The sequence below is a fragment of the Plecotus auritus genome (assembly GCF_963455305.1).
Source record: "Plecotus auritus genome assembly, chromosome: 2".
NCBI classification, from domain to species: domain Eukaryota; kingdom Metazoa; phylum Chordata; class Mammalia; order Chiroptera; family Vespertilionidae; genus Plecotus; species Plecotus auritus.
Window position 1 is genome coordinate 103314172 of NC_137771.1, and position 71941 is coordinate 103386112.

At 45.8% G+C, this 71941-nt stretch overlaps 1 protein-coding gene across 1 annotated transcript; it reads right to left on the reverse strand.

Moving 5' to 3' along the window:
• Nucleotides 1–27710: 27710 nt before the first annotated feature.
• Nucleotides 27711–44804, reverse strand: THNSL2 (threonine synthase like 2). Its single transcript, XM_080654084.1, has 9 exons — nt 44731–44804; nt 41448–41682; nt 40129–40323; nt 39576–39728; nt 36577–36807; nt 32503–32651; nt 32276–32401; nt 29539–29690; nt 27711–29122 (listed from the first exon to the last, which is right to left on the reverse strand). The coding sequence occupies exons 2-9, from the start codon at nt 41668–41670 to the stop codon at nt 28912–28914; spliced, it is 1440 nt and encodes a 479-aa protein (XP_080510210.1). The 5' UTR covers nt 41671–41682; nt 44731–44804; the 3' UTR covers nt 27711–28911.
• Nucleotides 44805–71941: the final 27137 nt, after the last annotated feature.

Below are 71941 nucleotides of genomic sequence, written 5' to 3' on the forward strand. Positions count from 1 at the left end.
TTATTGGGACAATGCTCTGACCAACTGAGCTACTGGGCCAGAGCTGGAGATCTTAGTTTTAACTAAATGTGATGTCATTTTCCATTGACTGTGCCTTACAATGACCTTAGACTTGATAAATGTGTGTTGATTCAATAAATGAAAAGAACTGGGAAATTTCATAACTATGAAGGCATGGACACTTTTCAGTGCATTGCATTTAATCTCTCATTCTAGTTGGATGAACTCCTCACCTCTTTGTGAGAAAAGTCCACACCACCCTAAGAAAGCAGCAACTCATAATTGCATCACCCTCCCCACCCCCCCCACCCCCGCCTTCCTTACAGTCAGAACACTGATGTGGCACCAAAGCTAGCCAACCAGAAGCCCCTACCTCCTTTGGCTTTAATGAGGTGCCAATGAGGTGACACCATCCCATACCTCAGTCATGAAATTCCTATCAGGCAAATCTCACCCAGGTAGATGGCAGATAAGAGCAGATACCGGTGATGACACCCAGGCATTTGGCAGACCCAAGGACTCTGCTCTGCCACCCAAGGCCATAGCAAGCTGCTCTGGTGCCCTGCCCCTGCACCTCAGAGATGCCTCTTTAAAGGAGAATACATCCAACTCAGGGGCAGGGCCTTTGACTGGCAAGTGAAGACTCCTCGACTGAATACTTCAAATTCCAGATGATACTTCATTGTCAAAATCTGAGGGGTACTTAAATTTTTTCCCCATACTAGTTGTTCCTGAACATTCTGAAGAGACAACACTTTGAGGTTGTTTCATACCAGGTGGGAGGGTAAAATCATAAAGTAGAAGCTAAATACCTAGACCCCAGAATCAGACAAATCAGCATTTGGCTCTAAAGTTCTCCAGCTGTGTGACTGTGGCATCTGGCATGTGGTGAGTTCCTTGACTTGTGGCAGTGATTATTGTTACTATTGGGGAGCTTATTTGAGGAGTCAGGATTAGAGAGAAGGAGGGGACTGGTTGACCCGGTGAATTCTGCCCAAGGCCCCAGGCAGACAGTGGGAGGGGATTAAATGTGTTCAGTGTAGCACTGAGGACAGTGAAAGAACCAGGTGGAGGTTAGAAGGTGATATGGTTGACCTCCATGTAAGATTTTCTAATACTAATCTGAAGATGTGCCAGGGCCACTCAGCAGGTGGTGAATCTCTGGAATGGGAGGTGTTTAAACCAAAGTTGGAGAAATGCTTGGTGAGCTAATGGAGAGAGGATTTAAGAGACATTAGATTTGCTCAAAAGTTAAACAATGACACTTCCTTTTCAAATGAAATGTTCTGTGAACCCCAGTCAATGCTGTGATTACCCAAAAAGCATATAAGCACATGCTCTGAACACCAGTAAAGTACGAAAAGGGAGAGAGAAAAGTTCCACTTAAATGAACACAGCTACTATTTTTCTATTAGTAATGCTAAAAAATGAGCTACTTAAATGTCAGTAATTACAAACAAGGCGAATGTAAGGATGGAGGCATTATAATCTCCTCAATATTCAGGCCTTTAAAGCCTTCATCCGGTCCTGAGCACATTGAAACAAAGAGATCAAAGCAGAGTTGCTTTAGAGACAGCAGGAGCAAGAGCCGGGAGCCTCCTCACCACAGGACCCCCCTCCTCCCAGGCCTCTGCAGGACTGGGACCCCTGGAGAGTCCAGGAGCCAGCCTGGAAACCCAGAGTCCTTCTGGGTTTTGGGATTAGGGGAAATTCTTCCTGCCTTTACCACTGGCTCAAGTCAAGCCCTCTTTAGAGTTTTATCTATGATATTATTTAATTTTAAATTCTTAGTAATTTTAACTTTTCAATGCTCTTTCCATACCGGTTATTTTAGTTTACTCTCTCAACATTCCCTGAGGTAAGTTGCAGGAGGTGTCTTTTATCCTATTTTATAAGTAAGGAAACAGGTCTAGATCAGACAACCTTTTTTTTTTTTTTTTTTTTTTTTTTTTTTTTTTTTTTTAAAGTGGAGAATTTCTAGTATATAAAAGTAGACAGGAGACAATAAACCCTCAAGTATCCATTATCCATCCCCAATAACCATCAGCCTACAGCCAGTCAACCTTATCTATAATTCATTCAGACCTCTTCTGGTTTTATTTGAAACAAATACCATCATATCATTTCATCCATAAATATTTAGGTATATATGTATTTTAAAGGTTAGGATTCTTTCCCCCCCCTCCCCTTTAAAAACATAACCACAATACCATCATCATATAAAAAAAATGAATATATTTAATATCATGACATATCTATTTGGCATTCACATTTCCAATTGTTTGATGAATGTCAGGGTGCTTTTTTTTTCCCCCATTAAAAATATTATAATCCAAGTAAAGACCACAATGCAATTTGTTAAGTTTTAGAATACTCTCAATCTATATTCTCATCTTGCAGCTTACTTATTTATTGAGGACATTCAGGCATGTAGTAGAGTTCCTCACAGTTGGGGTTTTGCTGATTGCATCACTCTGGTGTGATGACATTTTCTTCTCTCCTATCTCTTCTGTGTGTCGTGTAAATTAGTATTTGGATCTAAAGGCTTGATCAGATTTAGGTCATGTAGCTATTTATGGAAAGCGAAAAATAGCCCTGGTGTGATTGAGTCCATGCCTGACCTCAAGCTCTGCCACCCAGGGTTACTCTGTTCAGGAGCTATCAGCAAACATCAGGGTGCTGAGTACAGAGGTGGGCTGAGCCGATTGGCTGAGTCATCCTAAACCCTCAGGTGTTTGTTCCCTCTTCTGCAATAGATGTTCTCTGATGGAATTAATACGTCAATATGAAGAGTCTCACACTTGGCGCTCATTCTCAGAGGTCTAGCCACAGGCCTCTTTTCCACCTTTGTTGTCTTTGATCTTTTTTTTTAAATTAATTAATTTGGATTTTTTTTATTGTTTAAAGTATTACATATAGTAGTACATATATCTCCTTTTTTTCCCCATTGACCTTCTCCCAGCCTCCCCTACCCCCTGTCGCATGTCCTCATCCCACCCCTGCCCCAGTGTCTTGTGTCCATTGGTTGTGCTTATATGCATGCATACAAGTCCTTTGGTTGATCTCTTTCCCACCCTCCCCAACACTCCCTAGCCTTCCCTCTGTAATTTGACAGTCTGTTCGATGCTTCACTGCCTCTGTATCTATCTTTTTGTTCATCAGGTTATAATGTTCTTTATTTTCCACAAATGAGTGAGAGCATGTGGTATTTTTCTTTCATTGCCTGGCTTATTTTACTTAACATAATGCCCTCTAGATCCATCCATGCTGCTGCAAATGGTAAGAATTCCTTCTTTTTTTATAGCAGCATAGTATTCCATTGTGTAGATGTACCACAGTTTTCTAATCCACTCATCTGCTGATGGGCATTTAGGCTGTTTCCAAATCTTAGCTATGGTGAATTGTGCTGCTATGAACATAGGGGTGCATATATCCTTTCTGATTGGTGTTTCTAGTTTCTTAGGATATATTCCTAGAAGTGGGATTACTGGGTCAAATGGGAATTCCATTTTTAGTTTTTTGAGGGAACGCCATACTGTTCTCCACGGTGGCTGCACCAGTCTGCATTCCCACCAGCAGTGAAGGAGGGTTCCTTTTTCTCCGCATCCTCATCAGCACTTGTCGTTTCTTGATTTGTTGATGATAGCCATTCTGACAGGTGTGAGATGGTACCACATTGTCATTTTGATTTGCATCTATCGGATAATTAGTGACTTTGAGCATGTTTTCATATGTATATGTCTCTTGGCCTTCCTTCTGTCTTCTTTCAAAAAATTTCTATTTAGGTCCTTTGCCCATTTTTTAATTGGATCATTTATCTTCCTTTTATTAAGTTGTATGAGTTCCCTGTACATGTTGGAAGATTAAACCTTTATCAGTGATAACATTTGCAAATATGTTCACCCATACAGTGAGCTTTCTTCTTGTTTGTTGATGGTTTCTTTTGCTATGCAAAAGCTTTTTATTTTGATGTAGTATCATTTGTTTATTTTCTCCCTAGTTTCCATTGCCCTAGGAGCGGTATCAGTGAAGAAATTGCTTCAGCATATGTCTGAGATTTCTCTGCCTGTGAATTCCTCTAGTATTTTTATGGTTTCCCAAATTATGTTTAAGTCCTTTATCCCTTTTGAGTTTATTTTTGTGTATGGTGTCAGTTGGTGGTCTAGTTTCATTTTTTTGCATGTATCTGTTCAATTTTCCCAACACCATTTATTGAAGAGACTGTCTTGACTCCATTGTATGTTCATGCCTCCTTTGTCAAATATTAATTGAGCATAGTGGTTTGGGTGGATATCTGGGTTCTCTATTCTATTCCATTGGTCTATATGTCTGTTCTTGTGCCAGTACCAGGCAGTTTTGAGAACAGTGGCTTTGTAATACAGCTTGAAATCTGGTATTGCTATCCCACCTACTTTGTTCTTCTTTCTCAGGATTGCTGTGGCTATTCGGGGTCTTTTTTTATTCCAGATGAATTTTTGGAGAGTTCTTTCTAGGTCTGTGAAATATGCCATTGGTATTTTAATGGGGAGTGCATTGAATCTATAGATTGCTTTGGGTAGTATGGCCATTTTAATGATGTTGATTCTACCAATCCATGAACACGGTATGTTCTTCCATCTGTTTATGTCTTCCTCTATCTCTTTTTTCAGTGTCCTGTAGTGTTCTGCATATAGGTCTTTTACCTCCTTAGTTAAGTTTATTCCTAGGTATCTTAATTTTTTTGGTGTGATGGTAAATGGGATTGCTTTTTTAGTCTCTCTTTCTGTAAGTTCACTATTAGTGTATAGAAATGCCATAGATTTCTTGGCATTAATATTATATCCTGCTACATTGCCGAATTCATTTATTAAGTCTAATAGTTTTTTGATGGAGTCTTTAGGGTTTTTTATGTACAGTATCATGTCATCTGCAAATAAAGACAGTTTTACTTCTTCTTTTCCAATCTGGATGTCTTTTATTTCTTCTTCTTGTCTAATCTCAATGGCTAATATTTCCAGTCCTATGTTGAACAGGAGTGGTGAGAGTGGGCATCCCTGTCTTGTTCCTGTTCTCAGGGGAAATGGTTTTAGTTTTTGCCCATTGAGTATGATGTTGGCTGTGGGTTTATCATATATGGCTTTTGTTATGTTGAGGTATGATCCTTCTATTCCCACCTTGCTGAGAGTTTTTAATCAAGAAAGGGTGTTGGATTTTGTCGAATGCTTTTTCTGCATCAATTGATATGACTATGTGATTTTTATCTCTCAATTTGTTTATGTGATGTATGGATGTAAATTTATTGATTTGAAGATATTGTACCATCCTTACATCCCTGGGATAAATCCTACTTGGTAATGGTGTATGATCTTTCTGATGTACTGCTGGATCCAATTTGCTGGAATTTTGTTGAGGATTTTGGCATCTATGTTCATGAGGGATATTGGCCTGTAATTCTCTTTCATTGTGTTGGCTTTATCTGATTTTGGTATTAGGGTGATGCTGGCTTCATAGAATGAGCTTGGAAGTGTCCCTTCCTCTAGAATTTTTTGGAATAGTCTGAGGAGGATAGGTTTTAGTTCTTCCTTGAATGTTTGGTAAAAATCCCCTGTGAAGCCTTCTGGCCCTGGGCTTTTGTTTGATGGAAGCTTTTTGATGACTGCTTCAATTTCTTCCATAGTTATTGGCCTATTGAGATGTTTAGATTCTTCCTGATTGAGTTTTGGAAGGTTGTATTTTTCTAGGAATTTGTCCATTTCCTCCAGGTTGTCCTGCTTGTTAGAATAGAGTTGTTCATAGTATTTTTTAACAATCCTTTGTATTTTGGTGGAGTCTGTTGTTATTTCTCCTCTTTCATTTCTGATTTTGTTTATTTGGGTCCTCTCTCTTTGCTTCTTGGTGAGCCTGGCTAGAGGTTCATCAATCTTGTTTATCCTTTCAAAGAACCAGCTCTTGGTTTTGTTGATCTTTTGGGTTGGTTTTTTTTTTTTTTTTTGTGGGTTTTTTTTTTTTTTTTGTCTCTATGTTGTTTATCTCCACTCTAATCTTTATTATGTCCTTCCTTCTGCTTACATTGGGCTTTTCTTGTTGCTCTCTTTCTAACTTTTTGAGTTGTAGGGTTAGGTAATTTATTACCATTGTTTCTTGTTTTTTTGCAGTAGGCTTGTATAGCTATGAACTTCCCTCTCAAGACTGCTTTCACTGTGTCCCATAGATTTTGGATTGTTGTGTTTTCATTGTCATTTGTTGCCATGATGTTTTTTATTTCTTCTTTGATCTCTCTGGTAACGCAGTCATTGTTTAATAGCATGCTATTTAGTCTCCATGTGTTTGATTTTTTTGGATTGTTTTTATTGTAGTTGATTTCCAGTTTTATGCCACTGTGATCGGAGAAGTTGCTTGGTATGATTTCTATCTTTTTGAATTTGAAGAGACTTTGCCTGTGACGCAATAAATGCTCTATCTTTGAAAATGACCCATGTGCACTTGAGAAGAATGTATATTCTGTGGCTTTGGGGTGAAATGTTCTGAAGATGTCACTTCCATCTGGTCTAGTGAGTTATTTAGGATTGATGTTTCTTTGCTGATTTTTTGTTTAGAGGATTTGTCCAATGGTGATAGTGGGGTATTCAAGTCTCCTACTATGATTGTATTGCTGTCAATCTCCCCTTTGATATCCTCCAGGAGTTTTTTGTGTATTTGGGTACTCTTATATTGAGTGCGTATATGTTTACCAGAGTTATTTCTTCCTGTTGGATTGCTCCCTTTAGTATTATGAAGTGGCCTGTCTTATCTCTTTTTATGTCCTTCACTTTGATATCTAATTTGTCAGATATAAGTATTGCTACCCCAGCTTTTTTTCATTTCCATTCGCCTGAAACACCTTTTTCCATCCCTTTACCCTCAGTCTGTGTGTGTCTTTTTTTCTGAGGTGGGTTTCCTGTGGACAGCAGATATATGGGTCATGTTTTCTTATCCAATTAGTTACCCTATGTCTTTTGATTGAGGCATTTAATCCATTTACATTTAAAGTTATTATTGATAGATACTTGTTTGTTGCCATTTTTATTCTTTACCCCTGTGTTCCTTCTTCACTTCCTATTTCTTCTTTTTACAGCAGACCCTTTAGCATTTCTTGCATTTCTGGTTTGGTGGTGATAAACTCCCTTAGTCCTTTTTTGTCTGTGAAGCTCCTGATTTCACCCTCAATTTTGATTGATAGCCTTGCTGGGTATAGTATTCTTGGATTCAGACCTTTCCTTTGCATGACTTTGTATATTCCATTCCATTCCCTTCTGGCCTGATGTGTTTCTTTTGAGAAATCAGTCACTAGTCTGATGGGGGATACTTTGTAGGTAACTTTCTGTCTCTCTCTAGCTGCTTTTAAGATTCTTACTTTGTTGTTGGTGTTTGCCAGTTTAATTATAATGTGCCTTGGCATCGATCTTTTGGGGTTCATTTTGTTTGGGACTCTGTGAGCTTCTTGGATTTGTGTTGGTTTTTTCTTCCCTATATCAGGGGAGTTTTCTGTCATTATTTCTTCAAACAGGTTTTCTATTACTTGCTCAGTTTCCTCTCCTTCTGGCACCCCTATTATGCGGATGTTGTTTCGTTTCCTGTTGTTCCAAAGTTCCCTTAGGCTCTCCTCTTGCTTTTTAATTTCTTTTTTCTAGAAGCTGCTCTACTTTGGTGTTTTTTTTCCTACCTTGTCTTCTAGCTCACTGATGCAGTCCTCTGCTTATTCTAGTCTACTGTTGATGCTTTCTATTGAGTTCTTTATAGCAGCAATGTCACTTTTCATTTCTTCTTGGTTCTTCTTCATTTCCTCTTGGTTCTTACACATATTGTTGAATTTGTCTTCCATTCTTTTCATCCACCTTATGATAATTTCTCTGAATTCTTTATCTGACAGGTTGCTTGCCTCCATTTCATTTACTTCCTTTTCTGGTGATGCCTGCTTTTCTTTCATATGTGGGCTGTTTCTTTGTCTCCCCATGATCTCTCTTCTCTGGGTGTCTGGTTATGTAGTTCTCTCTCTCCTGCGTTGATTTAGAGGCAAAAAATACAACACAACAAGGCACAATGCACAAGGCACTGAACACAAATGTATGCACAATATGAATAACCCCAAATAAAGGTGACCACCAGAGAAAGGCAAATTAGAGGATAAGAAAGAAAGAAAAATGGAAAAATAAGAGTGCAAAAGTGAAATTGGGAAAAGGAAAAAAAAAATGTAAGAGAGAAAAGAAAGAGAATAAGAAAGAAGAGGGGGAAAAACTATTTATATGGGGAGAAAACTCCAATAGAACAGCCACTGATCCCAAAAAATGCCAGCAACAAATACCTAGAGATGAATACAAACTACAAAGAACAACTAATAACAAGTGAGGTAAGAAAAAACAGAAGCAAAAAAAACAAACAAGGACAAAACAAAAAAAGAACAAGCAAAACAATCTCACAAACAGGCAAAAAAAAAAAAAAACGATATAATTAACAATCAAGCAAACAACAACAAAAGGACAGAAAGAAAAAAATTTTGGATAGTGAAGAAAGAAGAGAGAGGTGTGTATGGACTTAGAGCAGTGGACTGGAAATTAAATATATAAGTAGGGTGAAATTTTAACAGGGGGTAAAAAGAAGGAACAGAGAAAATCTAAAGCAGGAATAGGGTAAGAGAAACAGGACAACAAAAGGAGAAAAGTGAGGAAGAGAGTGTTGGCATAAAGGTAAAGTTGAGAGAGAGTAAAAAGATGTTGAAGGAAAGATGAAAATAGAATGTAGAACAATAATCCCAAAGTAAAATAAAGAGAAAATAAAATGACACTTTAAAAAAAGGTAAAATAGTAGTAGTAATAATACTGATTGAAAATAAAAATGTAATAATTAAAAAGTTAAAATGAAGTGAGGAAAAAAGAAAAAAAATTAGTTTCTTAAGTAAAAGATGAAAAAAAATAAAAATAAAAATGTGCAGTAGTGAAGGTCATTCACTTCCTCTACTGTTCTGTTTGGCATGCCTGTTTCCTAGTCAGGACAGTATTGAAGTTCCCTGCGTTCCACTGCTCCTCAGTGTTGTAGGCCACAGTCCTGATTTTCAAGCAGGCAGTACGTTTTTATTTCTTATACTCCTTTATTTGTGTTTACACAAGAGTCAATTTGTGATTCAACCCCTGGGTGGCAGTGTTTCTGGATTGACCTCAGGGTCTATAGGTTCTCTCTAGCTAGTGTTTAGATTTTGTTTTCCCCATGGCACTTTATATCGGTTTGGGGGAAAAGGCTGCCCCAGAGCTGGTTCTCTGATCACCACTCCCCACTCTTATCCCCAGGTTCCACAAAAGCAACTTTCCCCTGCAGTCTCCTAGAGTGTCCCCAGTTGGGTGATCCTATGCACTGGGCTCAGCAATCAGAAGCAAGGATCCAAACAGGAAAAACTGAGAGAGAGAGAGAGAGAGAGAGAGAGAGAGAGAGAGAGAGAGAGAGAGAGAAGAGCCAGAGCAAGTGCGCGAACCCTGGCACTGCGTGCAAATCTGTGCAGTCTCCTTTCCCCTTGGGTCCAAGCAGCCGGCACAACCCCAAAATCTCTAGGCTGTCCTTCTGCACCCAGTTCAGCTATGGGTTGCTCTTTAGAGTTCCCTTCTGTTAGCAGCTCTGCGGAACCCCTTCCACATTCGCGGATCACACCAGCCCCAACGGCCGTGGATTTTTCTGGTCACAGACTTCCCAGGATCCTCCAGCTCCCGCCATGTGCATTTCTCTCTCCTGCCCAGACCACAGACCTCACCTTATCCCAGGTGAAATCTGACCTTTCGTGAGGGGGTGCAGAGCTCCTCTGAATCCGCATGCTCATGCACTTGGGAACCTGTGTTCTCGTGTTTGCAGCTGTTCATTTGGTGCCGTAGTTATAGATTTTCAGGCTTCTGATAACAGCCGCTTTCCCCTTCAAGATGGCGCGGTCTCCATGTCAGAGCTGGTCACTCTGGGAGGGAACCCAGCAGTAGTGGAGGCTGCCTGGTCAGAGGAACCCCATGATCTCCGTGTCAGAGCTGGTCACTCCGGGAAGAAACCCAGCAGCAGTGGGGGCTGCCTGGTCATGGGAACCCCATCCGGCTGTCCCCCACAGTCTCCTGGAGTATAGCTGTCCCTCAACTCACTAACAAATTCTCCCGTGTGACCACACACTCTCCCTTTGTTCTCTCACTCACACAGTATCTTGCAGTCTGCCTTCCCGTCAGCAGCCATCTTCCCTTCTCCTGTCTTTGATCTTTTAATTTTGCTCCTTTCAGGCCCCTGACACATCAGCCTTTCAGGCCCCTGACAAATCAGCTAAGCCATTCATCACTGCTCACCATTCTATGTTGTCTCTTTCCTCACACAACCTCTGTGTCTACACAAAGAGGATGTTTCCTTCCTGCTGCCTTTTAGAGCCACCCCTGGGTGAGGCTGTGCCATAGCAGCAGTCCACTTTGAGCTGCACTTGCCACTTAGCTGGCCCATCTATGAACCATACTCTTTTCCTGCTATGCTAGTGGGTCATAGGGAGCACCCCTCCCCTGCATAAGCAGGAGCTGAGGGAGCTGTGTTAGAACAATAGTGGTAAGTGCTATGGATGTCTGGACCACCCATCTGTGCAGCTCACATGTTCCCCCGGACCTGTCTAAGCCAAGTTCCCAATATATCACTTCCATTTTATTATACACTAGAGGCCCAGTGCGTGAAATTTGTGCACGGGGGGAGGGGTCCCTCAGCCAGGCCTGCACCCTCTCGCAGGACCCCTCAGGGGATGTCTGATGGCTGGTTTAGGCTTGACCCTGCAAGATTAGGCCCAATCCTGCAGGAATCCCTGCGGGATTGGGCCTAAACTGGCTGTTGGACATCCCTCTCTCAATCCAGGACTGCTGGCTCCTAACCGCTCATCTGCCTGACTGCCTTATCACCCCTAACCACTTGCCTGCCTGCCTTATCACCCCAAACCACTCGCCTGCCTGCCTGGTTGCCCCTAACCACTTGCCTACCTGCCTGATCACCCATAACCCCTCTGCCTGCTTGCCTGATCAGCCCTAACCACTCGCCTGCCTGCCTGATCACCCTAATTGCCTCTGCCTGGCCCCCGCTGCCACGGCTTCATCCAGAAGGTCATCCAGAAGGATGTCTGGAATGATGTCTGGAAAGTCATTTGGCTGTCTGGTCTAATTAGCATATTAAGCTTTTATTTATTATGGATTCTGTAGCTCCCTCCCCAGTCTATGACTGGTGACTCTAACAGTATCCTGCTCATGGCCTTATGGCCACCTGACTTTTCACTGTCAGAGGATAAGTTTCTATAAGGGCCCAGTAACATATTAGGAGCTGTTTTTGCAATAACAGTATAGAGTTCTCTGCTGATGATGCCTTTATCTTATTCTAGAGCACTAAGGACTGGTTCTTTCTTCATCATTGTGATGTGTAAGAGATTTACCTGCCTTCTTTCTCTACCACAGACAAGTCCAATGCCATGCGAGTTCCCAGGTTGTATGAGCCAAGAAGCAGGGCTGCTTGTATTATAGTCTAAGCCTGCTGTAGTACCTGCTTTTGGTCTGGGCCCCACTCAAAGCTAGCAGCTTTCTGCATCACCAATGAATGGATCACAGTGGGATTGCTAAGTGTAGGCTATGTAGCCTCCAAAACTCAACAAAGCCAAGTGCTGTTTGTTTCTTAGTAGTAGGTGTTTTAAGGAGCAATAAACTATTTTTTAATTTGGAGGAGGGATCTGGGCCATGCTTCAGATCACTGGACCCTTCAAAACTTTATCAAGATTACAAATCCCTGAATATGGTGTTTCTCTAGAATGCACGTCCAGAACATGTCTTTTATCAAGTCATCCAGAATATTTGCTACTTTGTTGAGCATTGGGTCAAATTAGCACGATTTCACCAACTTATCATGGAGACAAAGGTGCAGCCTATGAACCATGAGATATAAGAAATGTTTCACAAAAAAGCTCACAGTACTATTAGCCATATTTTTGCTCTAAAATATTTAAAGTATGAACTTAAGTTGCCATTTATAATATGTGATAATTTGCCTTTTAAAAATTGAAGAACAGGGGGAGTTCCCTAATCACACACACCTGACAGCTAAAATAGCCTCCTTCAATGTGTTTAACAACTGACCTTTATGTTGTGTGATTTCTTTAATGACCATTATCAGCCTATGTTATATGTTCAGAGTTATAAGGTCCAAATATATTCGTGATGTGATTCAATATTTTTTGTATCCTGAACATACCTACTACCCCTAGTCAATCTAAATGGATTCAGGAGAAGGAAGTTTCCAGTTAAAAGCAGAATCCTGTGCTTCCAGCAGGGTTTGAATCATACAACCACAAATCAGGCAGCTCCTAAACAGAGAGAGGCCCTTTTGCTTCTAAGAAGTTGGGGGAAGAGCTGTTCAAATGAAATATTAATAATAATTATTGCCAATATAATAATAGCTCCAATAAAACACTCCACAAATACTACAAACCGTGTATCATCTCTTCTTTGCGACATTGGACTGGTGACAGAAATAAAGATATGGAATAGACTTGATGTTGAACCTTGATAACAAAGATCCAACCAAGCACCATTTTTAAGTAATGCAAAGATAATTACTTCAATTGAAAAAATTTTAGTCACATTTTATAATCTATACTAATAATAGCCTAGGGCCATCACAACCTAAACGACCAGACAGACGACCGGTAGGTCAACAGGAAGTGCATGGAGCAACTCTCGGTCCCTCCCCTGCAGCCTGCAGGCTCCTATCACAGCAAGGCTGGAGGCGGGCGGGTGGGCAAGGTGGCAGGGGGGGCGGGGTGAGGTGGGTGGGGCAAGGTCATTATCCCAGAGAGAGGCCTGGAAAGAGAGGCAGGGCCTGATCCGCAGCCACCCCAGCTGCTGGCGAGGCTCAGAGAGAGAGAGACAGTTAGGGCCTGATCCACAGCAGGGCCATTCTAGATTTCCTAGAAGACCCAATGGCTGCCTAGGAGGCGGAGCTTTTGACGCTGACTGGCATATAAACTGACCAATCAGAACCAAATCTGGGTGAACTGCGAAGGCAGAACCTAAGGTGGGGGCTGAGGAAGGGTATTAAGGGCAACAGCTGTTTGGTGTAAGGTGTAAGAAAGCAGTTCAATTTTTTAATGACCAGTTTGGCAGTATAGTGCATATGGCTGGCTATCAGTCCAGATACAGGGATTATGTATTTTTGTCTGCAAAGAGCATCTCCTCCTGCTGAAAATGGCTTTCCCTCCCCCCCCCCCCCCCACCCATTTAGGCAATCCTATCCTATATAATCTATCTATAGTACTAAAAGGGTAATATGCTAATTAGACCGGGTTGACTGGCCATCTTCCGGACATCTGACTTCCTTCTGGACAAAGCTATGGTGGTGGGGGCTGAGGCAGAGGCAGTTGGGGGTGATCAGGCCAGCAGGGGAAGGCAGGTGGGGGTGACCAGACTGGCAGGGAAGGGCAGTTGGGGGCAATCAGTCTGGCAGGGGAGGGCAGTTGGGGGAGACCAGGCTGGTAGGGGATCAGTTAGGGGTGATCAGGCAGACAGGTAGAGAGGTTAGGGGCGATAAGGCAGGCAGGCAGAGGGATTAGGGGCAATCAGGCAGGCAGAGTGGCTAGGGATGAGCAGGCAGGCAGGCAGGTGAGCGGTTAGGAGCCAGTGGTCCCAGATTGCGAGAGGGATGTCCAACTGCCAGTTTAGGCCCGATCCCTAAACCGGCAGTTGGACATCTCTCAAGGGGTCCCCGATTGGAAAGAGTGCAGTTTGGCTGTGTATGAATTTCATGCACCAGGCCTCTATTAAAAATATAAAATAGTCCTAACTGGTTTGGCTCAGTGGATAGAGCATCTGCCTGCGGACTAAAGGGTCCCGGGTTGACTCCAGTCAAGGGCATATACCTTGGTTGCAGGCTTGATTCCCCAGTAGGGGGCATGCAGGAGGCAGCTGATAGATGTTTCTCTCTAAATGAATGTTTCTAACTCTCTATTCCTGTTCCTTCCTCTCTGTAAAATCAATAAAAATATATTTTAAAAAATATATATTTAAAATCTTGATCTATTTAATTATTAACAAAATAAAGATGGCTTAAGTTCTAGAATTTGCCATTTCTATTTTAAATTAAAAACATAAATCTCCTTTTGGTACTTTCTTGCTACAGTTATGTTCTGCTGTCTGTTGTGACCCAAGCACCTTAATGCCTTTTCATTACCCTGGTGTCTACTCGATCATTATTCTTCAAAAAGCCTTTTGTGATGATGGGAGTGGAGAAGCAGGGTCTTAGGAGCTGGTGGGTGTGTGTAGGACACCTCGGTTGGAACCTCCTTTTTATCATTTTCTCCCAGTGAGTCTGGGCAAGTTCTTCAACCTCCCTGTCCACTTTCTAGGTTTAGTACAGGGGCAGAGCCCCAGTTTCTTGGGGAATAAGGCAGCCATGCTAAATTAATGGGAGCCATTCATGTTTGCTAGGTATCTGCCAAGTTGTGAGAGGAAAGACCCTGTCTGCGAGTGACCCATGTTGGGCTGCCAGTTACAAGTGCCCCCCCGCCTGCCTCCACGTCCCGCGTGGTTCAGGGTTCAGGGTCAGGGTTCGGGCTCTGGAGGAGGCCGCACACAAATGAAAGAGACTAGAAAATATTAATTTGGAAATATTGGGGGCCAGGTGGGAGCCCAACTCAAGGGGAAGGACTCCACCCCGCTCTGGCCTTGCTATCCCTTTTATTAAGACTATGGGATACACCCATAGCCTTTAGGCAGGCAATTCCAATAATAGCCAAACAGCAAGAATTTACATAAAACTAAAAGGTGGAAGTTGCTTTAGCTACCATTGTCTCAACTGAACCGTGGGTGGTTGGCTCTGACCTTTCAGAGCTCCAAGGTTGACCACCCTTCCAGGTTCTTTGTCCACACATCTCTGCTGGTGAAGGCAATGGGTGGCTTCCAACACCTGTCTAGGAGTAGAGCGGCGGGGTGTGGAGCCCCGGCCTCAGCTCCCCCGGAACATCTTGCTCTGGACTCCATCCTCACTCTGCCTGAGAGTGCTTCATTTCTCCTGTCCCCACGCTGCTCGATTGTGCCATGGCTGTGGTGCTGTTTCCATGAGCGTCAGGACAGCCAGCTATTGTCTCTTATGAAGTGCGTTTGTCTTCATAGCTGCACCTTCAAACTGCCTGGCAGGCAGTCAATTGTCTCCAGAGCAGCTGCCTTTACTGGTTTTAGATTTTTGCCTCAGTGATTGCCAGCAAACACCTCTCTCTCTCTCTCTGTCTCTCTCTCTCTTTTTCTCTCTCCCCTCCTGTAGCTCCTCCCCCCACCCCTCCCGCCCCAGGACTGAAGGGCATCTACACACACACACACACACACACACACACACACACACACACACACTGCTGCAGGCAGCCCTGAGCCCTAGCCCTATGTAGACATTTTCTCAGCTGAGGAGTCACCTCATGCAAGGCCCGGTGGTCCTGGGTTAGACTGCATCCAGTGACTGGTTGATGTGCGGGGAAGGCCATGCTAGAATTACTCTTCTCTGTTACCCTTCTCGCCCCACTCCCTCCCCAACCAGGATTTCCCTACTCTGAGCCCTTTTATGAAGCTGCCCTGCCAGCATCATTTTTGGAAAAGTTCTTGGGCCAAAATCTCTGTTCCTGATCTTCAGATGTCAAAGCTCCGTCTTGCCTGTTTTGTTTTCTGTGGGGGAGGAAAGAGCGAGAGCGAGAGACTCCCAAAGAGAAGAGGGAAAGGGAAGGGTAGGGAGCAGGAGAAGAATCAACCTCTGGCTTGCAAAGCCCATCCTTGCCTCAGAGAGGGAATGCGCTCCCACCTTCAGGCAGGGGATCCAGGTCAGCTTTGTCTGCTTGTTTGCTTTCCTCTATTTTTAGAATTTTTTTTCTGCAACAGAGCTACTGAAGCAGAGGAGGAAGACCCAGGGCTGGCAGGCTGCTCTCCTCTCCCTCCTTCCTTCCTCGAGTGTGGCACAGTCCGGGGTGGCTGTGGGTAGAGGAAGTGAGACCAAACCTTGCAGAGGAGCTCAAAGCCAGGATTTCTGGCAGAGCAGATTCCCCTATTCTTTGCTTCCAGCCCCAAATCCCACGCTTACTCACTTCACAGCACCTACTTTTAACCTGCCAAATGCCACTAAACCTGCAAATTAAACCTCTGATTACAGATTTCCTTTTGATGTAAAAAAATGTGGGGATTTTTAAAATGTAATTATTCATACACTAAGATTTTAATTGTACTGCTTTTCTCCCCCTCACCGTTGTTTTTTTGTTGATTTTTTTCTCCCCAGGGCAGGGTGATTCCCCCATGCGGGCCTGCCCAGGCAGTGCCGGGCAGCCTGGCGGGCGGGCGCAGAGAAGACCCAGCAAGAGCTGTCTGCAAATCGGGGTGCTGAGAGAGGCTGCTAGGGTCTGGGCAGCAGCTGTCCCTGGGCCTCCACCTGCAGCCTCCCCACCTCAGCAACAAAATGACAACCAAATGCCAGGCCACAGCGTGATTTCCCAAGTCATGGCCTCTGCGCGCTGGATACCCATGGCGCTGGGACTCGTAAAGTTCTCTGGGTGGAAGGTCCGAAACCGCCTTGAAAGGGTGCAAGGGACCCCGCCTGGGCTGCCCACTGTCTTCTAGCCTGCTCCGGCCTTCCCTCCTGAGCTACAATGAGACTGACCTTTTTTTTTTGAAATTTACCATTTTGAACATCTTTAAAGCCATAATTCAGTGGCCTTAAGTACATTCACAATGTTGTGCAACCTCATCACTATCCATTTTCAGAATTTTCCATAATCTCAAACTAAAATCCTGGACCCATTAAACACTAACTCCCCATTCTCTCCTCCCTTGAACCCCCGCAAATCCTCCCCAGAGGCAACCACTACTGTCTTTTTGTCTCTCTGATCTATCATATGTAACTCATGAAAGTAGAATCATATGACATTTGTCCTTTGGTGTCTGCCTCTGTCACTGAGCACAATGTTGTCAAGGCTTGTCCAATGTTCTGATGTCTATCAAGATTTCCTTCCTTTTTAGGCTGGTTTATATTCCATTGTATGGATATACCACATCTTGTTTATCTATTCATCTGTCCACAGACACTGGGTAACCTCCTCTTTTTGGCTACTATGAATAATGCTGCTATGAACATGGGTGTGCAAATAGCTGTTCAAGTTTCTGCTTTTAATTGTTTGGGGTATGTACTTAGAAGTGAAATTGCTGGATCACATAGTACAGACTAATCTTTTAAACATGCAAACTAAACCATTTTGTTCCAAGCTTTTCTTGGGGCCCGAAGGGTCTGCATGATGGGGTTCCTGCCACACTCAGGTTGTTCATCTCACCACACTGTCCCCTTGCACACCCTACCACAACCACATTTACCTCCTCGGGGTTCTCAAACATCCAAGCACATCCCACCCCTTAGCTTCTGCTCTGGCTTGTGACTTCCCCCTGGAATGCTCTTGAGCTTTGCTATTCTTGGGGTGGCAGCTCCTCAGAGAGCCTTCCCTGACCACCCCACCTGTGGCTGGTCCTGCCCCTCCCGTCTCCACCACATCTTTACCCTTTGCTTATTTTCCTCCACAGCCTATCACAGTCTGGAATTACCTTGCTTATTTATTTCTCTACTAGGAGCCCAGAGCGCGAATTCGTGGGGTGCCGCCTACCCACCTGCAGCCCTGCCTTGACACCCGAACCTTTCCACGCAGAGCTCCATCCCGCTTGGCCTAGCCCCCAAACCCTCTGGCCTTCTCTGGCCGCTTCAAGCCCCGCCCTCAGTCCCTCGAGTCTTCTTGGGCTGGTCCCGCCTTCTCCGGGCGCCTCCCCACTTGCTTCCACCCAGTCTCAGGGAGAGCGTGGAAGCCTCCCGCCTGCTGCGCTGTGCTCCTTCCCCTGGCAGGTGGGCTGCAGGGCACTCAGAGTGCGAGCGGTGGGTGGCGAAAGACTGATGCGGGGAGGCGGGGGGCGGGGGGCGCTATGGGCTCTCACCCCTGCCCTTCCCTGCATGGGATGGTCCCACCTCCTCCAGGCACTCCCCCGCTTCCGCCCTGTCTCTGGAGCAATGCTCCGCTAATATGCTAATGACCTGGTCGTTACCCATTACAGCCTATAGACCATTAGCATATTAGCTCTTCATTAGTATAGATTGCCTGTCCCTGCCTTTCCCGAAATGAAAGCTCCAGAGACATAGGTACTTTATCTGTTATCTCTCTGAGCCTAAAACCAAACCTGACTTGTAGCCTGTGATCCTTAAAAAAGTGTTGAATGAGTAGAATCAAGTCCATGCCTTTCCATGTCTGTAGAGTGGGCTGCACATGGACTTTGGGCCTTAGACTAAGCATTCGTATTTTCCAGGAACATAACATTATTTGAAGACTTGAGGGGAAAATGTTATATTTATATTTACTAAGACAAAAAAGGTAGTTTAAGGAATATATTAATTTCCTGGGGCTGCCGTAACTATCACTAACTGTGTGGCCCAAACAACAGAAATTTATTGTCTTCCAGTTCTGGAGGCTGGAAGTCTGAGATCACAGTGGGCGGGGCTGGTTTCCTCTGAGGCCACTCTCCTTCACTTGCAGACGCAGTTTCCTCCCTGTGTCCTCACATGGCCTCCCACTGTACATTGGCTGTGTCCTAATCTCTTCTCATAACCACACCCATCATATTGGATTAGGGTCCACCCTAATTACCCATTTTTATTTTAATTGCCTTTTAAAAGACCTTATCTCTAAATACAGTTACATTCTCAGGTATTGGGGTTTTGAACTTTAACATAGATATAGTTGGAAGGAAAGCAACCTATTTGGTCCATAACAGCTGAGAAGTATTCTCTTAGCCAACTACCCTTTGGCAATGTACTTGAGTCACTGCCTCTAGGAAGCCTTTATTAACTGCCCCATACTGCACGAGTGACTTCCCTTCCCAACCACCAAGAAAATTACGTGGTGTTCCCACCAATTCATGTGTGCATGTGTGCATGTGTGCATTGTGTGTACACAGGTCTTCTGGCAACTACTGGGGAGCAGGGCTACCTTCTTCAGCAGGACACCTTCTCATGCCTGGCATAGTACCTAGCACATGGTAGGGGCTTTGTAAATACTAAATGTTCAGCTGGCCACTGACACCAAAACTGAGACTGAGAACAAAATGCTTTGCTCTGAGGAAGCCACCCCTGCGCTGAAGGACCAGTGCCTGTGCAGGATGCAGCCCAACATGCCCTCCCCTGACAGAGTTGTCAGAGCCCCGGGCGTGAGGACCGGGAAGATCACAGAGAACGTGGGCCAACCCTACTAGGCACAGATCAGGGCCCTGCAGGGAGGGGACAAGAGATGTCTGAGGGTGCCAGTGAGAGAGCAGCAGGAGCAGGAATGGGCCCTTCTGACATGCAGGCCATGCCTCTGCCCCAAGCACTGGCCTCAAGGCCCAGAGCCATCTGCTCCAGCCCTGGAGCTGATTGCAACCCAGACCCACACGTCAGCTTGCTTAGGGGCATGCTGGCTCGCTGAGAGAATCCCCTACATCATAGAAAGGTGATCAATTCTCAAAGAATTTGTAGTAGAAGGGAAGATTCCTGGTCCTAACTGGCCAGAGGCAGGCCCATCCTTTCCTGGGTGGAGCTGCCGGGCAGCTGGTGCTGGCGGGGCTCGTGGTCGCCATGGTGAGCATCGTCCCCGCAGCCTGTCCTCGGGGAAGCCCAGGAGGTTGGATGCACTCAGATGTTTCCCCTGAAAGTGGAGCCGTACAATAAACGTTGAACTTCAATACGCTTGCACGTTCCATTTCTCTTTTCATCAAGCTGAGACTAGATTCAGGCTCTATCCAATTTGCTTATTTACAATACTGGAGGCCCAGTGCATGAAATTCGTGCATAGGGGTGTGTGTCCCTCAGCCCAGCCTGTGCCCTCTCACAATCTGGGACCCCTCGGGTAGGGTCCCTAGGCCTGGCTGATGATCAGGGCCTATCGGGGCTTTCCTTCCCCCAGCTGCCGGCAGCTGGCCCCACCCTTGCTGCTGCCACTGCTTGCCATCTGTGTGGCACTGCCTCCCACTTCCCCCACCACCAGTCACCTCCCTCTGCGAGCTACAGGCATGGGGTGCGATCGCTGGCTGGCCCCGCACACTGCCACAGCATCTCTGGCCCGTGGCCTGGGCCTCCCTTTGTGAGGCGATCAACTGCAGGGCCCCCCAGATTGATCGCCGCCTAGAGGGAGGCCCCACCCACCCACCGTAGCGCTGCTGGCACGATAGCCTGGGCCTCCCTCTTTGGGGCGATCGCAAAGGCCCCCCCATCAATTGCCTCACTGGCCAGTGGCATGGGCCTCCCTCTTTGGGGCAATCGATTATGGAGCCCCCCATTGATTGCCCTGCAGAGGGTGGCCTGGGCCAATTGTATCGCACCCACCTTGGCTGGCCTGGCACCAGTGTGTGTCATAGCGTGGTCGTCCAGAAGGTCATCTGGATGGTCCTGCTGTTTGGTCATTTGGTCGATTTGCATATTATGCTTTTATTATTATAGATTTGCATTGCCTTACCATTTTATTTATTAACCACTTGCACTGTCCTATCCTCTACACTGCCACCAAAGTATTCTAGAACATTAATCTGTCACTTCAGTCCCTTTCCCCATCATTCAACCTCCCACCCCGCCAACCATTCCACCACCTCTAGGGATAAACCACAGACTCCCTAGAACAGTGGTCGGCAAACTCATTAGTCAACAGAGCCAAATATCAACAGTACAACAATTGAAATTTCTTCTGAGAGCCAAATTTTTTAAACTTAAACTTCTTCTAACGCCACTTCTTCAAAATAGACTCCCCGAGGCCGTGGTATTTTGTGGAAGAGCCACACTCATGGGGCCAAAGAGCCGCATGTGGCTCGCAAGCCACAGTTTGCCTACCATGGCCCTAGAAGAACAGCGAGGAAGTCCTTCCTGACATGGCCTGCTTTCCTCCTCACACACACTCTCTCATGAGGACACCTCTACCTGCAGGTACAGAAAATTCAACTAACAGGTATTTAGATAAAACTCTCCCCTTGTCCCGGAGGGAGCTCAGTGCTGCTCAGGTCGGAGGGTGACAGCATCGCTGAGTCGCAGGGCCTTGCTCACGCTCTACTCTGCCATCCTCCTGGGAACAAGATGGTTGCAGTGGCTCCAGGTGGTTCTGCTTCCCACGCCAATGTCAAGAGGCAAAACCAGTCCTGAGTAAGCTTTCCCTTGAGCTTCATGGACCAGGAGCAGGTAACAGCCCCTTTCGGAGACTGGCATGAGGAATGGAGAACCAGGATTGGTCTATACCAGCCTGCACTTCCCTGCAGCCCAGGGCTCATCCCAACCCTCATGTTTCCTTGGAAACATTCCCCACCCCTAACAGGGCTTCATGATTGCTCCTCATCTAGTCATCAGCATCATTCATTGAGCATTTGGAGGTGCTGGGCATAGGAGACATGGCAGTAAACAAACGGACACTGTGCTGCCTTCCTTCTGTTCCATTTCTATGATAGTACTGCACATACTTAGTATATTTTGTGGAGTATATGACACTAGGTGCCTCTCTGAGCCTCAGTTTCTTCATGTATAAAAGGGGGTAATAATGTCCACTTTATTGTTGCAAAACTTAAAGATAGTGAGCATACAGCACCCAGGATGTGCCCAGTTGATGCCCAAGAAATGGTAGCTCTTAAAATATTTGTTTTCCCCATTTGAGGGATGACTTTCTTGTGCTGTGAACTACTTTGACAGTCTGGAGTGTTTTCAAATGCATTAAATAAAGTACATGGGATAAGAAAGGAAACCAATTATATCAAAAGACTATTATCAAAATAGTTAAAATATTTATAATATAGAAGTATGTTCCTTATTGATAAATAACATAGTGTCAGATCTAATATTATTTCAAAGGCGTGATGGTGGAGACCTGCAGCTGCTACAGCCCCAGGGGCAGCTTCTGCCTCCGCACTGCTGACCACGTCCCAGGCTGCTGGGGGCAAGTTGTTTGTCACCAACATTCATATTTTATGCAAGTGCTTACTTTCAGATACAGGCTAGGAAAGTAATGATGCAGTTCTTCCTAGTAAGATCTCAGCCCCACCCCCACTCCCTTTCTTTCTGTGGACCCTTTGGGAGCTAAGGGACCTCAAATTAAAAACCTGCAGAGATGGCCTATTTTCCCCAGGCCCTAAAAAGAGCATCCAATAAGATCTCCATACCCAAAAGACCTAAGGAGTGAGTGTGTGTTCTCATTTCCGGATACATATTGGAAACTGTGTACACACACAGGGAGGTGCAGGCTGGGCCTTCTTTTCAGACCGCAGAGTCTGGCAGGGCTTTAGACAAGTTCTTCCCGTCAGTGGCAGTGGCTGTGTATATCCAGTCTCTCTCCTGTTCCAAGCTGAGAGGCTACTTGGAATCTGCAGGAAGCTCTACTCAGATGGCAGTGGCTGATCCCTAAGAGAATCCAGGATGCCTTTCCTTGGGCCAGGCCTAAGGGCTGCCTGAGGCTGTTGACAGGAGGCAGTGCCTAGCGAAGTGAGAGTCCAGAGTTCTCAAACTGCACCACCAGATTAGCTGTGTGACCTTGGCTAGGCGGACCTTCCTCTCTGAGTTTGTTTGCACATCTATAAAAAGCAAGGGTTGGGGAGATATTTGTCAGATTGGGCTCCAGACATGCATTCTTGATGTTTAAGAATTTTCGACTAATGGCGTGCTTCTCTTTCTGTGTGTGATTTCATCTGGAAAATTTTTAAAAGACATTTTCTGGACACCTTACAACTAAGTCTTATATATCTCAGCATCTGAATTTGCATTGATATTTATGATTGTAGGCAACAATACTATCTCAATTGTCACAAGCCAGTAAGGAGAGGAGGGCAGGCAGGTATGGTGAGCTGGTGCCAAATAAAGGCCACATGACATCACAGTATGCTGTGCTTGTGATGTTTCCCTGTGGTTAGAATACAAAAAGTGATGGGAGAGCAGTTATTCCACAGGTGGAAAACAAATACACTCAATGAGCAATGCCTTGGGGTGAAGTGCCTCAGTTCTATGCGCAGATTTGTGTGGGCACACGATGTATCACATATATTAACAAGATCACTTTGAATTGTATTGATTTTGTTTGTTGACTCGTTCTCACTTAATTTGAATTTTTATTTCTGTTTATTCTTGTATGGCAGTTTTCAGTATAAGGAGCTTATAGGTAGTTTTATGTTTGCATGTTTAAGTAGCATTACCACAAAACAGAAAAGCTACTTAAAATAACATTGGATATATTCCTAGAAGTAGGATCACTAGGTCAAATGGCAGTTCGATTTTTAATTTTTTGAGACAACTCCATACTGTCTTCCACAGTGGCTGCACCAGTCTGCATTCCCACCACCAGTGCACAAGGGTTCCCTTTTCTCCACATTCTTGCCAGCACTTATTTGTTGATGGTAGACAATCTGGCAGAGAGTTTTTCAAACGCTCTTTTTAAAAAGAGAGTTCCCAATATTACATTCAAGAAGCAATGAACTAATAAACATATTTGGAGCTTGTCCCCGCCTCTGACCTTCATGGACTCAAATTCCCGGAAAACAAAGTCAGCCCCTAGTGCTTTCAAGGTAAGGGAGGGGGAAGAACTTTGGGTGTGCTCTGCTGCCCTCTGCTGGCCATGTGGATCATTGGCTGGGCTCTGAGAGTTTGGAGGGATGCATTTATTTTCCCACAGGTGGTGGGGACAGAAGGAAGGTGGGGTGATTACAGCTCCAAATAACCTTTATTTAGCTGGGCCCGACTCTTCTCAACCCTTAAGATCTAAATTGAATAAATTTCACAAGCAAGTATTTTTCCTGCTTGTGGCTGAGGCCTGGGTAAGGCATGGTGGAAGAAGGAAGTGATGAAAGGGAGGCCCCAGAGGGGACAGTCCTGTGTCCCCCTAGCGGCCAATTGTGGGGAGGCTCCAGGGGTTTGAGACTCAGAGCACTGCCTCAGGCCTGGGTTCTGTACCTGTTACAGGGCCTTGTCCTGAGCTTCCACTCAGAGCTGAGGAACTTGGCCCTACGTGCATGCTGTTCTGTTCCAGGAGGTCCTGCCTCCTCCAGGGCACTGGTTTACGAGAGACCTCTGTGATGACCAGACCATGGGGAAACAGTGTTGAACCTGGGACCCAGGCACCCAGTGGACTCTTGGAGACCCAGTCCAGCCTTCTTCCCCCACCACTTCCCTCTCGCCCAGTTAGCTTTCCTCCTGGCAGCTCCTCCGCCAGCTCCGTCCCAGTCAACCATTCTCAGGGGCCACACTCACCAAAGGCTGGGTTTCCTGGCTAGATGCTGGGATGGGGGTATTCAACAGCAGACTTTAAGGAATATGTAAAGGATGGGAAAGCAGACCCCTAAACCAAACACTAGGACTCTGTGGGTCAATGATGAAGTGGAGCGGGGACGAGGGGCCAAAGGAGGGCTTACTGAGCTCTTGCATCCAAAAACCAGTTGCTTAGAGTCCTGGAGCAGCGCCAGGGTGTTGTCCCAGACATTCACCCTTCTCATCAACTCCAGTCACATCTTCCCCTACTTTTTTTTATCTTTCCCTTGGTGCCCAGCACTTGGTAGGAAGTCACCACACTGCTCCTCGGCATTTGCCCAGGCCCTGGCACCCGGGAGGCACCCAGGTTGTGGAATTGATGGCCTAAAAGGGAAGATCTGGGAAGATGCTCTTTTGGGCAAAGGCAGCAGGAAGGACAGCAAAAGGTCCTCTTCTCTTTCCAGGAGGCTAATGGCCCAGCCTTGTCTGTGTTGCTCGCCCTTTGTTTATTCGGGGACACAGAAGACACAGTCAAGTCTTCCTGGCTCATCCAGCTGCTTTCTGAGTCTTCCCAGTGGGGCGGACCGGGCTCAGCCTCCTTGTCAGCAGCTGGACTCCCACAGAACAGCTATAACTCCACTCTGTACTCTAACACCCACTCCGTGCAGCAGACACCTGTGCCCAGCCAGCCCCAGTGAGGAACCCAGCTCCAAGGCAGAGCCCCCGCCAGAGAAAAGCTCCCTGCAAAGGTACCAGCTCTGTGCCCCTACACAGAGCAGTGGCTCCACATCCTAATGTTGGGCCCTCTTCTCCCCACCTCTACCTCAGACATGGCCAGCTCCCTGCCTCACCTGCAGACTCTGATTGGAAGATTTGGAGGCCATCTGAACCAAAGCACCTCTCCTAGTCTAGTACATGATTAAGCTCAGAGACCCTACATCCAGCCTCATATATCTCCTCCATCACTTACTGGCTGGGTGGCCTTGGGCACATTGCTTAACATCTCTGACTTCCTTTCCTCATCTCTAAAATGGGGATTCTAGTCATATTTATCATACAGTCCTCATGGGGGTTGAAAGAGTCTATATCTGGAGAGTGCTTTAAAGGGCTCAGCACATTAGTGCTCAAGAAAGGGAACCATTCCACCATCATCGTTGCAATTAACAAGGCCTGTTACCTCTGGCAGAGCCACCACTGACTAACCCATGACCCCCACCCCAGCAGCCCTCGCAGAGCCTGTTGCCAGGCATGAGGGCTCCGTGATGGCCACTCCAGCCCTGCACCAGGCTGTGCTGTCACTCTAAGGCCACACACAACTCTGTCTTCTAGGAAGTGACAATCTCACTGGCAAGATAAGACTAATTCTTGAAGCAATTAGCAAAATATACAAGATAGCTTAAAAGTACTAAACTGATTGGTGCAGACTATAATTGTGCTAATAATCAGAACCATTCGTATGGCATTTTAGCATTTACCCAGCCCTTGGAAATGCATTACCTTATGTAATTCTCAGAACAAACCAGCAAGGTTACATATTGTACTGTAATTAGTAGGCGGGGAAACTGAGGCTCATGGAGGTGAAATGCTGGTAATAGCACCAGCAGTGAGTGAATGAGAGGACAACTTCAACCTGGTTCTGACTTCAGTTGTATGAGGCTTCTGCCTTCTTCTATTGAGTGGGACGTGTGTGCCTGGGGGTATGTTTGCATGGATGGGTACTTCTTCAGACTTCATCTCACTCCCGTCCTTCTTCCACACTTGGCCCCAAGTCCGCTGTGGCCAGAATATCCTATAGTTCACGTTTCATGTTTATTTGTGCTGTGTCCAATGGCTCTGTTCTGGTCCCCTTTCACAGGTGTGTTGGCCTCTCAGAGCTACTAGGTCTCTGAACTACAAAGAGGACAGGGGATTTGGTAACCCCTGTGGCCCTCACACTGACCTGAGGGCCTCAGAAAATGGAGCAAAGGAGCAGGTGGCTTGGGTGCAGGTCACAGAGCCCTGGAAGGCAGGGCTGCAGCAGCCCCCTGGTGGGGCTCCTGCAGAAGCACCTCCATGCTCCCAGGTCCACCCACAGAAAGGGCCATGGCCTGGGGAAGGATGCAGAGGGCAGACCGCAGCAGAAGGTGGCCAGCTCCCTATGACATGGTGTGATGAAAACTACACATTGGGTTTGAAGTCACATGCCTGGCTCAAGTCCAACCTCTGCTCCCTGGTGGTGCCACCCTGGCCAGGCCCCTTACCTCAGCTCCTCAGTCTCCTTTCTAAAATGCAGATGATAGTAATGCCTACTCCACAGGTTGCTGTCAGGATTAAAGTAAATTTTGTCAAGTATTGCTTGGCACATAGTAGTAGGTGCTCTCAGTGCCACATCATTACATCCGTGGGCCCTAGGTATGTCTGCTTTCCTTTGAAAGAAATGAAAGCACCTTTATGCCCTCTAAATGCATCATGACACAAAGCTCCAGGCCTCTTGTGCTGATGGGTTTATCATGCATGCTGTTGTGGATGTTCAAGTATCTTGGGGACCAACAGTGCTGTGCTATAGGGTCACAGTCATTCCTTCAGGGATGCTTCCCATCCTCCCGTGTATCCAGCATCGTTGTATTGAATGCCATGCTGCGACGCCAAATTTCCCAGCACAAGGGTAGCCTCTGGCCTCTCCCTTCCATCCCTGGGCACCATGGGGATGCAGGGTGGCATGTTCGATGTGGGGATGGCATGCAGAGATTAGCCTGGGTGACCGACTCATTTAGACCCAGTGGAGGCCAGATACCCACTGGGTCCTTTCACAGCTACCCTCAGAGTGGTAGCAACAGCAGCCTCTAATGGCCCCTCCACGCGGTGCCTGCCTCACCTGCCTCTTAGGGGGCCTCCACAGTCCAGGGCATGACTGAGGCTTGGGCTGACATTCATGTATTTGTGTTTGCATAAACCCCCCTCAATCAACATAGGATTTGAATCCAGTAATAGAACTAAACTCACAACTATGTGTGGTGTGTTCATGTGTGCACAAAGCCAAGGCTGAGCTCTAGATCACTGCTGGCCATAAGTACAGGGTGAGTCACAAGGTGAGCCACATGTATAACTTCAAATGACCTTGTAAGTGAAACCCAATGAAATTGATTTAATGTCTTATTTAATCCATCAAAATATTATCAACATGTAATCAATATAAAATTATTAATGAAAAATTTTTGATATTTTTCATTCGAAGTCTTTGAAGTTCCATATGTATTAGACAATGTGGCATATCTCAGTTCTAATGTAGTGTTCCAATTAATTTCATTGGAAATACCATCTGTACTTTATGGACTTCATAAAATTTACAGCTGAAAAGCAGATTCACATACCAGCATTTCCCAACCACACTGCAGTTTTCCAATAACAGATACAAATAATCGTTTTTAAATGCAAATTAATTAAACATTAAATAAAATTTAAAATTTAATTCCTTAGTTATACTTATTCCCATTTTAAGTACTCAACAGCCACATGTGGCTAGTGGTTACCGAACTGGACAATGCAGGCTAGATGGTAAAACAGCAGAGGAATCAAGCACGCCTTTGTAAGAGGGAGCACTCTGCAAGTGGAAGAACACCATTTGTAAGCAAAGTTCTTGCTGTCAGGTACAGAAGTCATCATTTCCAGCTGGGCTGACGATGGACAGGACACAGGACCGAACCTCCAGCAGCCTGCGGAGGGTCTGTGGCCTCATCCGAGGACGGGCTCCCAGAGGCCAGTGCAGTGTGAGAGGCATGGGGAGGGGAGAGCAAAGTCATGTGCTCAGAGGAGGATCTGACTTCTCTGGGGCGCTGTGACCATGGCCCCATGGAAATGCAGGCATCTGGACTTTACTTAGTGCTCAGTGAGGGATCCCTGCTTCTTGCTGCTCTGACACCTGCCCTGGGTTAATAAAGTAGGTGAACTGGTACTTGTACCGGTTCTCAGTCTGCACCTTGAGGAGCACTTTCCCACATGGCTTCCACCCACATCTCAACCTTCCCTGCCACCTGTGCCACCTGCCCAATGACTGCTCTGCTGCCCCTCAACACTGGGCCAATGAAAAGCAGATGAAGGCTGTAGCATATACCACGCACCACTACCACCCCTGGCAGCCACTGTACTCGGCCACAGGCCAGCACAGTGACCATCACACTGGACATGCACTTGTATTCTCAGGATTCCGACACTTCAGCAGGGTGGGAAGGCCAGCCGATATCTCTAGATAAACAGGTGCAGACAGCAGAACCCCAGGCTTGTGCTAATGGAGTATGCAGCCCTGCCTGCACAGGCTTAGAGTCTGGGGTCCCAGACCCTGGAGCCAAGGTCAACTCTGTGCCCAGGATCTTCATTTGCAGGCCCTGAACTGTCCAGCAGTGGGGGTGCACCTCCAGCAACCATGCACAGCTCTATGCAGCCCCGCTGACTAGGCACCACCCCACCATGGCGAGAGCACACAGCAGCTGTGGGAATGAGCGAAGCCAGCTGGCTCCAGACCCCACTGAGCAGCCTCCTGAGAACCTCCCACATCAACTCTTAACAGAGAGAAGGTAGCTCCGAGGGCAACCCCGCCCCCACCCTGGGGTCTGAAGCCTAAAGGAAACCAGCTGCAGCCGGGCTATTTGGGAGCACTCAGGACGTGGCCCTCCACCGCCGGCCTATGTCCTCAATTGTGTCCCGGAGCATCACCGTCCAGTCGTCACTCTTCCGCATTGGGGTGCAGCGCGTCTCTTTTCCCTCCAGGGCTAGGATCTCCGCGGGAGTTTCTGGGCTCAGTCCAGCAGCCACGACAGCTTCTGGAAACTTGGCTGCAGAGGCAGGGGCCAGACAACACCGGGGAGGGCTATGGGGGTGGGGCAGGTGGAAACAAGTATGTGGGAGACAACAGATGGAGGGACAGGTACAGAAAGGGGAGGGGAAGGAGAAGGAACAGAGATGGTTAGGAGTAGTAGTGTGGGACACAGAGGAAAAAGAGAGAGACAGACCTTAAACTTGTCTCTACAATGACTGCTGAGCAAATTGCTTCTTCCTGTTGAAGGCCCAGCTCACCCACCACCTCCCATGTGGGCTGTCCTGGGACACCTATCATGTTCCCTCTTCTGAGACCATGGTTCTTGAGACACAGTTCCACAGAGCACCCATTATGCTCATTCAAGCCATTTGTTCACATTCCTGTGTTCCCTGCTTGGGGAAGAAGAGGGTCCCTGAAAGCCAAACCTTCCCCCGCTTGCCCAGTGACCCAGGTGCCCACGGCCGTACCTGGGGGTCTGCCTGAGCATCTGCTGGTAATGGTAGCTCACGGCCACGGCCGTGTGAGGGCACAGCAAGGACTGGTTCTCTTCCCAGCAGCGGGCCATGGTCTGCATGATGGTCTCGTCTGACACTGACTCAGATGTCACTGCCGCTGAAAGCTGATGGTCCCAGGGCCAGGGGGGTGGTAATCAGGGTTAGGGGAAGCAGGAAGAAAGGTGACAAAAAACACACACTAAATAACAAGAGTCTCAGTTCAGATGGAATGGCTTAGATTCAGCTCAGAGGAAAATCCTTTTTCCCACATTTCCTAGTTGTAAGCTGACTCACTCAACTTGAGGAAAGGATGCATTTGACTTCCAGGCCAATAAACTTGGGATTTGGCTCATGAACCAGCAAATATAGAATCTGGTTCAACAACCTCAAGAACACAGAAGGTTAAGGGCATTCAAACACTCCCAGTGTTGTGTGGTTGGTGCACCCTGGTCCTGTGGGCACAAGACCCTTCCTGTATGTTTCCACCTGGCTCAGCAGCAGCTCCTCTGGGAAACCTCCCCACTGCCCCAGGCAGAGAACACCCCCCTTCTTGGTATCCCCTGGTGGATGGCTTATTTGATCATTCTCTGAAAAGTTATTGCAGGCCTACGATGTGCCAAACACCCTGCATACACTCGATGGCAACAGAAACCAGAGGGTGTTATAACCTTCTCCCATTAGGGCTCATGGAAGATAATGAGTGCATTTTATTTGTATTGTTATCTCCAGCACCACGCACAGTCTCTGGCTCATAATATATATGGAATGAATGAATGAATGCTATTCTAGCGATGAAGTGTCTTCTGCATGCATAGACAGGGAGAGAACAAAGAACTGGTGGTTACTGTGTCTATGTTCCTGCAGCACCTCATTCACACGAGGAGAAGTGGAGGTCAAAACAAACCATTAACCTAACAAGCTGATCTGTGCTTGTGTTATGGTCTGAATGTGTGCCACCCCAATTTCATATGCTAAAAATGTGATGGCATTAGGGGGTGGGCTTTTGGGAGGTATTTAGGGCATGAGGGTAAAGTCCCCATGAATGGAATTAGTGCCTTGATAAAAAGAGGGCAGAGATCTGGCTAAGTCACTTTTCTCCTGGGTGAGGGTACAAGGCACCACGTGCAACCTGGCAGAAGGCTCAGCAGAACCCATCTACGCTGACCTCAGACTTTCAGCCTCTCCCCATAACTGTGAGAAATGAATTCGCTTTGTTTATAAGCCACACGGTCCATGGCACTTTGATATAGCAGCCCAGACTGATTAAGACAGGTTACATGGAAAGCAGCACAGATTCTGAAGACAGAAATTCCACTCTGCTCTACATGGGTGGCTAAGCCCAGAGAGCTGTGTCTAGTTCTGGGACCAACCCTTTAAGATGGACAGTGACCACTCAAAACTATGTCACATAAGACACAGTGGGGCCCTGACTGGTTTAGCTCAGTGGCTAGTGCGTCGGCCTGCGGACTCAAGGGTCCCAGGTTCGATTCCAGTCAAGGGCATGTACCTTGGTTGCAGGCACATACCCAGTAGGGAGTGTGCAGAAGGCAGCTGATCGATGTTTCTCTCTCATTGATGTTTATAACTCTCTATCCCTCTCCCTTCCTCTCTGTAAAAAAATCAATAAAATGTATTTTTTTAAAAAAAAGACACAGTCAAAGGAACCAGGAAGGCTTAATGGGTGAATAAAGATCTTCCTCAAATATGGGAATCGGATTGCCCACTGGTGTGCAAGCTGGGAGCAGCTTCCACTCAACACGAAGAACTGTGCAATGCTTGAACTGTTGTGAGGTGGCGAGGCCCTGGTCCCTGGGGACAGAATCCAGATGACCACTTGGTGGGAATGTGGTAGAGAAAAATAAACACAGCTTCAACATACAAAATCCTATTTTTTTATATTAAATAAGTGAACGCCACCAAGGTGGCATTAAAATGAAAGCAATCGTTCCCAACTAGGTTCCTATCACTCTGAGGAGATAAAATTGCACCTCCTTTTAAAATAAAGCTAACATGCCCTAACCGGTTTGACCCAGTGGATAGAAGCATCGGCCTGTGGACTGAAGGGTCCCAGGTTCGATTCTGGTCAAGGGCATGTACCTTGGTTGTGGGCACATCCCCAGTGGGAGGTGTGCAGGAGGCAGCTGATTGATGTTTCTCTCTCATCGATGTTTCTAATTCTCTATCCCTCTCCCTCTCCCTTCCTCTCTGTAAAAAATCAATAAAATATATTTTAAAAATAAGTAAAATAAAATAAAGCTAACAGGACAGTGGTCTCTGCTCATACTGGATAGACAAAGTGACTTCCAGTTGAGACTACTGGAAATTAACAACAATAAAAATTAAAATAATAACAGTTAATATATCAAGCCCTATATTTCCTAGCAGTATTCAAAATACTTCATAAGTATTATTTGTCTTAAATCTTCAAGGCTGTAGCATAGACATTCTTATTATCCCCAATATACAGGTAAGAAAATTGAGGCACTGAGTTTGAGAAACTGGGCCCTGTCTGACTCTAAGCCAGCACTCTCTACTGCCTCTCCACATTCAATAAACGCATCCATATAAAGTGACTGCAAAGTGCCAGGCTCAGAGCAGGTGCTCAAGAAACAGGTCTCCATCCCTTGAACAGATTTTCAAACCCCAAGTTTTAGTTTTGTCTTGGGGCTGCACCCTTTCCTTTCTCTGTGGCGTGTGGGTAGTGACTGACCTTGCTTTGTAGTTCCTCAGGCAGCCTCACATTTTGGGTCCTTTCAAACTGCTCCATGAGGCCTCTTGTCATCTGGCTGTCAGAGCCAGATAGCAGCCAGAAAATCCTCTCCATGTTATAGGGCACCTGCACAGAAAGCAGGAGCCGGGAGCAGGGGGTTACTCTGATCTCAGCCCTGTCCATCCCACCCACCCAACACCTGACTGCATGCTTCCCACAGGTCCCACCTGGATGTCCATAGCTGATGCTAAGGTTGTCTTGACAGTCTCAGACAGAGAGAAGTCTCCTCGCTGGACAGTCCTATGAATGATATCATTGCAGTTCACCGCTGCGACCAGGTGGACGGGCAGGCCCATCTTCTGAGCAATGCACCCAGCTTAAGACAAGAGAGGAGAACAACCATGGCTTCTCAGACACGACTTCAAGAGCACACACAAAACAAAAAAATTACAAATTGTACTTTATCAAAATTATAAACTTCTGGGTTTTTTTGAAGCTTTTATGCTTCAAGGATACTCTTAAGAAAATGAAAAGACAACCCTGAATGGGAAAGCTATTTGCAAATCATACATCTGATAAGAGACTTATGTCCAGAACATATAAACACTTACAACCCAAAAATAAAAATAGAAATAACCCAATTTAAGAATGGGAAAAGGACTTGAATAGACATTCCTCCAAAGATATACAAATGGCAAATGAATACATGCAAAGTCACTCAATATCATGTCAACAGAAAAAGTGCAAAACAACACTACAATGACATACCACTTCATACCCACTAGGATGGCTAGAATAGAACAAAACAGATAATTCTATGTCTTACTCAGGATGTGAATTAACTGGAACCCTCATATACAGCTAGTGAGAATGTAAAATGGTGCAGCCACTCTGGAAAACAGTCTCAAAAAATTAAGCGTAGAGTTACCATATGACCCAGAAATTCACTCCTAGGTATAACACTCAAGATAAATAAACAAGTTTATACAAAAACTTTTACATAAATGTTCATAGCAGCATTATTCATAATAGCTAAAAAAATAAAACAATCCAAAAGTCTATTAATTGATAAATGGATAAACAAAATTGTGATCTATCCATACAATGGGGTATTATCCTATATAATAAAAGCCTAATATGCAAATTGTCCCCTTGACTGGGAGTTTGATCAGGAGTTTGAACACTCGCTATGACATGCACTGACCACCAGGGGGTGGCGTGGAACATGGTGGGCATTGGCGACGCGGCATTGGCAGCCGGTGGCAGTGGAGGCGCTGCTGGCCCTGATGGACCCTGACAAGAGCCGGACCACAGTGAGATGGTGGAGCAGGTGAGTGGGCAGCTCCAGGCCAAGGCGGATGTAAGCGAGGGCCCGATCACCCCACTGATTGCTCCACAGATTGCAACCAGAAGCCAGCAGGCCCTGATCACCCAATCAGGGCCGGGCCCCGGACTGGGACAGGGAACTGGGGGTGGGTGGCGGTGACCAACCTCCCATGATGCCTGGGTGGGGGGTGGGGGCTGTGACCTCTCACCAGCTACCTGGGGGTGGGGTGATGGGCACAGAGGTGCAGTGAGAATGTGGTGTGTCTGCCAAGCTCGCTCTCCCCCAGGACGCTAGGGCTTGCGCGCTGGGGAAGCCCCCATGCTCAGGTGCTGGGCACCTGCGAGGAGCCCACCCCGCACCCGCGCAGCCTCTTCCGGGTAAGCTGGGCTGCGCTCACATCTCTGCGTGGGAACTCAGGCGCCGTGACTCGGGCTGAGGGGTGTGTGTGGGGGGGCCTGGGGGCCCAGGTGCTGCCCAGGGCCCAGAGGTCAGCTTGGACCTGCCCTTCCCCACCAGATGCTCACATTTCGATCGCCGACCAGGTCTAGGTACCGCACTGTGCACGAATTTCGTGCACCAGGCCTCTAGTTTAGACATAAAAAGAAATGAAGTGTTGATCGATGTATCAACACAGAGGAACCTTGGAAACATTATACTAAGTGAAAGAAGACAGACACAAAAGGCCACATATTGTATGATTCCATTTATATAAAATTTGCAGAATAGGCCAATAGAGACGAAATAGACCAATGGTTGCTAGAGCTGGGGGAACAAGGGGCTAGGGAGTGACTATTAATAGGACAGGGTTTCCTTTTAGGGTGATGAAATGTTCTAAAATTGATAGTGGTAATGGTTGTATAAATCTTTAAATATACTAAAAACTATTGAATCATATACTTTAAATCAGTGAGTTGTATGGTACCAGTATGTGACTCACACAGCAATAAGCTGTTACCAAAAAAAAAAGAGAAGGAAGGAGAAAGAGGAGAATGCCCTCCCCCCTCCACACACACACACCCCAGGCACTGACACACTCACTACCATTTGCAGAAAAGAAAATGGAGGTTCTGGGAGCCTCTTAAACCCGCTGAGTGGCAGAGTGAAGATTCAAACTAGGTCTAAGCTAGACACATATGCTTGTGCTCAGACATCCTCCGAGAGCAGCGCCTTCAGGTGCAGGGACGGCAGAGCCCTGGCCCATCCTCACAGCAGTCCTGTCTGCATGGGACAGACAGGGAATTCCTCACCCTGAGAGATGGTGAGCCCCAAAGCAGTGTAGTTTAGGAAGGTTCTATTCAGGAAGGGCAAAAGTAGGTTTACAGTTGTGAATATGCGAAACAGTTTACTCTTGTATTATCTATTACTTATTGTATTATTTATTTATTTTTTTAATATATTTTATTGATATTTTACAGAGAGGAAGGGAGAGGGATAGAGAGCTAGAAACATCGATGAGAGAAACATCGATCAGCTGCCTCCTGCACACCCCCCACTGGGGATGTGCCCGCAACCAAGGTACATGACCTTGACCGGAATCGAACCTGGGACCCTTCAGTCCGCAGGCCGACGCTCTATTCACTGAGCCAAACCAGTTTCGGCTATTGTATTATTTATTTGTATTAAAGCTGTTCACCTACTTTTGCCCACCCCTGTATATTTCTGCGAATGGTTTATCTCTGGTGAATAGTTAAGATGTTAGGATAGCCACCCACCTCAACATCATTCTTAATTTTGCGAAGTGTTTTCACATTCTTATTTCATTTGCTACTCATGAAAATGTCATGATATACTTCTGTGAAAGAGGGGAAACGGAAGGTCAGGAGGGCCGAGCAGCCTAAGGTAAAGCTGGTTCCTAATGGATAAGGGGGAGATAGAAGCACCCTCTGCTGATGTTTATTTTGTGCCAGGCACTGTGGTAGGCGCTGGGCACTGGCAGGCTGTGTGATTGCAGGTGGCTTCATTCGCGGGGTGAGCAGAGGGGAAGGAGCATGCTGGGCTACGCCCCATGGGTGGTGAAGAAGGCTGAGGCATCCTTGTCTAACCACTAAGATGCCTGCAGGGTCTCACCTAAGCCACCTATTGGCACCCGCGGACAGAACCACCAGAGACAGTGATGCCCACAAGAAGCAGCCCAGCAAGCAGGCGAGGACACGAACACTGGAGCAGCCTGGCCCCAGCACTGGCTCTGCCACAGACCCATGTGGAAGCAGGGGTGAGTCAACTAACCTCTGTATCTGGTGTCAACACAAAACAGAAGTAACAGTATCATCCTTCTCATGGGCACACGTGAATATCAAATGAGTTAATACGCGAAAGGCACTTACAGCAATGCCTGCTATACAGCTGATGCCTGATGTTAATTATTATCAAAAATGATTTTAATATCATGCAGCTGTACAAAGGTCATGTGCACACAAACCAATCTCACCGTCCTCACAGCTGTCCTGAGACATAAGTGACCCGTTGTCCCTTTCCCATCTGAGAAGCCAGGTCTGAGGGGCCACCCATGGCTGTTCAACTAGCAAAGGACTGATCGGCCAGAACCCAAGTCTGGAACTCCCCCCCACCCCCGCCCTCCCAGCAGTGTTTCAGAGGGGCAGCCCAGTGCCAGTGGAGCTGCTTGCCCTCCAGCAGGCAACACCGAGGCAGGAGGAAAGCCCGTATTTCTGGAAGAGGGCACCACGAGCCAGTATGGTGGCTGAACCTTGACTTCATCTCCCCACACTCTGCCAAGTTTGGGCATCAGATCAGGTGGCCAGAGGATGTCAGGGTCAACCTATCACTCTTCCTCTGCAGCAAGTGCCAATATCCCCCAGGGCGTTGGGGGAAGTGTTTTGGAAGCTCCTTCTGCAGTTTCCCATCCCCTTCAGAGCCAGGACTCAATCTTTCTCAGGGCTGCAGGCAAAGGGCATTTGAAAGGGGTGGGGCCACAGATGATTTCTGCAAAGCCCATTTGTGCCCAGGGTCTCCTTACCTGCAAGGTTACCAGCAGCCCCTGTTGGCACAACCACCTCCACAGGGGGGAGCGGGTGCAAATCTAAGGATGGCACACACTGGAAGTAAGCAAAGAAGTGGTGAGCCATTTGCACGAGGACCCGGGACCAGTTGATTGAATTCAGACTCATCAGATTGTGCTTCTCGACAAAAGCCACATCGGCAAACACGGCCTTGATGGGTTCATCAAGCTCATCGCTGTTTCCCTCCACTGTTGGGAGAGAGGAGAGTAGCTGTCAGGAGCACAGAGCACCCCAGGTAGTCAGCACTGCCCACAGGCCGTCCCAGGCTGAGCCTGCCAGCTGGGACTTTGGCTCGGCCTTGGTTTCTCTATTCTAATGTGCCTTGGCCTGGCTTTCTACACTCAAAATTAAGCTCCTCGAGGCTAGAAATCATGTCTCGTGTTCATGTGGTCATATTTCTGATGTTTCTACCATTATATAAACTGAGATATAAAATACCAACCTCTGGGATATTGGAAAAAGAATTCCCATTGGTATTCATGCCCACCTCCCCTAGGGAAAGAAGGAATGGCTTATCAGGTAGTGAGATAGTGACAGGCTGATCCTCTATCAGCAGTTCAAAGGGGAAGAGTCACTGGCCCATATGCCCACCCTTCCTCCCTCAGCTAGATCACAGGTGGGTGGTCTGCTCTCTGCTCCTACTGGGTAGGTTAGCCGGCATGGGCAGGACTCCTCCCTGAGATGGGTATGTAGAGAGGTTAATTTATGGATGAATTATTGGGTGAATATATGAATGAATTGGCTACTAGTCCAACTTGCTTTCTCCAACCCAATCAGGCCAATATTGATCTCATACCTGAAACCTGGGTCTATTTCTCCGTTGGATCCTAACTTGAAGGACATTGGGAAAAGTATCATGGCTTGCACTGAGGTTATTATCCGTCCTACCTTCATCATTGCACCACAGCAGTGAGGTCTGGGGATGACTTAACCAGGTGCAAGGGGAATCTTGCTGCGATTTCAGAAAAAGATCCACTGCTTTTAAGAGCAAGTCACGGGAAGAGAGAGACTTGCTTACCTCAAGTAGTCATCAAAGGACACAAGAATGGGCCTTAAGATTGGGGAAAGCAGAACAGAGAATGCAAAGAACCTGGGTCCCTGAAGGTACTGCTGAGTCATTGAATCAACCAATCAGGAGACTACCCCACCTCTGGACTTCCAGTTACATAAGCTGGAAAACCTTGCTCAAGCTGGTCTGAGTTAGATTTCCTGTTGCTTCCCACCAAAACCATACCAAGTAATATATAACTAGCTCATGCTGATTACTCTGTGCTTAAGAAGAACCACATACATAATGTACATGGAAATTAATTACTTACAAAAGTGTCCAACACATAACAATCTAGGTGACCCACCCCTACTGCCTGAGCTCACCCGTCTAAGAGAAAATAAATATTTACTGCTCCCGAACTACACACATTCTCCTGGAAACCAAATCAGCAGATTCTAGAAAGGAAAGGAAGAACTTGAACAGTGGTGTCTAGAAACAAAAACTAATTTAAAGTCTGCTGCCTTATATTATTAAAGCTCAGAACATGTACACAACAGAAATGCCCCTTTGGCTCCAGCAGTAACACTTTCTGCCTCTCTTCTGCAATGGGCACCTTCTCCAACTCACACCAGGAATGAAGCTTCCATGCACATCCTCAGGGAAAAGCCTTCCAGCATCTGTACAAAGTGAGGGGGAGCAGATGGCAGGACAGAGGTACAAAAAGCTCTTCTCCTCTTTGCTTTGATTCTAGGAAAAGATGGTCCTAGTTCTACAACTAGCAATTTTGGTACTTGGGGTACAACAGGGACCCTCGAGAACCTGAATCTTGTGCACTAAAATCTTGCAATGACTGCAGGAAAATGCAGCTAAATATGGGCAATCACCAAACCTAATGTGTAAGATCTTGCCAATATCAGCATTAGCTAAACCATGAACTTCTCACTTGGCTGTGGATGCACTTGTTAAAGAGAGCGCACAGGGGTTTTTCCTGGGTCTTGAACAAATAGACAAAGGATAGTCATGCTACTCCCATGGGTAAGGTCTGTTTTCATTGTGCTTTTGTTTTTAAAAACTTGGTGTTATATAAAAACATCCTTTATGGGATTATGCCAGGAGACCAGGCCAGCTGGAAAAGGAATGTCTTCTTCCACATTTGCTGCTCTGCCAGATAAGTGACCAAACCAAGCCAGGATGCCTAGACAGCTGGCCCAAGGCCACAACACACAAAACCTAATCAAGACCCCCACCATGGGGCTACCTGGAATCTTGTGGGGTATGAGATGAACATAAAAGCTCACCCCTTTTACTCCACAAAGATGAAACCTATTGGGACTACAAGGCCTGACATTAGAGGAGATGGATTTGTGCCTTTTTCAAAATGCTACAGTTCGTGATGTGGCTTCAGGACGTCACCAGTGATGCATGCAGCTGAGTGGCTGCCTACTTTAAATCTCAGGCCTGCTAACCAAGTGCATGGCTTACTAGTAGTTATTTCCATACTATAAGGAGGGCATAAGTAATCCACCAGTAATGACACTTTCTTTTAAAATAATTATTTAACACAGTTTTGTCCTCTAAACTTCAGTGTCCTGGGGAGAAGAAAACCCCCGGCCTCCAGCTCAGGGTATGGCTCTGGGTTGCTGTACATACACATGGCCACATGGCACTGGCAGGCTGAACTGCATGGAGGTGGTGCTCTTGGGGGTATGATTTTAAACCTGCACTTCCTAGCCTGACTGTGAATGTTGCCTTATGCATCTGTCACCTCCAACAGTTTATGAGACTGTAGCCAAGAACCTGCCCAGAGCTAAGCCAAATCATATTACTAACCTCAAAAGATAACTGATCAAGGAAGGAAGGAAGGGAGGGAGGAAGAGGAAGGATGGTCTGCTAGTCAACAACCAGCTTTGGTCCAGCCCATCTTCCCAAACAGGCCACTGCCCTGGAGCCCGTCCCAGCACTCCCCTCCAAACACACGGACGTTCTCCTCCAGCACGGTGGTCATCTGCCGCTCCTGGATCTTCGTGCAGTGACCCTGGGGCAGGAGAACAATAATGCCCACGTTCTTTGCTCCTCGAACACTCTCAATGGCAGCACTCCCTGTGTCTCCAGAAGTTCCTGAATGGGAAGGGAAAGAACCTCCCTTTAGAATAAGGGAGATAAAAGAGGGGGAAATGCCCCTAAAGCACTGTTGCCAAATGAGACAACATCTACCATCAATACTTGAAGGGTAGCAAACCATGAACCACCAAGAGACCCATGGAGAGAATTCAAAGCATCTGTGGACTTAAACCACATAATCTTATGTAGTCTATATCTTTAAAAATATCCTTCTGAGAAGGTTCCATAGCCTCCACCAGACCGTGAAAGGGGACTGTGGCACGAGGGAAGGTTGAGAACCCTGCTCTAGAAGACCCGGGACACACGCCCTGAGAGACAGAGCAGCAGAGGACACATGGTGGGTAGATACCGGCAAGCCGGGGCACTCAGGGGCTGCAGGGATCACGCGGACGCGCACCTACAACCACAGTGACGTGCTTCCCCCTCTTCTGCAGGAAGTACTGCAGGAACTGTGCCGTGCAGCTCAGGGACAGGTCCTTAAACGCGTATGTGGCTCCATGCCACAGCTCCAGCACATTCAGCCCATCCCGCAGCCTGGAAAGATGGACCACTTCTCTGTGGCGGAACCTGCGGAAGGCCCGCTGGATCAGATCTGCAGGTACAGCAGGCAGAGAGCATTGTTATGCCTTCCCTCCAGTCTCTCTCAGTCTCTTCACACTTTTGAATTTGAAGTTTTTATCTCCGCTACAAGATAAAAAGAGCAGAAATTTTTATCCTAATGATACCACACATGAATATAATTGTGTAATTCTAGAGAAAGTCTGGAAAGACAGGCACCACACTGCTGACATAGCCCCTGTAGGATCCCCCAGAGAGCAGAGATGGTAGTGCAAGACTTTCATTTTCTATTTTATGAACATCTTCATCATATGGATTTCTTGTGAATGTATTCCGATAGAACATCCAATTAAAGTTATGTGACAAACAAATCAATGTCTCATCTCTTCCCATTTTTCTTCCTAAAGACAGCATACTGTTTGCTGCATATTAAATCACACTGGGAAGCCAGAATTTTGGGAGGCTGTTCATACAAGCCCATCTGAGGCAAGGCAGTCTGAACACATCTGAGTTTCATGGGCAAACCGATCACCTGGGATCTTAAAATGCAGACTCTGGTTCGGCAGGTCTGAGAGAATCTGAGAATTCTAATAAGCGCTCAGGCAATCTTATCGGTGCTGGTTGTCGAACCACCTTCTGAGTGGCCCTCTTCTCCTGAACTCTCAACATGAGGTATGGATATCGCACACCTGGTCCACAGAACAGCAACACTGGCATTATCTGGACACTGGATAGGAAGGCTCACCCAGACCTCCTGAACCAGAATGTGCATTTCGATGAGCCCCTGAGGGGAATCCACAGCACTTTACAGCTTGAGACCAGCTGGTCCAAGACACACTGAATCCCTTCTGGAAATAAAACAGCAAGCTGAGAGTCTGTGTGCCTTATGTGCAGGAAAGGAAAATCTCAACATTCAAGCTGTTAGTCTTGAAAAGGTGTTTTAAAAATAATCGAAAGGAAAAAAATTTCTCTGCAGATCATTTTGGCTGGTGGGGAGAGCTGGATATTTCCAATTCTGGAATTCCAAAGTCTGAAAGAAACATGAAATTTTGGGAAATGTGACTAAAGATCTCCTAGGGATGAAGTGACAGATTTTCAACTCCTTGGGGGCCTGGGCTGGCAGAGGTAAGAGAGTGGAAGTGGGATGGGGGTGCTCACCATTTAAGTCATCTCTTGGGATGAGCTCCGGGCCAATGAAAAGGGCACACAGCTCCGCAACCAGGCTTGGGTAGGAAAGCGCACTCCACTGACGCAGGGTCTCCCTGCCCAGCTGCGGGAGCTCCTCAGGCATGAAGAGGCCCCCATCGGGCGCATAGCCAGAGAAGAGGGCACCCTCAAAGTCGACGCGGGGGGCCATCCCCCTGGTGCTGACGTACCACATGACCCTGAAGGCCTGCAGAGGGGATAGTCCAGAGGCACCTGGTCTCATTCCCAGCACCCAGTGGGCAAAGCTGAAGTGGACACTGTCCCCTCAGCTAGCTCCTGGATCACTACTCATTGGAGTAAGTGTTCCAGACCAGAATACTGGAGCCCTGCTCCAAGTCTCATGCCAGCTTCATCTGGGACTAAGCAAATCATGAAACCTCCAATCAAAATGAGGAAATTCCATGACTTACTAAGGGGATACCAGAGCATAATGGGAAAGACGGCATGGTCCTCACTGGTGAAGAAGAAGGCCGTGGGTGGGGAAAGATAATAGCAAAAAGAGTGACTGCCATTTGACATCCCTTTTGATAAGGAGAAGACCACCACACTTGGTCACACACCCTTTTGAGAGATGTTTGTGCCCACTTATGCTCAAAAATAACCACAATGGTCATTTAGTCATGTTGCCTATAACCTAGTGGTTCTCAACTCTGGTAGTTTGTTAGAATCAACTTAGGGGTTAAAAAATATGCGTTGACGTGAGGCCCTACCTGGATCAATTCAACTAGAATCTTCAAATGAGAGGCTCCTTGTGTGAGGCTCAAATGCAGCCAGACCTTAAGAGTAGGGTGACTAACTCACCTAATCTTCCTGGGACTTTCCTAATTTTAAAACTGAAAGTCCTACATCCCAGGTAACCCCTCAGTACCAGGCAAATGAGTACAGCAGGTCGCCCTCGTTGAAACCAGTGCCCCACCTCTCAGACTAATCCGAGAAGAGTAGTTGGAAGTGCTGTCAGGCTGCCCTTAATACTCTGGCACAGCCGATGGGCCCGGGGTGGAATCAGAGGTCTCGGACAGCTGGGTGGGTGTCCAAGAGCACCTCAGGCCTCATTTTGAGCACACTGCCACATCAATTGGATTCCCAGGTGCCAGGGTCAGAGGGGAACCCTTGCCCTCAGGGGGCAAAGCCACCTAAAGCTTCCCATCTAGAAGAAAAGGTACAAGCTAGCGTGGGCCCGGGAGGAACTCTGCTTTTCTAGATTGTGGATACAATACCTCTGAGCTCTGGGTGCATCCTATAAGGGCTGCTGTGTGCCACCCCCTTGACATGGCACCCAGCTCCAGGGAATCCAACTGATGTGGCAGTATGACCAAAGTGAGGCTGGAGGTATCCTTGGACACCCTCCCACCCACCCCAGTCAGAGACCTCTGAGTCCATACAGGGCCAGCTAGCCATGCCAAAGTATTAAGGGCAGCCCATCAGCACTTCCAACTACTCTTCTCGGATTAGGCTGAGAGGTGGGGCACTGGTTTCAAATACAGATGCATCCAACTTACAGACAGAGACAAGTTCAATCATCCACATCATGAATCTTTTGAAAGTGGAAGTGGGTACTACTAATGGTTATGCCAGGGCAATGGGTATAAGCACAACTGTCTCAGGCAAACTGGAGCATATGGTACAGGGAGGCATGTCAAGGATATGAAATCAGGGTAACTCCAAAAGTCAACTGCAGCAGGGAAGCAAAGCAGGCCCCACGTTTTACAAACAGAACCAGGGAAGGGACCCGGGACTAGCAGTGCCTTCAATAAGGGGAGGAGTTTCTATAACTGTGGCAATGGTTAGAGTTACTGCAAACTGCCCAAGACCCTGGAGTAACGAGGGAGATCCTGCCTGACCACTTCACTGGACCAGACTGAAGGACGCTGCCAAAGAAGCTGCCACAGGCAGAGGGCTGAGTGTGTGTGTGGGGAGGGGGTGGGCAACCAGAGCTGTAAGGACAGGCTATATCACGCCTGGCCACTGGGCTCTGCATTTTCTTTTCTTTTCTTTTTTTAAATATATTTTTTATTTCAGAGAGGAAGGGAGATGGAGAGAAAGAAACATCAATGATGAGAATCGTTGATCAGCTGCCCCTTTCATGCCCCACACCGGGATCAACCCTGCAACCAGGTACATGCAGTGACTGTTCCCAGACCAGGAATTGAACCATGACTTCCTGGTTCATAGGTTGACACTCAACCACTGAGCCACTCAGGCCAGGCTGGGCTCTGCATTTTCTGAAGGATGTGGACAAATGCCCAGGAACAAAGGAGAGGGCCTGATAGCAGGCTCAGCACATGTCAGTGTTGGGAGCTGGACTGACCAGCCTGGGGCAGACTATTCTGTCCTATGACCCCAAGGGCAGCACTCTCAGACCACACAGAGAAAACACATCATTAGGTTCAACGTCTTATAAACCAAACAGAGAAGCCCAGAAGTCGAAGGAGCTGCCACAGGGAGTGATGAAGTTGAGGAAGAAAATCAAGCAACTCTGTCCCACTGGTGTGTGGGCGCTCCAAGCACAGAGGCGGGGACTGGACTAAGGGGCCTCTGAAGCACAAGATTTTATAATTGATCCTTGTGACTGATCCTATTCCAGAGTGAAGATGGGCCAGATGAATACAAGGGAAACAGGCTGCCCTGGCTGGGGGGCCTTTGGGGAAGGGCTCCTCTGAGAGGTGGAGAGGTTTTTCAGAGAAGGGGTGGGGCAGGGCAGAGACGTGGACCCCAGTAGCAGAACCCTTGGCCACTGAGGGCAGATCTCAGGCTGTGTCCCTGGGGTGGAGGCCTCTGCAGGTCACTGGCCTCCAGCTAGCCAGGCCCTGGGCCAAGAAGGCTCTGAAAGGTCTGCGGACAGGGCTCACTGCCAGCTCCGAGCCACCGCAGAAACCCTGCAGGGGGAGCGCAGCGTGGGAAACCCGCAACCTCCCAGGTTCCAACAAGTTGCAGCGCCTGAACCAGAGGTTAGTTACAGAAAGAGGCAGGCGCGACGCCGTCCCGCTTAAGCTGGGGTTGAAAGAAACCTCAAGAAGTTCATGCAAAAGCCCAGAAATACCGATAAACCGACATTCGGGGGAAGGTGCTCCCTCCGCAGGGAGGGGACGCGAGGAGGGGAACGAGGCCGCGGGGTGCCGGCTGCTGGCGGGGTGTTACAGGCACCGCCCCGAGCGAGAGGGAACACCAAGCGCCCAGATCGGATGGGTGGCCTGGGCCTGCCAGCGGCGGGCTCCCGGCGGTCGCGAGTGGTTACCCGTCCAGGCGTTGGAGGCTGCGGGCTCCGGGCTCCGGCTCCGACGGGCACTACCCGGCCGCGGCCTCGGCTTCGGCTTCCGGTGAAGGACTAGAAGGGGACAGAGGAGGGAGGCGGGGCGGAGGGCGGAGGAGCGGGGAGAGGGGGAGGAGGGAAGAAGGAGAGGGAGGGAGGGAGGGAAGGGGAGGGCGGAGGGCAGAAGGCCGATGGGGAGGGGCAGGGGAGGAAAGGGAGAGAGGGAGGAGGAGGGGGAGGGGATGGGAGGGGGAGGGCGGAGACAGGGAATGGTAATGAGTACAACCATTCCTGACATTTCAAGTCTGTAAGGCACTTTTCTAAGTGCTTTGTTCAGTTTCTTAATCTTCATCGCAGCCTCAGAAATACCACATAATCTCATTTTTCAGTTTAGAAAACTGAGGGCAAGGTGGAAAGGAGAAAGGCCCTTGTCTTTGGCTTCATCCTCTCACCTGTGGAATCAGAGGCCTGACAAATTTCTTGTTTCTCAAAGTGGGGCTAGTAAATCAGGAATGCAGAATCCAAGCGGATACAGACACCGTTTTAGCTCGAAAATTCTTTGTAGGAAAACACTTTTTTATTAAGCATAGACCTATTCTAAGGTAAAAATGCCTCTGCAATTAATTTTTTAAAAAAAGGCAAAACGCCTTAAAAATGTCCCCCAGACATGCCCAAGTGCCCCTGGATCCTGGGGTACTCCTGGGTCCTGCCCACTTAGGTAGCAAAGTCGGAGGAGCTGGATAGGACAGATGTCCTTTATGGTTCATCCCGCATCTGGGCTGGTCCTGGTCACTGCAGCAGGCCCAGCTGGGCCTTATGGGGAAGGTGGGCATGGACGTTGCCCTTTGCTTATTTTCCTTTCTTTCTACTTCTGACTTTCTCTTAAACCCAGGGTTTCTGCTCACTCAGGTAACCTGCTCTCCAAACCTTGGCCCACACATGGTGGCCATTTGACATATCCACACAAGGCCATGTACCTGGCATTGAGTGACAGCAGTTTGGGTAGGTCTCCTGATTCCAGAAAGGAAGAGTCTGACTGGTCACTGCTCAGCTAATGGATTGTGGGCATGGAAGACACACAGAAGCCAGGCAGGTGGTCCATTCCCAGAGAGGGATATAGGCCAGCCAGGGACTCCCAAATGGTTTTCATCCCTGCATCAGGTGTTACTTAATCACTCAAAGGCCAGGGAAACTGAGGCCATAGGGGCAGCAGTGTTTTTACAGTGCTCATAACCAATGAGGATGGAGTCTCAGAAGCCATCGGGAAACCAGTGCCTTCAACAGAGCTCTCCCACCAGCCCCCTGACAGTTCCAGAGACCTGCAGAACTTCTTCATGATTCTGAGAGCAGGAAGCTCATCTGCGAATTGTACTCTGACTCCCTGAGAAAGGACAGTAGCAAAAGGCTCAGTGTACAAGAGGTTTAATTCGCTAGGAAGCCCTGCCCAGGACACTTGGAACACTGCAGCTACAGAAAATAAAACTGCGTGGCCCATGAGTCCCAAGCAGCAGTGGGAATGTGGAGTTCTCTGACATCCCTACATGGATCAACATTTAGTTTTTATACAATTAAAAACTGCTGTTAACTATTTATTTTGCCTTTTGCCCTTACGGATTAGAGTGCTTAACTGTCTGTGATTTAGAAGCCAGTAATTTTGAATCAGAGCCCAGGGTCCTTGCAATGCTGTTTCTTCCAAGTGTCCCTGCAAAGCTCTCTGACGGGAGGGGATGCTTCTGCTAGAGTGTGTGCACAGAGGATTTACAGGGTCTGTAAATCCCATTCCATGGGATGTAGGACTTAGGGACCAGAGCCCTCTCAAAATTTGAGAGCACAAAGGGCCTGGACTGCTGGGGAAGAAAGTGACCTGCCGGAAGTCCTCCAGCCATTTCACAGGCCCCAGGCCAGGACTCAGGCTTCTGCTAGAGTCCAAGCTGGCAAGGACAGCAAGGCAGAGGGAATAAAAGATGACAGTCGAGTCAGGACATTCCTGTTCTCTCTGAGCATTGATTACCCTTCTGTGCCTGGCGGTTGTTTGAAGAGATGGGGTAATATTTAAGCTTAAGTACTCTCTGATTCACCCTCATATCACTGAGTTCCTAACTCTGTAACTAAGGACTCCTAATAAATAGTCTCTAATTATTAAGGAAAAACTGACTGGCATATGTCACTGCCTTTTTTTTTTTTTAGGTTTTTCTTCTTTTTTACAGAAACAGCCAAGTTGATCCTAAAGTTTATATAGAAATGCAAGGGATTCAGAATAGCTAAAGCAATCTTGAAAAAGAAGAATAAAGTTGGAAGACTTACACTTCCTGGGTTTAAGACCTAGTACAAAGCTACTGTAATCAAGACAGTGTGGTACTTGTGTAAGAACAGACATACAAACTAATGGAATAGAATAGAGAGTTCAGAAATAAACATAAGGTCAACTAATTTTTAACAAGTGTGCCCAGACCATTCCATGGGAAAAGAATAGGCTTTCAATAAATGATGGTGAGACAATTGGACATACACATGCATGACTGAATTTGGATCCCTACCCTACACCATATGCAAAAATTAGCTCAAGATGGATCAAAGACCTAAATGTAAAAACTAAAACACTTGGAGAAAATATAGGTATAAATCTTCATGACCTTGGTAGGCTACAGTTTCATAGATATGACAACAAAATCACATGCAACAAAAGAAAAAAATAGATTATTTGTATTTCATAAAATTTAAAAACTTTTTACTAGATGAAAGAAGGTGAAAGGATTAACCAAAGAACATATATGCATAACCCATGGACACAGACAACAGTGTGGTGATGGCCAGAGGAAGTGAGGGCAGGTGTGGGGTCTGAGTGGGGGCCGGGAAAGGGGGGGGGGGATGGGTATATCTATAATAGTCAACAATAAAATAAAGTTAAAATATTAACAACTTATGTGCACCAAAGTACACTATTAAGAAAGCAAAAAGACAAGCTAAAAAAATGGGAGAAAATATTTGCAAATCATATATCTGATAAGAGTCAAGTATCCAGAATATATAAAAAACTCTTACAACTTAATAATAAAAAGACAACTTAAGTTAATTTTTTTGTTAATCCTCACCCAAGGGTATTACTTCTGTTTATTTTTTTTTTTTAAGAGAAAGTGGAAGGGAGGGACAATGAAAGAGAAAAGAGAGAAAGATCAATGTGAGAGAGATACATCGATTGGTTGCCTCTCCTGTGTGTCCCTACAGGGACCAGGGGTTGAACCTGCAACCCAGGTACGTGCCCTTGACTGGAATTGAACCCACAACCTTTCAGTAAGGGGGCCGATGCTCTAACCACTGGGAACACACTCCAGGGTGACAACCTTATTTAAAAATGGACTAAGGATTAAACAGTCAACTCCAAACAAGATATGCAAGTGGCCAATAAGCACTTAGAAAAGGGCTCAACATCATTAGTCATTAGGGGAATGCAAATTGAAACTGTAAGATACCTCTTCACACTCACAAGGATGACTAGAATAGAAAAAACACATAACAAGTGTTGGTGAGGATGTGCAGTAATGGAACCCTCACACATATACAGGGACTCATTGAGGTTGGGAATGTAAACTAGTCAGCCACGTTGGAAGACACTCTACCAGTTCCCCAGATGTTAAACAGTTTTACTGATAACACAACAATTCTTTTCCTAGGTGCGTACCCAAAAGAACTGAAAATATATCTTTAAATAAAACCTTGTACACAAATGTTCATAGCAGCATATTCATAATAGCCAAAAAGTGGAAACAACCCAAATGTCCATCAACTAATGAATGGATACACAAAATCCAGTAGATTCATACAATGGAATATTATTCAGCCATAAAAGGAACACTGGAGCATGGGTGAACACACTATGACATGGATAAACATACTAGTACTACGACATGGATGAACTTTGAAAACATTATGCTGAGTGAAAGAAAGCAAAAATAAAAGCCCACGTATCATTTTATTCTACTTATACGAAATATAGAGAATAGGCAAATATGTAGAGATGGAAAGTAGATTAGTGTTTGCAAGGAGCCAGGTGAGAAGGAAATGAGGAGAGACTCCTAAGGAGGATGGGGTTTCTCTTGCGGATAATTAAAATGTTCTGGGATTGGTGCTGGTGGTTGCACAGATTTGTAATATACTAAAAATACTGAATTGTACACTTTAAAGGTGATTTTTATGTTCATTGAATTAAGTTGTAATAAAAAAATGCAAAAAAAAAAAAATAGAACAAATGATTGGCCAGGAGCCAGGGCACATTATCCAAACAGTTGCCCAGAAAGGAAAGCTTTGAAGGCCTGAAGGGCAGACTGAATCCTGGGAAGGAGCAAGTGCTACCACTGGAGGCACAAAACAATCAGATAATGGTTTTAATTCAGACACAATCCAATTCATCAGTAAACAACTTTAGAAATAATGTATAACATTTCAGGAAAGAACAATCAAGCATCTTCCATTGCTGGAAACTTCTTTATATGTATTAATTATGCACTCTTTATTTGGAATAGCAGTGAATGGTACATAATTAATACAAATCAATGATGCCTTTTAACATTCTGATATCTGGTGTGCTCAATAAGTTTCGAGAAAGCTGCAATATACATTTGAGAAGGGTACAAATGGTTCTGTAGATATTGGGACTTCAGTCCCATCCGAGCAGAGCATGGGTTTACGGGAGAGGCTTGTGGTAAGGAATGGATGCTGATTCCTCAGTCATGTTTTTCCTTCTCCTGCCCATGCTGAGCGTTGCGCTGTATGCATGAAAGCCTCTGTGCCAAGTTGAAAGGTACTTTGGTTATGCAAATAGGAAAACATGCGACCCAATTATTTCCACTAAAGCTGCCATAAGAGAAAGGCCAGACTCATGTTCCGCTATCTTGAGGCCATGGTCCAGACTGACCCACTGAGTTCTGCATATTTCCCCGGAGCGGAGTGGTAATAACTGGCCGCTGCTCGTGTGGTTCAGGAGTCCTGGGTGTCATTGGCTGTCAGGACATACGGTCTTGTGCTGACCTTGTGTGAACTCGGACACGGTACATCACTGGAACAGACTCTTGCTTGTTCTGAAAGATGACCTGGCTCCATGCTGCCAACAAGTGCTGGACTTGCCCTTCACTTTCCACCCTCTCAGCTGGGGTTCATATTTACTACAAATCTTCACATGTATTGAAACATTTTTTTTTCCTCCTAGTAACCATGTCAGGAATTTTTTTAATCATCATTTTCAATTTTCAGGAGCTGAGACTAAGCAAGATCATGACCTTCCTAAGGGCACACCATTACTAAACAGCACAGCTAGGATTCAAATCCAGGCCTACCAATTCCCTACCCAATAACTGTAAGTTGTTTGAAACTTGCAAAAATATTTCCATTGATAGGAAATTGTGAAAAGCTGGGAAAGATGGCAGTGGAACAGCCGGGTTACAAACACCCTGGGACAGGTGCTGTTAGCTGCGTCACTGACACCCACTCCCACCTTATTCCTTGGTATCAGACTCTAAGGTAGTCTGGAGTGGCAAGGCATGCAGCTAGAAATCTCACATGTACCCTCAACCTTCTTGGCTTTGAGGAGTGCTAAGTTGCCAAGTTCTGGCCAATTGTATAAGCTAAAGGTTCTAAGATCGCGTTTACAAGGAACAGCCTCAGTCTGTGCACCTGAGACTTAGATTTCTTGTCAGAAACTGAAGGGTCTTAGATGTTGCTTTGCTTGCAAGCTAACAAGTTAGCCTGCCATAGTTTATAGACCATATATATGCTGTCAGGAGGCAGGAGGCGCTCTGAGTCAGAGAAACAAGTGATTACTCATGGCAAAAGCAGCCAGAGCAGGTTCCTCAATCCCAGGGGGAGGACACAGTGAGAACCAGATGCTACCTGCCCATTGGGTTTGCATCACAGTAAAGCAACCCCAAAATTAGGAGGCTCATAAGCTATTGGTACATTTGCCCCTTGAGATTACTCATTACTCAAGTCTCCTTCAGTAAAGAGAGGGAAGGCATCACTAGATTATAAACTTGGAGAGTAAGCAATGTCTCCAGGATGGAGAAGGAGAGTGTTCTAACTCTTCAAATCCCCCTGGAGGTTCTCTACCTTTAGGGAGATACTCTCTCAGTTTCCAAAGATTTGCTATTGAAATATGCCTTTTCTCAGAAAGACTGAACCATGCAAAAATGAAATATTCTCAGAGAATTTTCATCCAACACCGAGGGCTCAGCAGCCATCTTACACCGCAAGGAAAGCCCCAGACTGAGGCTGGAGGAACAAAAACAGAAAGGGCCTGGGACCTTGAAAAGCTGAACTAGTCTGGCTCCTGTTCATACCTTGCTTCCCCTGGGCTCCCTTGCTAGGAGCCAGACAATATTCTAATGCAGGGGTGGGCAAACTTTTTGACTCGAGGGCCACAATGGGTTCTTAAACTGGACCGGAGGGCCGGAACAAAAGCATGGATGGAGTGTTTGTGTGAACTAATATAAATTCAAAGTAAAGGAGCGGAGGGGAGAGCAAGAGAACTGGATAGAACAGCCGGATCCGGCCTGCGGGCCGTAGTTTGCCCACGGCTGTAAAGAGAAGAAAAAAAAAGTGGGTTGGGGCGAGACAATCATTAAAAAAACAGAGTATGGCAAGAAGTGCCTATTTCATTTTCAATGGAACATGCTCTCCTCTGGCTCCTCATTCTCTGCCACTCTCCCCTGGCTCAGTAAACAGCACCTCTATCAGCTCATTGCTCACGCTTCCAAGTTGGTATTTTTTATTTTTCCCTTATCTCCCATACTCAGTTCTTCAGCAAGCCATGAATTGTACCCCAACGATATATCTCCTTGGTCCACTTCCCACCATGCCACCTTCCCATAAACCTTACCTGCTACCTACCACTCTCCCTACTGCCCACCATCCACCCACCATCCTCCCATTTTCCAGTTCAAGAGCAGAGGTTCTCTCATTGAGACACCTGGCCCTTTTGACAGCTGGAGAAGGATGGGGCAGTACTTCCCTATAAGGAGGAACTAGCTCCAGGTGGGGGGCGTGCCCTTCACACCTTGGGCTATGTGGGTGGTTGGGGAACACCCCTAGCTTTTCTGCCTGGAGGGAACAGGCCTCTAGAAGCAGGCTGACAGAATGCATATTGCGCATGCCTGTGCAGGCCAGTCTAACCTGCACCAGGAGCAAGAAGCAGGTGTGGAAGAGGCTGAAGGTCCCAGGTGCTGGCTCTTCCATTACGAGGCAGATGCCTAATTAAAAACACCAGCCTATTCAAATGCATGTATTTTTCTAAAGGCTGGGCTGGAAAAAGACAGATATTTTTGCAATGCCAGAGTGGGGCCAGTCGGCTTGTCGGCTCCATTTCTCCTGATAAGAAACACCTTCTTGATGGCTGGAGAAGCCTGGGGCGCCAGTGGCAGCACATGTAGATGGGGACTATCACCAGTGAGGGGGTCTCCTCCACACCTGAAGGCTGTTCAAGTAGTTGGGACCACCTTGAGATATCCTGGCCACGAGGGCAACATCTGCCAGTGGTTAGCTGATGGAGTGCTTGCTGTGCGTGGGCCTTTCACATGCCAAGTGGACCCAGTAACAAGAGACAGGTGTCTGGAGAGTTCAGCGGTCTTAGGCACTCGCTCATGGAGCACAAGACAGATAAAAGCCCTAACTTACTCAATTCACATATTTCCTTCAAGGGCTCTGCTGGAAAAAGCTAAACTGCCTTGCCTTGCCAGGGTGGGGCCCGTTGGGCTGGCCAGACATGGTTCCCTGGAATAAGACACCTGGATATGTTGACAGTGGAGAAGCCCAGGACACCACTGGGCAGAAGGCCCAAGTGCAGACAGACTATTGCCAGGATGGGGTGGGATTCCTCAACACCTGGAGGCAGGTTAGGGACAGCTCCCAGATCCCCTGCCTTGAACACACAGCCTGCCAGAGGTTGGTCACGAGGTGCCTATGCCCATGCATGTATGGAGCTGATAAGAGTAGCCAGGGTTCTGAAAATGGAAGAGCCAGGAGAGGTCAAGTCACAGGATGGGTCCTTGAGGGACAAGGTTTATGCCATGTTGCAAGCTTTAAACTACCCAATGGGCAATATTTAAACTGAATGCAGGATTTCAGAAGCCTGGGACCTCTAAGTGAGACACTAAGTACAGTGGGACTAACTGTGGCTGATTTACTGCTGCTGCTAGAGGGAGCTTGCCATTGGGTGGCCCTCTCCAAATAGGAGACCATGCAGGTGGTTGAAAACGGGCACCAGCTGGACAGGCCAGGAGGGCCCAGCTGCCAAAGCCCACTGTGCACTCACGAGTGGCCAGGGTTGCCAGGGACCTGGAAGAGCCCGTGGGTTGGGAGAGGCTGGATCACAGGAATGGGATCTTGTGGACACAAGCATCTGTGCAAATCCAGTCCCTGAACTACACAAATTCAGATGTTTCCCCTGGAAAGGAGAGCTGGAGTATAAAATAGGTCTGCCTTGCAAGGGTGGGGCCAGGCCGACTGACTGAGCAATCTTCTATAATAATAAAAGTGTAATATGCAAATCGCTCGAACGGCCAAACAGCAGAACAACCTTCCGGACAACCATGCTATGACACACACTGGCGCCAGGCCAGCCAAGGCAGTGCAATGCGATTGCTGGGGAAGGGGGGGGAGGCCACCATTGCCCCATGATTGCCCCACAGAGGGAGTCTGAGGCAACCAACCTGAGGGCTGAGGCAGGTGGGCGGGGCCTCCCTCTGGGGGGCAATCAATCATGGGGCTCCTGGACTGCAAGAGGGTGCAGGCTGGGCTGAGGGACCTCCCCGAAAGTGCACCAATTTCCTGCACCGGGCCTCTAGTCACTTAATAAAAGCAACTGGGACCACTGGTTGCTGGAGAAGCCCACCAGGATCCTCAAGGGTCAGGTTTCCATAGAGACTGACTGCAACCAATTTTAGCTGCCACCTCAAGGTTATTTTTAGAAGTTAAGCCACCTCCTCACTAAAGATTCCAGTTGTTTAGGTTGGGCCCCAGCCCACAGTCTGGAGGGCCCCAGCTGCCCCAGGTTGCCTGAAGGGATGCTTACTGCCCAACCAATCTGTGGAGCAGATCAGAGTAGCCACAGATCTAGAACTGACAAGGGTTGGGAGGGCTTGGGTCACAGGATGAGTTCTTGGAGAACCAAGTGATGTCACCTTGAAAGCCCTATAATACCCGATGAGCAATATTCAGACTGAGTGCAGAGTACTGGGTTACTCCATTGCCTTGCTAGGGTGGGGCTGGGAGGACAAGTTGTGGTGTCCTCTATAACATACACCTGGGAGCTAGAGAAGCTCTCCACCCGGGAGGCAACAAGTCCAAATGAGAATGACTGTCTCCAATATGCAGCTGCTGCCCCAGGGTTGTTTTCAGAGGGTGGTCTCTCTCCACAGCTGAGAGTATGCAGGTGGGTGAGGCTGGGTCCCAGCTTCTCAGGTCTGGAGGGACCTGCTGCCCACAGCCCACGGAAGCAATGCAAACTGTGCATGCATGGACCTGGTCGTAGGGGTGCCAGGGACCTAAGCTAAGGAATGGTTTGGGAGAGGACTGGTCACAGGAGCAGAATCCCTGTAATACAAAACAGCTGCCTACTTCTAAGCCTCAAATTAGACAATTTACTGCTGCAGGTAGAGGGTGAGCACATGCTCCCTGAAGGCAGAGCTGGAGGGTACTGGCTTGTTTGTCAGGGCAGGGCCAGCCAGGCTGGCTGACAGGGAATCATCTCAAAAGAGACACCTGAAAGCCTGATTGATGGAAAAGCTCAGGACTTCTCATGCGGAGAGTCCACATAAGGGCTGAGTGTCCCTAATCTGTAGCTACCACTTCAGGGTGATTTCTAGAGGTGGTCTGCATAGTCATTGAGGACTATCCAGGCCCCAGCTCCACAGGTTTAAAGGACACCTGCTGCCCAAAGCATGGCAAAAGGTGCATTCTGCGGCCAGCGTGTGCAGAGCAGTTCAGGGCAGCTAGGGATCTACAGCTGGGCACAGTCAGGGGAGGTTGGGTCATAGGTGGAGGCGGGAGGAAGCATACCCCTCCTCTAAACCCCTAAAATATTCACTAAGGAAATTCTTACAAAACACAGAACTCCAGGTTTTGGACTGCCTTGCTAGGGCTGAGTGGTGAGTGAAGCTGGGGTAACTACTGGTAAGACACCCGAGAGCCCTTAAGGCAAATAGGATTGACTGTGGTCATTTTACAGGTACTACCACAGGGTAGACTTCTGGAGGAGGCCCCTGTGGGAGAGGCTGCTTCATAAAAGACTAACTGGTGGTTAGGACTGAAGGAATGCCTACTGCACAAGTCCCAAGGAAAGAGTAAAGATAGAGAAAAAGTAAAATGCTATCATTTTAACCAAGCTGCTAAATTATTAACATTATGAAGGTTGAGGCTTAAATAAAGGATTTTTTTCTTATCTTAACTTCCCTGGTAACTTAAACTTTTGAACTTTGCAGTCCTGTCAATTCTTAGGTATATACTAGTTCATTGTGCATCAAGCCTGGACATACATTAAACCTACAAATAGCCCTCTGACTATCCCCTAAGGTTTAGCCCTAAACCTTATGCAGCTGCTGCCCCAGGGTTGTTTAGCCCTCCACCTATGACCCAACCTCCCCTGACTGTGCCCAGCTGTAGATCCCTAGCTGCCCTGAACTGCTCTGCACACGCTGGCCACAGAATGCACCTTTTGCCATGCTTTGGGCAGCAGGTGTCCTTTAAACTTTAGGGTAAACTAAGGTCTCAGGACATGACCAGATTTCCTGGTGCCCATCCTGAGACCAGCTGGCAGCCATCATCCAGACCTGACATGTGACTAATAATAGTCCTGGATCCAAGGTCTAAGAATGCAGGACTGAATATTCTCAAAGATATAATTTTTATAATAAAACTGTTAACTTTTACTTCTTCTTGGGAACACTTATGGACTTTTGCCTAGATGTTTCTAGTTTGCAACTCTAAGACCTTTGAATAAAACTTTATCATTTATTTCTAGCCAAAGCCTCCTGACTCTTTGTACTCAGTCAACATTTTGTGGTGTCAGCATTGTGGAATCCAAAGAGTTCTCTGCTTTAATTTCGGCACTGTTGGATTTGAGCAAGGCTTGAAACTTTTGTGCTCTGGGGTTCCAGTGGTGACTTCTCTTGTTTCTAGTCTCCCTCCTTCAGGTGAGGCTCAGAACTTTTATTCATGGTTTCTCTGATACCAGTTTTTGTCTAAATCGACAACCCCCATCTGCAACACCAGCTGGATTTATGTTTAAACATTATAGTCAATCCTCTGTTAATTATCTATTTAATGGACCTCTGTTACAAAAGACAATTTGGAATGACAGTGGCCACTTGGGAATCTTTTAAAATTCCAAAATTAGTGTATTTACATATACAATTAGAAACTTTTAGAAACAGGAAGCTGAATAAGAAACATTTTCAATGAGTACTTAAAGGCCTTTAAGTAATTAAATGATTCAAAGATAGTCTTAACATCTCTTTTGTCGTTTTGTCTGGCCATGACAGTTTTCAGGGGACTTTACATGAGATTTTCGTCCTCTAAAAGTTCCCCCAAAGTTCCTTCCTCAGGAACTCTACTAGTTATATGTACAAACACATTGGTTTCTCCACTTGTGCTTTTTACTTTTTTAATTTTTTTTAATTCTTTTTTATTTTTTTAATAAATCTTTATTGTTCAGATTATTACAGTTGTTCCTCTTTTTCCCCCCATAGCTCCCCTCCACCCAGCTCCCACCCCACCCCATGCCCATCCCCCCCCCCACTGTCCTCATCCATAGGTGTATGATTTTTGTCCAGTCTCTTCCCGCGCCCCCCACACCCCTTTCCCCTCGAAATTGTCAGTCCACTCCCTTTCTATGCCCCTGATTCTATTATATTCACCAGTTTATTCTGTTCATCAGATTTTTTATTCACTTGATTTTTAGATTCACTTGTTGATAGATATGTATTTGTTGTTCATAATTTTTATCTTTACCTTTTTCTTCTCCTTCCTCTTCTTAAAGAATACCTTTCAGCATTTCATATAATACTGGTTTGGTGGTGATGAACTCCTTTAGCTTTTTCTTATCTGTGAAGCTCTTTATCTGCCCTTCAATTCTGAATGATAGCTTTGCTGGGTAGAGTAATCTTGGTTGTAGGTTCTTGTTATTCATCACTTTGAATATTTTTTGCCACTTCCTTCTGGCCTGCATAGTTTCTGTTGAGAAATCAGCTGACAATCATATGGGTGCTCCCTTGTAGGTAACTAACTGTTTTTCTCTTGCTGCTTTTAATATTGTTCCTCTGTCTTTTGCTCTTGGCATTTTAATTATGATGTGTCTTGGTATGGTGCTCTTTGGATTCCTTTTGTTTGGGGTTCTCTGCACTTCCTGGACTTGTAAGTCTATTTCTTTCACCAGGTGGGGGAAGTTTTCTGTCATTATTTCTTCAAATAGGTTTTCAGTATCTTGCTCTCTCTCTTCTTCTGGCACCCCCATAATTTGGATGTTGGTATGCTTGAAGTTGTCCCAGAGCCTCCTTACACTATCTTCATATTTTTGGATTCTTTTTTCTTTTTGCTTTTCCAGTTGGGTGTTTTTTGCTTCTTTGTATTTCAAATCTTTGACTTGATCCTTGCAATCCTCTAGTCTGCTGTTGGATCTCTGTATATTATTCTTTATTTCAGTCTGTGTATGCTTAATTTCTAGTTTGTCCTTTTTCATATCCTCAAGGGTCTCACTAAATTTATCAGTGGTTTCTATAAAATTCTTGAAAAACCTTATAACCGTGGTTTTGAACTCTATATTCTCCATTTCTTTCATTTGTGACCTGTTTCTTTGTCTCTACATTTTGGCTGCTTCCCTGTGTTGATAGAGTGGCTTTGTGTGCTAGGTGTCCTATAGGGCCCAGTGGCTCAGCCTCCCCAGTTACCTGAGGTGGACACTCTTGGTGCACCCCTTTGTGGGCTGTGTGCACAGTCTTGTTGTAGTTAAGCCTTGATTGTTGTTGGTATCCCTGGGAGGAATTGACCTCCAGGCCATTTGGCTGTGAGGATCAGCTGTGTCTATGATGGGAGAACTTCTGTGCTGGAGACACCCTTATGAGGCAAGACTTGCTTCAGTTGGGCTTTGGTGCTCACTAAGTCTGCCTTCTGAGTGTGTCCCTTATGGATCTGAGGAATTGTAACCTGGATGGTCCCACTCTGACCCTTGGGTATACTGGCTCTTGGATCTCCAAGGAGGTGCTAATTTAGCCTCTGCCTGAGGCTACCCAGCAGGAGCTATGGAGAGATCTGCAGATTCCTACTCTTTGTTTGGGGTTTGAAGGTGCCCAGATGAGGCTCAGCTGTGAAGCAATGCAAGCTGCTGTGGGGCCTTGGGCCTTCTTTTGGATGTTCTGGGTCTCTCTGACCCAGCTGCAGTTTGTTAGGTAATTTTAGATTTCAAAGGGCCAGGCCATTCATATGCAAAAGCCTCTGCACACAGCTTGGGTGGGGCGGGGTCTCAGGGCGGAGCAAACAGCAATGGCTTCCCATCAGCCCTGCCCTAAGAGGCCCCCGGGGTCTCAGTGTCCCTCGGTAATCGCTGCGTGCACCTCTGAGAGAAGGCTGCTCTCGAGTTCGGCCCGATGCCAGACAGTCCAGTTTCTCCCCATATGAGTCTAGGTCCCCAGAGTCTCACCGGGAACTGGAGTTCAGAGCAGTCGGGAGCTTGTGTCTCCCTACAGATTGAAAAAGCCAGCCGCGTACTCAGTTACCAGCCCTTTCTGCACGCGCGAGCACCTCCGTACCTCTGCACTTTACTTCCGCAGCTCCTCTGAGTCTCAGTGTGCTTTTCTCTTTCCTTCTAGTTGTAGAATTTCCACTTAGCCAGCCTTCCTGTGGTTCTGGATGATGTCCGTTTTGTCTTTTAGTTGTAGTTTTGAAGTGGTTGTGTGAGGCAGCAAGTTCAGGTGTTTACCTATGCCGCCATCTTGGTTTCTCTCTCCACTTGTGCTTTTTAAATAAAATAGACCAACTTAGTCAAAATAATTTAAAACTCTAATGGCCAGTTTAAAAACCCTTTGTTCTAAGTCTAACTGGAGAGCTCACCCCCTTTAAAGAAAAGGAATTCAAACATATCAATGCATTCTGTGACTGGTATGCAGAAGCTTCTAAAAGACAAAATGACTTTTTTAAAAAATAGCTCCAAAATGATCCCCAAAGAAACTTTGGGCATCTGAGCAGGTGCTTTAAATTTTATTCAAGTGTAAATTGCTGCTATGGCTCCAAGGCTCCTTTCCAAGGACAAATATAAATCTTAATTGTCTTCTCCACAAATATTAATAAGAAAAAACCTTAGCTGAAGCATCCATCTTATATAAATACTGCTGTTTGAAATTTTAACCCTGCTATTTGGCTTCTGTAAATTCTTGCTTGTTTAGACTACTCCCACTTCAGAGAGGCCATTAAACCTTCCCCAGACAAGGTTATCAGTGCTGGCGCCAGGCCAGGCCTCTGGTTGAGGTCTGAAGGCCCCAGCACATACATCTTCTTTAAGAACTTGCAAAAGGGGCCAGAAACACCCCATATTTGGGAGACAAAGAAGGTAAAAACATATAAATAGGGAAAATTCCTGCATGTTGGGGCCCAGAATTTGAGAGACATTTTCCTCTGGACCCACGCATAATAAATGTAACTCCATCTCTCTAAGTATTTCTTTGTTCTTCTTCGGTTTTCTGTAACATTATTGGTTCCCTGAACCGAGGAACAACTGTGCTTGGCCTTTTGGCCTCCGGTGAATGGGCTGGGTTTGGGGCCCGGGGAGCTGGATAGGCCTCTGGGAGGTGCCGCTCTGCTGATTTAGCAGAATTGAACCGGGGGACTCCGGGCACTCCTGGACCTCAGCCCAGGACCCGGCCGACATCTGGAGAGAGTAGACGGACACTTCTGGACCTGTCGACATAATCTGTAAAGTAGGGGACCCGTCAGTTCAGCCCACTTCAAGTGAGTGGAAGGGGGAGCTTGATCACCTCCCCGGAAGCCATACAGCTTCCTCAGGCAAATTAATCAGGAGTCAGGAATCAGGTGACTGTTTAAACTCTGGGTAAATATCTGGTAGAAGTAAAAAACTCGGACTAGCTAGTATATAAATGTGGGACTCTGGAGGTGAATGAAGGAATTATGAGTTCACTTTGCTGTTTGTTTGTGTGGGACTAGTGGCCAATTTGCTACCGAGAAGGGGGACTGGACGCAGTCTTAACTCCTCGGATAGGTTCTCACCAAGACTTTGGTTTAGAATTCTGTTCTGGGGCATGGGTGCCGGGAGTGCCCCCATTCCCGTCTGGGAAGTTAGGCATTGTTTCGTTTATCTGCTCAGCTCCAGTTAGGGCTAGTCTACTGAGAGAGTGTGAGTATGGATGTTTGTCTGTCTTGGCATAATTATCTGCTCATTAACTGGTCTGTGTGAAGCGAAAGCTACTTTGATTTATTCTGCATTTCTGTTTATTCATCTGGCTAAAATGTTTTATTTATTAAAGGCTGAATGGTCTGCAAAAGTCTTAAGCAGCGCTGCTGAGTTATTTTTCTCAGAGATGTTTGCTCTCTATCACAGTGGGAGGGAATCAGCCCACTTAGCTAATAAAAATTTCTCTCTAATTTTGTATAAGTAAGGGTTTCAGTTTGCTCTGATTTGTGAATTTGCTGTATTAAATTGAAATTTTAAAGTCCTAGTGTTAACTTAAAGGTATAAATTTATGACATTTCAAGAACAAAGAACTTTTATTTATGGCTTTCTTATCTCTTTTGGTGATTGGAGACTTCCAGGGGCAGGGCTTACAGCTCTGCAGGGTGGAGAGATTTACAGGCCCTGTCCCTGCTTGTGACATCATAATCCAACGTGAGCCACCTGTGGTGGAACTAAGACTGAAGTTATTATTAACTATCTATGGACCCCCGATTCTAATTGCATCTGTAACTGGATTAAAGATCTTTTCTTTCAGGAGGCCATCCAGGCTTTCGGTTCGCAAGAAATCTTTCTACACACCCTTATCTTCCTCCTCCCTATCTTTCCAGGCTGACTAAGAGTCATTTTTCTCCACAGGTCGGACCTCAGCCTTCGAAAGGGAGGACTACTACAGTGGTAGTCTGTAGTTTTCTCTGAAACTCCCACTGTTTCTATTTCTCCCCTCTGTAGGAATTGTCTTCCTCTGACTCACAATCAGAAAGAGAGACAAGCAACTGGACTGGAGAACTGGACAGGAGAGGGAGGCGGTTGTTGGCAGTTAATTATGAAGCAGGGAGAGATAGGTTTTTGTTGATTTTACTGGCTGCAGACAGCTCTGCTGGCGTAGGGGTATGGTCCAGGTGTCTTATCAGAACTTCACTAGATTTAAGGTTGCAAGTTTTCTGCAAGCATAATTAATCTAGCTGCCCTGGTGATTTAAAACTGGTTGCTAGGCAGACTCATCCCCCAAGAGCCAGATGAAAGAAGGGGGTGAAGGGGCCTGGATGCCTGAGCTGCCTGCAGTGGCCCTGGAAGAAGCCTCAGCAGCAAGAAAAGCGGGGGACAGCAGACATTTACCTGACACTAGAGCTGCCCCACTGCTGCCCAGTGAGTAATGAGCATTTTACAACAAGCAATACAAGACTTAGGCCTTTGGCTTGCTGGCTGCAGCAGTGACTGCTGCAGAAGCCAGTGACTGCTACTAGCCTTCCTGCAGCCCCAGGAATAGAGCAGCAGGCCCGGGATCTGTAAAAGCAGCAGATAGAGCTAGTGAAAGCTCCCTGTTTGCAAATGTACTGAAAGGGCTCAGTACCTGTTGCTGCTGGAAGAGGAGGGGCTGAGATCCCCTTCCAGTGCACTCTCTTGGGAGAGGCCTGGTCCCTGCTCTGCCACAAAGGGGACTGGCGGGAAGACAAGGGGTCTAATACCCAAGCCACTGCCACAGAAGCGTTTTGCAATATGCAAAGCTGTTTCTAACTGTAACTCTGGCTGTTTTGGACTGGCAGCTTAAAGTCAAAGAGCAAAGGAAAGGCATTCTCCCTGGACCGGGGAGCCTTCAGGACTTTGAGATTCTCCAAGAGAGGAGGAGTCTGACTGAGGGATGGCAGAGACCCTGTTGGGTTAGAAGGACCTAAGGCCACATGTTAAACTTATAAATTACAGCTTTCTAGGTAGATGTCCAAGCCCAGTTATGTAGGGGTTAAGCTGACTGTTTACAGCAAAACAACTTTATCCCGTGCCAGAATAAAATTCAGGGAAATTACACAGGCTGTGTTTGTGGCTAGAAAGAAGAACTGGCCACCATGCACAGCCCTGACAGTGACCTGCAGAAAGCTGTGTAATAGATTTAGATGATACCTGCGACTTCATGGACATGACTCCAGAAAGACAAGGACAATTTTGCTTTGTGTGGGAAGGTCAAGAATAGACCTTAGTCACCTCCCTAAGATATTTGTATAGCCCTACCATGTGTCATATATGGTAGCAGAAGATTTGGCTACCTAAGGTGGCCACGGTGCCCATGTTACTGTCTTGCAGGCCTGTGTGACCATGCCCATGTCAGGGGTGGCACAAACCTCAACTTTAGGAAACTGGGGAAGGCCTGTTTGGAACAGAGGGAAGTAGTGAGTACCAGCCCTTTGTTACAGGAATTATAGACCCTGTGAGGTCCTGTGACATGTGAGACTCTGTAAAGCAATAAAGCTCCCTTAGTCCTTTCTCAGAGGGCATGTCACCCCTCCCAGAGACCATATGAAATTTTAAGGACAAGTTAAGTAGGGGGAACCCTACTACAAGGACAGCTATAATTGTCTACTTGAATATATGCACATTTTGAATTTCTCCTTGTCATTTGAAGACAGTTATATTACTCTGAAGAATCCATAGAAAGGACTAACAAGGAAAATCAGAAGATCTTAAAGCAGGTCAGTATATTTTTCTCCTTATATAATTCCTCTGAAATTTGGCAATGCTTAATAAATCATGGCAATACATTTCTCTGCATAAATTCAATAAGACCGGTTTCTAATAGTGGTTTTATTGACCGGAAACTTTGACTGGAGTGTCATGTTTTAAAGAGCCCTGTCTGAACTCTGAAGACTTGAAGTCAATAAGAGTGCCAAGGAAAAGCCTGGTATCCTGTTTGGGAGCCCTGAAAATGGCTGGCGCTGGAGCATCAGGCCCATGCCCTACCATCACTGGTGGTTGGTCAGAGTAGAAGGGGAGCAATAAGGACGACTCTGCGTTCCTGTGGAACCCCACACACTCTAGGCCGTGATGAGTAGGAGGGCTACTGAGATGGGCCTTAAAACCTAGGGCATGGGCCCTGGTGGAGTTGCTGCAGGTGAGGGATTCACCTAACTCAGCAGATACTACAGGCAGGCCTGACGGCAGCTGGATGGCTTGGCTTCCTGGCCCTACGGGGCACAATAAGATTCAATCATGAAATTCCAGCAAAGATAGTCAGTTACCATTCTTGTTGTGTTTATGCAAACAATCAGGCCAAATTAAATACAATAGGTAAATTAGTCTTTATCTGGCTCTTTTGATAAACATAGAGGTAATTTTGAGGAGAAAAATTCTATTTCAATAGAGGTCATTAAAACTGAAATGTTTTCTTTCCCTTCCACTGGACCAATTGTTACAGTTTGTCTCTGCCAAGTCACAAGCCCACCTCCTTCTGGGCCCAGGCCTCATCGTCCCTGTGACAGACAACAAGGATCTCTTGGCTCTGAGAGAAAACTCCGTCCCTCCTCAGCACAAAGCAGCTACAGAAGAAATTCAACGTCCATTTTCCCTAAAAGAATTCAGAGCCAGGATCCTTGAGGTAATATATTAGTTAGACATGAGCAGAGCAGGGACAATGGGCCAACTAGCGCTACAGGATGTAACTAAGTCTTTCCACCTCTACGTATGTGAGACAAGGGACATAGGCAAAGAGGTACTCACCAAAGTCTCAGCCCCTAGAAACGGCTGATAGCCTATTTGTCCAAAAGACTTGACCCCTTTGCATTTGGGTGACCTACTTGCCTCTGGGCGGTAGCAGCCACGGCTATGCTTATTAAAAAAGCAAATAAGTTAACCCTAGGGCAGTAACTAATCCTAACTGCCCCACATGAGGTCGAGGTTTTACTCCAGAACACACTAGAGCACTGGATGTCAAACACTTGAGTCACCCAGTTTCAGGCTCTCTGGTAGACAAAAGAAAAATCAGTAACAATGTATACTGATAGCAGGTAAGCATTTACAACAAGGTAAGGGTTCTCCACAGAAGAAAGAGGGAACCGGGCCACAGATGAAGCTGCCTGGGAGGCTGCCCTAAAACCAGTGGGGCCTCTACAGATTCTAGTGACTCTTCCAGATCCTGACCTACCCAATCTAGAAAAAGCTAAAATCCATAACCAGTCTTTATTCAAGTTCTTACAGGCTTTACAGTCTACCCAGGAAGCAATCCAAAAGCACATCTGAGACACTCTGCCTGTACCAACTTCTGATCTGGTTCATCCCTTCCACCCTGGTGACTCTGTTTGGGTAAAGAAATTTGCCACCCAAGGACTAACTCCTACCTGGAAAGGACCACCTCCAAGGCAGTCAAGGTCAATGGAATCCCAACGTGGCTTCATCACACCCCGCTTAAGACAGCCCAGGAAAAATTGAGAGTCCAGGACTCTTCGGACTCTCTAAAGATTACTCCTGGCCCTCATTCCGGGCCCTTATCTTATAAGCAGGCCCACTAACTTTATTAGGCAGAAAATTAAGATTATAGTCCTCAGGGGTAAATATAACTACAATGACTAAGAGTCAATGATTTGACTCATGTACATAAAACCAGTGGGGAATGAAGCATCCATCTTATATAAATACTGCTGTTTGAAATTTTAACCCTGCTATTTGGCTTCTGTAAATTCTTGCTTGCTAAGACTACTCCCACTTCAGAGAGGCCATTAAACCTTCCCCAGACAAGGTTATTAGTGCTGGCACCAGGCCAGGCCTCTGGTTGCGGTCTCAAGGCCCCAGCACATACGGGCTCTTTAAGAACTTGCAAAAGGGGCTGGAAACACCCCATATTTGGGAGACAAAGAAGGTAAAAACATATAAATAGGGAAAATTCCTGCATGTTGGGGCCCAGAATTTGAGAGACATTTTCCTCTGGACCCGCTCGTAATAAATGTAACTCCATCTCTCTAAGTATTGCTTTGTTCTTCTTTGGTTTTCTGTAACATAGCCATCTGAAATAATACACTTAACATACCTCAACTGCTATATATTATTGGGGTTTTTGCCTTACTTGTACCTTTCTCATGGCTGACATTTTAAAATGAAACTATCATGTCTCTGGTTACATCTGTGTTGTGTATGTACTAGTATGTCTACCTCTGAAGGATATTACCAAAATTGGTATGTAAAATGCTCTGTCTAATTGGCTTAAAGGAATTAAGCACTTATATGAAAGTTCTTTAAAACATAATATAAACTAAGCCAAATACTTTACAGGATCACATAATCTGGAAAGATATTTGATACTGGAGCTGATTTGCATTTAGTGTGGCTAAATAGGCATGTCTTTGTGGATATCAACATTAAGTATAATACTTTTATTCTATCTGGGTTTATTAGTTAAATGAGTTCTTGTTATCTCTATTGCAAAATTTGTCAGAAAGAATAACTTTGTATGATGAAATTTTTATAACTAACCTATCCATAATTGTTAAAATAAAGTAAATCAGGTGAATGTAAGTAGGATGAAAAGGTTGTTTTTAGTTGTACCTTTTTAGTAATAACTGTATGTGTTATAGTATTTGTACTTAAAAATAGTTTCCCAAAGTCTTTTAGTACCTTGAAACTTTACTGTTTTGCCAGCTAAATTAAATGACAAATTGAACATCCAGATCATTTCCAAATAAGATAAAATATTGAAACATTAACTGCTAAATAAGTCTTGGTTTACCTACTTTTGACTTCTTATTACAGATAAAGTAAAAGGTAAATTTGGATCTGTTAATGAATATATGTAAATGAAATAATAGGAGTAACAATGGTAAAAGAAGGTATAAAGTATGAAAATGCATTTCTGAGGACACTTTTAAAAAGTGATTTGTCTTATTTCTGAATGAGTAAGAAGAGACAAAATAGGGGCAAGGTAAGTTGTGAAAAAATTTATAAAAAAAGGAATCTTGAAAAAGAAAATGTGATATGATCAAGCTAAATAAGATAAAGTTAATTTAATTAAATAATTAAGTGAACTTAAATATTAAAAGAAAGCTTATACAAAATTAGAGCTTGGTTCTTTTTCTGTTAAAAGACAAAGTTGTCCTGTACTATTGTATGCTCTTTTTTTAAAAAATATTTTTTATTGATTTTAGAGAGGAAGGGAGAGTGAGAGAGAGACAGAAACATCAGCAAGAGAGAATCATTGATTGGCCGCCTCCCACACGCCCCCCACTGGGGATCGAGCCCACAACCCAGGCATGTGCCCTTGGCCGGAATAGAACCTGGGACCCTTCAGTCCACAGGCAGATGCTCCATCCATTGAGCCAAACCAGCTAGGGCTATTGTATGCTCTTAATAAGAGATTATAAAGAGAATGCAAAGATTTTGTGTTTTATTAAAATTATTCCCTGTGCTCTGTATTATCAGGTCTCTGAGTACTTAGATAAACCAAGTCTTTTTAAAATTAAAAGAGCTAAATTTTGCTTAAAACCATTTAACTTTCTGTATTTGCCTACAAAGTCTTTGTCACTATTATTGAATTGATAACTAAGTATTGTTTCACAGTGATCTGTTGCTGCTAGGAATTGGCGAGCTCGGACTTTCATTGTGGGTTCTTGTACTATGAAGTTTGAAGAATAAAATTTGCAACTAAAAGATTATAGGCACAAGTCTGAAAGTTTATTGCAAGCATATACAAACTCCCCCTGGGGAGGGTCCCCAAATGGGAAAACCTGCTCTGTCTCTCTAAAATGGGGAAAACATAATTCTCTGAGTCTCTTTGTTCATCCCAGTTTCTAATTGCTTCCTCATATTATATGCTCCCCTCCCCCCACCCTGCTTTCCCGAATGGTATCAGTTTCAAAGTTTCAAAGCTCACCTAGTGGCCCCCTCTTCTTCTTCTCATTATCTTGTAACATTCCTCCCGCCTCTGTGTATGTAAGATAAACAATCCTGGGGCTTAGAGCTGTCTCTGCTGGGTATGGTATGTCTTCCTCTCCCATGGAACCCCGTTCCCTAAAATTGCCTTTCCTGTCTCTAAATTCCTTTCACTATGATTTTATTAACCACGTGTTTGAAAACTTTTGACATGCTTAACAAACTTCTAAAAATTCAAATGTTTAATAGTTTCTTCTTAACCTAAAAATAACTTTGAGATTTTTTTCAGAAGGTCCTTTGAACTCTTTAAAGGAAATCTCTCTCTCTCTCTTTTTCTCTTTGAAAAGGGGGGTGTTAAGCTAAGTAAACATATTGATGTGTTAAATTTACATGGGAAGCATTGGCAATTAAAAAATAATAATGTATTTGTATGTAAATATTGTTATTAAAATAAATGTTCTAAAAAGTATATAAAACCTCTGAGAAACCACAATGTCTTGTTTCATTTGCAAATTTAGTTATCTTAAATATTGTATGTTGCAGAGAAAAGCACATTTCTTTGTCAATTTCATTGTAATCAAATCTTTAACCATGTAATTCTAAGCCTTTGCCATTTACAGAGTCATTGTCTTACTCTTTTTCATTTTTCAAAAATGTTTCATATTCAGTGAGGTTAATGAAGGGAGGACTGACACCCTAAAGTATAGGATTCTGATAAACTTTCACATATCATTTAACTGGGTAAGAATAGGTAGCACTCTAAGGAAAAACTGAATTTGTAAAATTGCTAACAAAAGGTCAAGATCAACAGAACGAATTACATGGAACTGAATGAACTGATGAGGATGGTTATAATTTTTATGACTTTATTTGAGACATAAATAATCTGGTTCGTTAATCTTTTATTTTCAAGATATAAGGACATCATTTCTCTTAAGCTACCTATGATTTATAGTAATTTGGTAAATTATACCATTGTGAACAGAATTGAAACATTTGTCTTTTTCTCTCTTTGACTCCTCCAGAATTTGGAAACTATCAGTTAGTATTCTTATTTTCATGGTAATATTATTATTTGCATAGCATTAATAAAAACCTGTTTTCTTCGTTACAGGACCAATTGGAAACTATGACAGACTTTGACTGAAATGTCATATTTGAGAGAAACATGCATAGACTCAGATATGACAAGACAACTTTAAGGAATTAAGATTGACTTGTGAAAACCAATAAAACTCTTGCAAATATAGGCCTGGGACCTTGTTTACAGTGTTTTCAGTAGCCTTACCAAGTGAGTGAGGAAGGTCACTTCCTGGCAGGTGCAGGAACCTCAATAATTTGGGAATTTTGAAATTAGAGGAATTCACCAAAATTTACAAATATTGCAGGTGAAGTCTGGTGGCGAGTCCTCTCCTTAGCTTTTCTGGCCTTGGGAGGACATTTTAAACAATCTGAAGATTCCTTATAAAAAATATCAGCAGAGCAGATTAAAGAAGCCTATATGGTTAATTACTATTCTTCCTGCTTTTATGTAAATAACATGCCACCTTTATTAAAAGTAAACTTATTTTACAAAGAAATTAGTCTAATTTGGCTATCTTTGGTAAGATGAGGGTGATTTTACAAAGGAAAATTATGTTTCAGTGATAAATCTTTGTGGATGTTAAACTCTAGTGTTGCTTATTACTTTCAAGGTTTTGTTCTTGAACCGAATCCTGAATTCTTCTAGTTCTTTTAACATCTGGCTACAACTCTCTAAACTAACATTTCCAATTTTTCTTTCATTGTTTGACTTGGAATTTTTGAAACTCAAACTTTCCTTTTCCCAAAGCCATACAAGCTAAAGTGAGACAACTTGTTTTATTTATTTATTTATTTAAAAAATCCTTATTGTTGAAAGCATTACATATGTCCCTTTCTTCTCCCCCATTGACTTCTTCTAGCTCCCCCGCCCCCTCCCCAGTCCTTCACCAACCTATTGTCTGTGTCCATGGGTTATGCATACATGCATACAGTTCATTGGTTGATCCCTTCCTATCCACCCACCCACCTCCATCTTTCCTCTGAGATTCATTCAACAGTCTGTTCCATGCTTCTATGTCTCTTGATCTATGCTGTTCACCAGATTATTTTGTTCATTAGATTCCACATACAAATGAGATCATGTGATACTTTTCTTTTTCTGACTGGCTTATTTCTCTTGGCATAATACTCTCCAAGTCCATCCAGGCTGTTGTAAATGATAAGACTTTCTTTCTTACAGCTGCATAGTACTCCATTGTGTGAATGTACCACAGCTTTTTTTATCCACTCATCTGCTGATGGACATTTGGGCTGTTTCCAAATCTTCGCTATTTTAAATTGCGCTGCTATGACCATAGGGGTACATATATTCTTTCTGATTGGTGTTTGTGATTTCTTAGGATATATTCCTAGAAGTGGGATCACTGGATCAAATGGCAGTTCCACTGTTAATTTTTTGAGGAAATTCCATACTGTTTTCCACAGTGGCTGCACCAGTCTACATTCCCACCAGCAGTGCACGAGGGTTCCCTTTTCTCCACATCCTCTCCAGCACTTGTCATTTGTTGATTTGTTGATGATAGCCATTCTGACAGGTGTGAGGTGATACCTTGTGGAGAGCAGCTACAGCATTCAAGCCTCGGACTAATGAGAGGGCACGATCCTCTCGTGGCAAAGCCATGTGCAAGTCCCAGCACAATTATAGCCAAAGGCTTGTGGATGAAAGGGGCCACATGCTGACCTGACAAGCTCAGGGGAAGCCTGCATAACAGTCTTGGCAAACTCAGAGACCTAAAGTAACCACAAAGGATGGTCTGAAATTAAACTTTAACTAAACGCAGTTATGTTGGGCAGTTATATCCTAGCCAGTGGTCGGCAAACTCATTAGTCAACAGAGCCAAATATCAACAGTACGATTGAAATTTCTTTTGAGAGCCAAATTTTTAAAACTTAAACTATATAGGTAGGTACATTGTTATTAACTTAATTAGGGTACTCCTAATTTTGTGGAAGATCCACACTGAAGGGGCCAAAGAGCCGCATTTGGCTCGCGAGCCGCAGTTTGCCGACCACTGTCCTAGGCCAGTATCTTCACTGACAAGGTCAACCTTTACCTTAACTGAGCCTATCTGTCTTTTTGCATCTATGATAACATATCCTTGAAATGTCTGGGTAACTTCCCTTTTTCTGGAGCCCCCGGGGCACAACCAAATGTGGTGGGCGCCAGGACAGATGCTACAAATCCCTTCATTATCATGTTAATTGTTCCTGCACCCACCTAAGTATGTGTCCATCATTTTACTTTTTATCCAATCCCAGGGGTCCCCCCCCCCCACCGCTTTGCTTTATCCCACCTCCTTAATCTATCACCCATGAATTTCATGTAACCCACCTATGTCCCTCCTTTGATTGCAATGTATAAATACAAATGTAACCTGCCATTCTCTGGATCATTATCTCAATTCGTTGAGGTTCTGCTTCCCTGCATATGTCGACAGTTTGGCTCAAATAAACTCACAAAAATTCTTTACAGGTTTCAATTGTTTTTTTACGTTAACAGGCTATAGTTGTAAGCTTGACCTTATGGTCCGAACCTGTGGTCCCAGGAGGCTGCGTTCAGGGTTTGATAGAGTTCAGGTGCATGTAATCGTGCAGGCCAGGCAGAGGGACCCCACTGGTTCATGAATTCATGCAACGGGCCTCTAGTTATAAATAATGTTGCAGTGAACATAGGGGTGCTTATATTCTTTTGAAATAGTGTTTCAGGTTTCTTCAGATATATTCCAAGACGTGGAATCACTGGGTCATACGAAAGTTTCATTTTTATTTAAACTTTTATATGTTTTTACTAGAGGCCCAGTGCATGAAATTCATGCACTCAGGTGTCCCTCAGCCTGGCCTGCATGCTCTCCCAGTCCGGGAGCACTCGGGGGATGTCCTTAGTGCTGCTACAGAGGCGGGAGAGGCTCCCACCACCACTGCTGCGCTTACCAGCCATGAGCCTGGCTTCTGGCTGAGCGGCGCTACCCCTCTGGGAGCACACTAACCACCAGGGGGCAGCTCCTGCATTGAGCGTCTGCCCCCCTGGTGGTCAGTGCATGTAATAGCAACCAGTTGTTCTGCCATTGGGACGATTTGCATATTACCCTTTTATTATATAGGATTGATTTTTGAGGAAGAGGAAGTGAGAGGGCAGGAGAGAGGGAGAGAGAGAGAGAGACAGAGAGAGACAGAGAGAGACACCGATGTGAGAGAGAAACATCGATTGGTTGTCTCTGACCTGGAATCAAAATTGCAACCTGGGGATGTGCCCTGGCTAGGAATGTAACCAGTGACCTTTTGGTGTACCGGATGATGCTCGACCAACTGAGCCACAGTGGCTGGGGCTCCATGCCTACTTTTCATGGTCCAACCCAAGTGCCCTTCTGCCACCCTCTCCAGCTTCTCCCCACAACATCTCCCTGTGTGCCACCATGGCAGACCGCTAGTAGTTCTTATCCGAATCAGCTTGCCTCTGCAACCCACTGCACTGAATCCCTCCTCTGTAATCTCAGGTACACTCCACAAATTACCTAATCTCAGTTTCCACATCTGTAAAATGGATATCATGCTTAATCACGTGTGAGTCAAGAATTTAACAGGAGTTTGGCATAGAATAGATTTCAGCTCTCTTTAATGAACTTGAGCTCCTCCTTCCCCTAGTCTCCCTAGTTCCCCTCCTGGCCTGTGACCCTTTCTTGTGAGTTAATCCTGTAATTACTCTACTTAAAAGTGAAGTATGCATTCACAGAGATGACCTTTCTGCCTTGTCTTCAATAGTAAGGTGCCAATTCAACACCAACAGGAATTTCCCAGTTTGGGCTGTGGTGAAGAATGAATCTTTATTGAGTGCAAAACAGCTCAATTGTGATTCAGCACCACAGCACAGCTGTGAGGCAGCCTTAGGGCCAGGCCTGTCTCCCACTACACAGCTCTGCTCTGCTCCTCGCTGGTCTGCTTTGTGCCATGCTAGTGTGCTCCTCCTCCATTCTGTGCCAGGCTGCTCTGACCTTCGAAGGTCTGCTCTGCTCCTGAGAGACATCATTGTGTCAGTGTTTCAGCTCAGCC

What these genes read in the sequence shown, in the direction of transcription:
- THNSL2 (XM_080654084.1), bottom strand. Translation starts at nt 41,670, where the DNA reads ATGTGGTACGTCAGCACCAGGGGGATGGCCCCCCGCGTCGACTTTGAG. An exon ending in CATCAGCTATGGACATCCAG is followed by an intron (nt 32,402 to 32,502) that starts GTGGGACCTGTG and finishes CTTTCTGTGCAG; the next exon opens with GTGCCCTATAACATGGAGAG. An exon ending in ATGCTCAGGCAGACCCCCAG is followed by an intron (nt 29,123 to 29,538) that starts GTACGGCCGTGG and finishes CCACCCCCATAG; the next exon opens with CCCTCCCCGGTGTTGTCTGG.